The following is a 72089-nucleotide window of genomic DNA, read 5'->3' as shown; positions in this document are numbered from 1 at the left end:
CGGTTGGCAGATGTTCATGTGCATGAGGCTTAATGCTAATATGCCTAGTCAAAAGAAAGACAGACGAAGCAAATACACCTATCTTAGGCTACTTTCACACTAGCGTTCGGAGCGGATCCGTCTGATGTTTCATCAGACGGATCCGCTCCTATAATGCAGAAGTTTGCATCCGTTCAGAACGGATCCGTCTGCATTATAACTTAGAAAAATTTCTAAGTGTGAAAGTAGCCTGAACGGATCCGTCCAGACTTTACATTGAAAGTCAATGGGCGCGGATCCGTTTGAAGATTGAGCCATATAGTGTCATCTTCAAACGGATCCGTCCCCATTGACTTACATTGTAAGTGTGGACGGATCCGCTCGCCTCCGCACGGCCAGGCGGACACCCGAACGCTGCAAGCAGCGTTCAGGTGTCCGCTCACTGAGCGGAGCGGAGGCTGAACGCTGCCAGACTGATGCATTCTGAGCGGATCCGCGTCCACTGAGAATGCATCAGGGCCGGGCGGCTGCGTTCGGTGCCGCTTGTTAGCCCCTTCAAACGGAGCTCACAAGCGGACACCCGAACGCAGGTGTAAAAGTAGCCTAAGTGAAAGCTTAAAAACAGGCGAGCTTTATAAATGTGCCCCACTGACTAATTAACAAAAGCACCAGTAGTTTAAAAAAATAAGCTTGTATGTCCTGCGTTTAAAAAAAAAAGCCACAAAAAAATGCAAAAGTGCAGAAATATGGTAGCAAAAACCTATGCTTGAGATAAACACAGGTACTGTTTTTTGTTTGTGAGGGAATCTGTGTGCGGTGCACATCCGTGGCCGGGCCACAAATGATAGAACCTGTCCTACTATTGTCTGTTTTGTGGACAAAAATAGGCTTTTTAACAGTGTTTGCCGCAAAAATAGGGACCCACTGGGACCTGCACCTATCTCCAGAAGTGCCCGAAAGTGAATTCACTTCTATGGGAGTTCTAAAAATAGCTGAGCAAGCGCTCTTGGCTGTTTTCGGAAGTCTCATAGAAGTGAATGAATTAACCCCACCAGAGCGTTTAGCTTGGGGGCAAACATGGGGGCAATGACACCTTAGGTATTGTCACGACGATGGTATGGCCGTGACTCCTGAACCACATGCAGTTGCCTGTGGTCTGGGGTTGTTGTCAATCACAGGTGAGGGCTGAACTATGTTGCCTCACCTGTGGTTGCCGCTGGCAACATTAGGTATGTGGCAGTCGAGCAGCTGGAGCTGGTTGCTAGGCTGCTCGCTGTCATTGCATGTGGTTGCACCTGGCAACCTGTCTATTAGGTGTGCCTTGTGCTTGTTTGTTGTGCACAAGGTTTTTGTATGTGTGCACGTCCCCTTTAAGTGGCTGTCTTCCCTTCCCTGGTGTGGGAAGGGTTAATTCCCTTCCTAGTGTGTGCGCACTGGGTGTGTCTGTGTGGGTGTGGCTACATGGGCTATTTAGGCCTCTTTCACACTTGCATTGTTGGGATCCGGCATGCACTTCCGTTGCCGGAGGTGCCTGCCGGATCCGGAAAAACGCAAGTGTACTGAAAGCATTTGAAGACGGAACCGTCTTCCAAATGCTTTCAGTGTTACTATGGCACCCAGGACGCTATTAAAGTCCTGGTTGCCATAGTAGGAGCGGGGAGCGGTATACTTACAGTCCGTGCGGCTCCTGGGGCGCTCCAGAATGACGTCAGAGCGCCCCATGCGCATGGATGACGTGATCCATGCGATCACGTGATCCATGCGCTTGGGGCGCCCTGACGTCACTCTGGAGCGCCCGGGGAGCCGCACGGACGGTAAGTATACTGCTCCCCCGCTCCCCGCTACACTTACCATGGCTGTCAGGACTTTAGCGTCCCGGCAGCCATGGCAACCACTCTGAAAAAGCTAAATGTCAGCTCCGGCAATGCGCCGAAACGACGTTTAGCTTAAGGCCGGATCCGGATCAATGCCTTCCAATGGGCATTAATTCCGGATCCGGCCTTGCGGCAAGTGTTCCGGATTTTTGGCCGGAGCAAAAAGCGCAGCATGCTGCGGTATTTTCTCCGGCCAACAAACGTTCCGTTCCGGAACTGAAGACATCCTGATGCATCCTGAACGGATTACTCTCCATTCAGAATGCATTAGGATAATCCTGATCAGGATTCTTCCGGCATAGAGCCCCGACGACGGAACTCTATGCCGGAAGACAATAACGCAAGTGTGAAAGAGCCCTAAGCCTCAGTTGAGAGCAGAAGTCTGAGGGGTACTTCAGCCATGGTTAGATGGAGTCTTCCTCCTGGTTTATAGTCCATCTGTCAGTGAGGGCCACTCTTGTGGTCATATGTTATGTTACATGGTGTTATGAAGGTGTGTGTTTGGTCTCCTTGTTTTGCAGCTTATGGTCCTGAGTGATGTTGGTGTGTGCTGTGTCTGTTTGAGTTCTTGTGGACAGCAGCACTTATACATAGGTTCCAGGCTCTGTGGCAGGTAGGTGTTGTGCTGCATTTACCTGCCATTGCCATAAGCTGTTCATGTTTCCCCTTTCTTTATAGCTTGGCCAGTGAGACTCCTGTTCGTCCGTATCCTGGAGAGACAGGTAGTCTTACCCTTCTCCTAGTCTAGGGCCACCCTGAGGGCGAGTAGGAATATTAGAGTATGAGCCCTCCCACCATCAGGGTCGGCTCATACAGCTAGGAGACAGGGTCAGAATTAGGGATTGATAGGAGGTGACCTGATTCCTGTCCTGGCCTTGCATCGACCATCCATCTTCTGGCATCGCACGCTGAGGGTTTTCCCCATCCTGAGCCGTGACAGGTATTTTAAAAGTTAGGGGTAATTTAGGGTCCTTGTTTCTCTTCCCTGTCTCTCTTTTCCCGCCCTTTTTTCTATTCCAGGTAAAATCACCTCAGAAAGCATCTTACCTGTATTCTAGAAGATTCCAGCTGCTGCGTGTCAAGAATGCAGCTGATTGGTTGCTGGGGGAGATTCCCAGCTCCCTGATTTGTTGTTAGTCTAGCGGCAGGAATCTGTTCCCCTTTATATTTCCAGGTTCTGCGGAGCTGGCTCAGAAGCGCCTGAAGAGCTGACCAGCGTCCCCCCCCCCCCCCTTCCCTTATTTTTTCACTTTGTCACCTGTCGCTGGGCTTTATTAGAGGGGTAGTGTCGCTCCGCTCATGCTGAGTGGATCTTGGTCTTTATATGGTTAATTTATTATTGGTCTTTTGGTATCGGTTATGATGGTATTTTTAAATTTAATTTATGGTTGTAAAATATTTTTAAGTGACCCTTAATAAAGCACAGCGGCCATTTCCTCCACTATGTTGTTGGTGTCAATTATTTATTTAGTGACCAAGTTAGTGTTAGAGTGTGTCATTTGCCTCCATGAAGAGAGTGCCACACATGTACGGCCACCTCTCCATTCACCGCTATGGTACTGAGCCAGTGCTCGGCTATTTTTGGAACTCCCATAGAAGTGAATGGAAGGTGGCAATGGAAAGCAACTTTTCCCTGCTCACTCCAAGTCTAAAAAAGGGTGTGTGGAAGGATATGGGGCGGCAGGCCGGTGTCATTTATCATTTTCTACGTCTGGTTTAGGTATAGAAAATGGTCTAAAGACAGCTAGGGAGCTGGCTTACATTTAGAAGCAGCGCTGGATGCGCCAAAGTTATGTAGAGGCCAGCGCCTCTTCTTAACTCCGGGGCATCCACCGCCAGCTATAGGGGGTGGCATCTACAACGTCGGTCTTAATAAATGACCCGCATTACGGACAAGAAAAGGACTGTTCTATTAGGGGCCAACTGTTCTGTTCCTCAAAATATGGAATGCACACGAGTGGTTATCCATGTTTTGCGGATCCACAATTCGCGGACCGCAAAACACAACGGTCTTGTGCATGAGCCCTTGCATACTTTATGACACTAGTAGGAATGGTAAATGTACCTACTGTACTTGGAGGGCGAGGGGCAGCCATAGTGTCTACGTACTATTTGTGATGCTTTCTTGACAGATGGCCTTACCGTGATTATACTACCATTGTATCACCTCCATATGGGAATCTGTTTGGACTATGGACTGGGAAGTGTAGAGGGAGAATGATGGAGGTTTACTGACTTATTATTGCCACAAAAGATTGTATTTGCTTATGTTAATCAGAGTTCAGAAGCAGATGACGGCATGATGACTGAGACTCGGGAAACTAGATTAATATTCCTATGGCAGGAATTGATTGCAGCAGTTACCAGGCAACCGGGCAGCATGACTGATTATGACACAGTCGGCTTCACCGATGTGCCGCCCTTTATTTACCAGCCTGCAGACAAATGGACAAAAATAAGACTAATATGGAGGCATGTTCCCCTTATGTCAAGAGAAGTTGTCCTTGTCACCCATAGCAACTAACCAGAGCACAGCACTAGCTGCTGAGGAAAAGTGAAAGCTGCACTGTGATTGGCTGCCATGGGGAACATGGCCACAGTACCTATCAAGGCCTCATGCACACAGCCGTTGTGTGTTTTGCGGTCCGCAAATTGCGGATCTGCAAAACATGGATGGTGTCCGTGTGCATTCTGCAATTTGCGAAACGGCCCGGACAGCCATTAATATAACTGCCTATTCTTGTCCGCAAAAAAGGACAAGAATAGGACAGGTTATATTTTTTTGGCGGACCATGGAACAGAGCAACGGATGCGGAAAGCACACGGAGTGCTGTCCGCATCTTTTGCGGCCCCATTGAAGTGAATGGGTCCGCATCCGAGCCGCAAGTACTGCGGCTCGGATGCGGACCAAAACAACAGTCGTGTACGTGAGGCCTAAGGCTCATGCACATGACTGGGTCTGCATCTGAGCCGCATGGGGTTGCAATAGATGCATACGGCACTCCCTGTGCTGTCCGCATCCGTTGCTCCGTTCCATGGCCCCACAAAAAAAAATAGAAAATGTCCTATTCTTGTCCGTTTTGCAGAGAAGAATAGGCCTTTCTATCATGGGCCGCCCGTTCCGTTCCGCAAATTGAGAATTGTACACGGCCGGCATCCATGTTTTGCAGATCCGCAACTGCAAAACACGGCACAGTCGTGTGCATGAGCCCTTAGGCTACAGTCACGTGCGTCAGGGCAGCGGGAAAGTAGCCAAATCTGCACCAAAAGGGTGAAGATTTTGTTGCGGTCAGGGTGAAATCCATGGCAGAAATCTGCAATGTACCGTATAATGACATTCTGCGGATTTATAATCTGCACCACATGTCATGTGAGGATTTTGCTGTGGAAACTCTGCTGCTATGGTAAATGCATAGTTTGCAGCATTTCTGAATTTGCAGGGACTGTCTCTAATGTTCTGAAACAGTCTCTGAAAATTTGGGCTATCCTGGGCAGCAAGTGGCCTTACAGTATAAGGCTCCATTCACACGTCCGTGGAATGGGTCCGCATCCGTTACGTAATATCCGGAACGGGTGCGGCCCATTGATTCTCAATGGGGCAGGAATGGATGCGGAGAGCACACAGTGTGCTCTCCGCATCCGCATTTCCGGAGCGCGTCCCCGATCTTCCGGTCCGTAGCTTTCCGGTCCGCAGCTCCGGAAAAAAATCGAACATGTCCTATTCTTGTCCGCAATTGCGGACAAGAATAGGCATTTCTATGGGGGTGCCGGCCAGGTGTATTGCGGATCCGCAATGCACTATGGACGTGTGAATAGACCGTTAGAATGAAGTTTTATGTGAATGAAACATCCAAAGTCGATTCTCTCATCCCTAGTCATCAATATCAGATCGGCGGTGGTCTGACACCCAGGACCCCTGCCCATCATCGTTCATTGAGTTGCGACTCAGCCCCTTTGAAGTGAGAAGGGCTGATCTGCAATACCATGCACAGCCACTATACAACATATGGCGCTGTTCTTGGAAAGCTGCTGAGAGTCCCCAGTGCTTACCAGAGCTCTGGTGACTATGACGGCTCCCTGTAACAGATGATTGGCGGGGGTGCCGGGACACGAACCCCAGCTGATGTGATAATGATGACCTATCCTGAGCAATTTTTACTCCACTTTTAATAACAAATTTGCATAAACCTCACTTTGGTTCGCAGGATGGTGACATTTCTAAGGCTATGTTCACAGTTGTGTTTGGGCTGCCGTTTATAATGGGGCTACAATGCAATGCTTGATCCACCATACCGCGGTGAGCGCGATTACGTCATCGAAGGTCCTTTTGCAGGTCCTGAAAGAATATAACAAAATAATAACAGACAGGTGCACTCTGCGGTCTTACTAAACCCTCAAACTGATTTTAAAATTGAGAGATTAGCCAACATATCCTACGGTGTAGGACATGTCTGAGCCCGAGCACCGCGCCCTATATATATGCACAACTGCATGTGGGTTTGAGCACTTCCTGCTTGTTTAATACCACACCATTCTTTTCAGTTTGTATACAGGGAGTGCAGAATTATTAGGCAAGTTGTATTTTTGAGGATAAATTTTATTATTGAACAACAACCATGTTCTCAATGAACCCAAAAAACTCATTAATATCAAAGCTGAATATTTTTGGAAGTAGTTTTTAGTTTGTTTTTAGTTTTAGCTATTTTAGGGGGATATCTGTGTGTGCAGGTGACTATTACTGTGCATAATTATTAGGCAACTTAACAAAAAACAAATATATACCAATTTCAATTATTTATTTTTACCAGTGAAACCAATATAACATCTCAACATTCACAAATATACATTTCTGACATTCAAAAACAAAACAAAAACAAATCAGTGACCAATATAGCCACCTTTCTTTGCAAGGACACTCAAAAGCCTGCCATCCATGGATTCTGTCAGTGTTTTGATCTGTTCACCATCAACATTGCGTGCAGCAGCAACCACAGCCTCCCAGACACTGTTCAGAGAGGTGTACTGTTTTCCCTCCTTGTAAATCTCACATTTGATGATGGACCACAGGTTCTCAATGGGGTTCAGATCAGGTGAACAAGGAGGCCATGTCATTAGATTTTCTTCTTTTATACCCTTTCTTGCCAGCCACGCTGTGGAGTACTTGGACGCGTGTGATGGAGCATTGTCCTGCATGAAAATCATGTTTTTCTTGAAGGATGCAGACTTCTTCCTGTACCACTGCTTGAAGAAGGTGTCTTCCAGAAACTGGCAGTAGGACTGGGAGTTGAGCTTGACTCCATCCTCAACCCGAAAAGGCCCCACAAGCTCATCTTTGATGATACCAGCCCAAACCAGTACTCCACCTCCACCTTGCTGGCGTCTGAGTCGGACTGGAGCTCTCTGCCCTTTACCAATCCAGCCACGGGCCCATCCATCTGGCCCATCAAGACTCACTCTCATTTCATCAGTCCATAAAACCTTAGAAAAATCAGTCTTGAGATATTTCTTGGCCCAGTCTTGATGTTTCAGCTTGTGTGTCTTGTTCAGTGGTGGTCATCTTTCAGCCTTTCTTACATTGGCCATGTCTCCGAGTATTGCACACCTTGTGCTTTTGGGCCCTCCAGAGATGTTGCAGCTCTGAAATATGGCCAAACTGGTGGCAAGTGGCATCTTGGCAGCTGCACGCTTGACTTTTCTCAGTTCATGGGCAGTTATTTTGCGCCTTGTTTTTTCCACACGCTTCTTGCGACCCTGTTGACTATTTTGAATGAAACGCTTGATTGTTCGATGATCACGCTTCAGAAGCTTTGCAATTTTAAGAGTGCTGCATCCCTCTGCAAGATATCTCACTATTTTTGACTTTTCTGAGCCTGTCAAGTCCTTCTATTGACCCATTTTTCCAAAGGAAAGGAAGTTGCCTAATAATTATGCACACCTAATATAGGGTGTTGATGTCATTAGACCACACCCCTTCTCATTACAGAGATGCACATCACCTAATATGCTTAATTGGTAGTAGGCTTTCGAGCCTATACAGCTTAGAGTAAGACAACATGCATAAAGAGGATGATGTGGTCAAAATACTCATTTGCCTAATAATTCTGCACGCAGTGTATATAGAGATTCCTGGAGGTGTATAAACTCCAATTTAAATGTGCCTATTTTCCATCTACAGGCTACATTTAGGTGCACCTGGGAGGCCTGGGCCATATCAGCCAGTCTTGAGTGGGACTCGCAGACTCCTCCCTCCTCCCATTGCAAGCATGGTTACATGCTGGAGGTAACTGGTGAGTTGTTTGTGAGTCGGCCTCATGCTCCTGTAATTTGCCCACTGGCTCCTGGTATTGCCCATACGGCGCAGGTAGGTGAGTGTTAGGTCCCCGAGCTACTTGAGAAACCTTGGCGCGGTGCTCGGGCTCAGACATGTCCTACACCGTACAACATGTTGACTAATCTCTCAATTTTAACATCAGTTTGAGGGTTTAGTAAGACCGCACAGTGCACCTGTGTTTGTTATTATTTTGTTATATTGATTACTACATCCACATAATTGCTTTCTTGTGTAGGATGTCTATTGTGGTACTTGTGGTTCGCTGCGGGCATCCTCCATTGTATGCATTTTTGCTGGGGATCGTCATTAGCAACGTGCCACAAGTGCAGGATTTGCTCCCCTATATGTATATGCACAACTGCATGTGGGTTTGAGCACCTCCTGCTTGTTTAATGCCATGCTATTCTTTTCAGTTTGTATATATAGAGGTCCTGAAAGAAGAAGAAAGAAGACGATGCCGGCGGCGCAAACAAGAGGATGAGGTGAGTAAAAAAATATATATTTTTAACCCCTCAAGCCACATTTTAGTAAGCATTCTGTATTAATAATGTTATTATTTTCCCTTATAACCATGTTATAAGTGAAAATAATAAAATCTACAGAACACCAAACCCAAACCCGAACTTCAGTGAAGAAGTCCGGGTTCGGGTCTGGGTACCACATTCAATTTTTTATCACACGCGTGCAAAACTCATTGCACCTGCGCGATAAAAACTGAACAACGCAACGCAATCTCAGTCAAAACTGACTGAAATTGCGTGCGGGTTTCCCGCATCCAGAGCAAATCCGGTTTGCCCGTGTGAAAGAGGCCTAAAGAATCCTCTTCTAAAGGTGAAACTCGAAAAATTAGAATATCGTGCAAAAGTCCATTTATTTCAGTAATGCAAATTAAAAGGAATTGCATTAATGCAGTTTAAGATTAGAATTTTGTGAAAAGGTCCAATATTCTGGGCTCAAAGTGTCACACACTAGTCAGCTAATTAATCCATACCCCCTGAGCAAAGGGGACCTGAGATTGTGACTTTGGGGTTTCATAAGCTGTAAGACATAATCATCCAAATTATAACAAATAAAGGCTTGAAATATCTCATTTTGCATCAGGGGTGTACATAGAAATCACTGGGCCCCATAGCAAGAATCTAAATTGGGCCCCCATTCCCCTTTTATAGCCCCTCCCACTACCCATTCCAGGCCTCTCTCTTTGTTCAATGAACTATGTTTGCTGCTGCGTTTTATAATTTATGCCATCAGGGCCGGATTGGGATTACAAAACAAGACAAAAGAGGTATAATAGATGCAGTGTGTACAGATGTATAGTGTATACAGCAGTGTACTGATATGTGAGGAACATGGTATAATATATGCAGTGTGTACAGGTATATAGTATATACAGCAGTGTATTGATATGTGCAGTACAGGGTATATTATATGCAGTCTGTACAGATATATAGTATATACAGTAGTGTAATGTGAGGTACGAGGTATAATAGATGCAGTGTGTACAGATATATTGTATATATAGCAGTGTACTGATATGTGAGGTACTAGGTATAATAGATGCAGTGTGTACAGGTATATAGTATAGTATATACCTCACATATCAATCCAATACTGTATATACAATATACCTGTACACACTTCATCTATTATACCTTGTACACTGCAATATATATTATATATCTGTACATATTGCATCTATAATACTGTTTAATATATGAAGTGTGTGTGTGTATATATATATGTGGTCAGTTATGCATTATGGTCACTGTGTGGGAGGTACATGAGATAGTGGTCACTGTACCTGTCTGAAGTATTATACATGAGTGTGCAATCAGTAAAAACAGGGCATGGGGGGGGAGGGGGGGTAAATGACAAGAAGTGGAGGACCTCCTCTTACCACTCTATTCCAGTCTGTATGGATCAATGCAGAGCTGATTGTGAACTTCTAATACTTACTGTTAGGGGTTGAAGGACCTGTGATGATGTCATCACAGGTCCTGGCAGATGTACCTTTCAAACCTAGGAACTACACCATTTTTGGTGCAGTTCCTTTGCTAGATCCTGCAGGACCTGTGATGCTGAAGATGATGTCATCACAGGTCCTGGCAGATGCACTGTACTAACCTGGGAACTACACTTTACACTGTGCAGTTCCCTTACAGGACCTATGATGACATCATCAAAGGTCCTTTAGCTTTAGAAAGATAGACAGGAGCAATTAGGGGGTGGGGCCTCTCCTCCACTGCGGGCCTCTCTTCCTCACGGCCCCATAGCAGCTGCGTGGTCTGCCTATATGGTAGGTACGCCACTGCTTTACATGTAATGAGTCTATCTCATATATTAGTTTCACCTTTTAAGTTGCATTACTGAAATAAATGAACTTTGCACAATATTTAAATTTTTCGAGTTTCACCTGTATGTTTGTGTACAAACCTTCTTTCCTCCAGACGCAGAGGATGTCCCCTCGTCACAGTCACAGTCCTGGGTATAAATAGATGATGGGAGTTATCTTTGTTCTGACCCCTGATATATTTATACATTGGTATTAGATCTCCCCTCAGTCGTCTTTTTTCTAAAGTGAATAACCCTAATTGTGATAATCTTTCAGGGTACTGTAGTCCCCCCATTCCAGTTATTACTTTAGTTGCCCTCATCTGAACCCTCTCCAGCTCTGCTATGTCTGCCTTGTTCACAGGAGCCCAGAACTGTACACAGTACTCCATGTGTGGTCTGACTAGTGATTTGTAAAGTGGCAGGACTATGTTCTCATCACGGGCAGCTATGCCCCTTTTGATGCAACCCATTATCTTACTGGCCTTGGCAGCAGCTGCCTGACACTGGTTTCTACAGCTTAGCTTTCGGTTCACTAAAATTCCTAGGTCCTTTTCCATGTCAGTGTTACACCATTTAGTATGTACGGGTGACTTGCATTATTCCTTCCCATGTGCATAACCTTACATTTATCAAGTGTTAAACCTCATCTGCCACTTCTCTGCCTAAGCCTCCAATCTATCCAGATCCATCTGTAGCAGTATACTGTCCTCTGTAGTAGTATATATACAGTGCCTTGCAAAAGTATTCACCCCCCACCCTTGACTTTTTTCGTATTTTGGTGCCTCACAACCTGGAATTAACATGGATTGTTTTAGGATTTGCATCATTTAATTTACAGAACATGCCCACAACCTTGAAGATGTTATTTTTATTTATTTTTTTATTGTGAAGCAAACAACAAATAGGACAAAATAACAGAAAAGGTCAATGTGCATAACTATTCACCCCCCTAAAGTCAATACTTTGTAGAGCCACCTTTTGTGGCAATCACAGCTCCAAGTCGCTTTGGATAAGTCTCTATAAGCTTGCCACATCTTACCACTGGGATTTTTGCCCATTCCTCTTTGCAAAACTGCTCCAGCTCCTTCAAGTTGGATGGTTTGCGCTTGTGAACAGCAATCCTTAAGTCTGACCACAGATTTTCTATTGGATTGAGATCTGGGCTTTGACTAGGTCATTCCAACACATTTACATGTTTCCCCTTAAACCACTCAAGTGTTGCTTTAGCAGTGTGTTTGGGGTCATTGTCCTGCTGGAAGGTGAACCTCCGTCCTAGCCTCAAATCACTCACAGAGTAGTACAGATTTTGCTCAAGAATATCCCTGTATTTACCACCATCCATATTTCCCTCAACTCAGTTTCCCAGTCCTGGCTGCTGAAAAACATCCCCACAGCACGATGCTGCCACCACCATGTTTTACTGTGGGGATGGTGTTCTTTGGGTGATGTGATGGGTTTGCGCCAGACATAGCGTTTTATTTGATGGCCGAAAAATTAAATTTTAGTGTCATCAGACTGGAGCACCTTCCTCCATACATTTTGGGAGTCTCCCACATGCCTTTTCGCAAACTTACAGCGTGCCTTTTTGTTTTTAGCTGAAAGTAATGGCTTTCTTCTGGCCACTCTGCCATAAAGCCCAACTCTATGGAGCGTACGGCTTATTGTCGTCCTATGTACAGATACTCCAGTCTCTGCTGTGGAACTCTGCAGCTCCTCCAGGGTTACCTTAGGTCTCTGTGCTTCCTCTCTGATTAATGCCCTCCTTGCCCGGTCCGTGAGTTTTGGTGGGCGGCCGTCTCTTGGCAGGTTTGCTGTTGTGCCATGTCGTTACCATTTGTTTGTGATAGATTTGATGGTGCTCCAGGGGATCATCAAAGATTTGGATATTTTTTTATAACCTAACCCTGACTTGTCCCTTGTTTGGAGAGTTCCTTGGTCTTCATGGCAGTGTTTGGTTAGTGATGCCTCTTGCTTAGGTGTTGCAGCCTCTGGGGGCTTTCAAAAAAAGGTGTGTTTATATGTAATGACAGATCATGTGACACTTAGATTGCAGACAGGTGGACATCATTTCACTAATTATGTGACTTCTGAAGGTAATTGGTTGCACCAGAGCTTTTTATGGGCTTCCTAGCAAAGGGGGTGAATACATACGCACATGTCAATTTTCTGTTTTTTATTTCTAAAAATATAGTTTTATTTATATATTTTTCTCATTTCACTTCACCAACTTAGACTATTGTGTTCTGATCCATTACATAAAATTCAGATTAAAAAAACATTGAACTTAAGGCTGTAATGTACCAAAATACGAAAAAAAGTCAAAGGGGGTGAATACTTTTGCAAGGCATTGTGTATGTATGTGTATATATATATACAGGGAGTGCAGAATTATTACGCAAGTTGTATTTTTGAGGATTAATTTTATTATTGAACAACAACCATGTTCTCAATGAACCCAAAAAACTCATTAATATCAAAGCTGAATATTTTTGGAAGTAGTTTTTAGTTTGTTTTTCGTTTTAGCTATTTTAGGGGGATATCTGTGTGTGCAGGTGACTATTACTGTGCATAATTATTAGGCAACTTAACAAAAAACAAATATATACCCATTTCAATTATTTATTTTTACCAGTGAAACCAATATAACATCTCAACATTCACAAATATACATTTCTGACATTCAAAAACAAAACAAATCAGTGACCAATATAGCCACCTTTCTTTGCAAGGACACTCAAAAGCCTGCCATCCATGGATTCTGTCAGTGTTTTGATCTGTTCACCATCAACATTGCGTGCAGCAGCAACCACAGCCTCCCAGACACTGTTCAGAGAGGTGTACTGTTTTCCCTCCTTGTAAATCTCACATTTGTTGATGGACCACAGGTTCTCAATGGGTTTCAGATCAGGTGAACAAGGAGGCCATGTCATTAGATTTTATTCTTTTATACCCTTTCTTGCCAGCCACGCTGTGGAGTACTTGGACGCTTGTGATGGAGCATTGTCCTGCATGAAAATCATGTTTTTCTTGAAGGATGAAGACTTCTTCCTGTACCACTGCTTGTAGAAGGTGTCTTCCAGAAACTGGCAGTAGGACTGGGAGTTGAGCTTGACTCCATCCTCAACCCGAAAAGACCCCACAAGCTCATCTTTGATGATACCAGCCCAAACCAGTACTCCACCTCCACCTTGCTGGCGTCTGAGTCGGACTGGAGCTCTCTGCCCTTTACCAATCCAGCCAGGGGCCCATCCATCTGGCCCATCAAGACTCACTCTCATTTCATCAGTCCATAAAACCTTAGAAAAATCAGTCTTGAGATATTTCTTGGCCCAGTCTTGACGTTTCAGCTTGTGTGTCTTGTTCAGTGGTGGTCGTCTTTCAGCCTTTCTTACCTTGGCCATGTCTCTGAGTATTGCACACCTTGTGCTTTTGGGCACTCCAGTGATGCTGCAGCTCTGAAATATGGCCAAACTGGTGGCAAGTGGCATCTTGGCAGCTGCACGCTTGACTTTTCTCAGTTCATGGGCAGTTATTTTGCGCCTTGGTTTTTCCACACGCTTCTTGCGACCCTGTTGACTATTTTGAATGAAACGCTTGATTGTTCGATGATCACGCTTCAGAAGCTTTGCAATTTTAAGAGTGCTGCATCCCTCTGCAAGATATCTCACTATTTTTGACTTTTCTGAGCCTGTCAAGTCCTTCTTTTGACCCATTTTTCCGAAGGAAAGGAAGTTGCCTAATAATTATGCACACCTGATATAGGGTGTTGATGTCATTAGACCACACCCCTTCTCATTACAGAGATGCACATCACCTAATATGCTTAATTGGTAGTAGGCTTTCGAGCCTATACAGCTTGGAGTAAGACAACATGCATAAAGAGGATGATGTGGTCAAAATACTCATTTGCCTAATAATTCTGCACGCAGTGTATATATATATATATAGTATACTGTCCTCTTGCATGTTAATTACTTTACACAGTTTAGTGTCATCTGCAAAAATTTATATTTTACTGTGCAAGGTCATTAATAAATATATTGACGAGAACAGGGCCCAATACTGACCCCCTGAGGTACTCCACTAGTGACAGTGACCCAATCTGAGTGTGTACCGTTAATAACTACTGAGCCAGTAACTTACCCACATACAGACATTTCCCCCCAGTCCAAGCATTTTCATTTTATATACTAACTAGAGATTAGCGAAGCCAGCTTTGGATGTTACATTTTATTTATTATTTATTTTATGCACTTATATAGCGCTACTATATTCCGCAGCGCTTTACAGACATTAGCAACCAACTGTCCCCAATGGGGCTCACAATCTAAGGTCCCTATCAGTATGTCTTTGGAGTGTGGGAGGAAACCGGAGTACCTGGAGGAAACCCACGCAAACACGGGGAGAACATACAAACTCCATGCAGATGGTGACCTTGGTCGCATTCGAACCATAAGACCCCAGCGCTGCAGGGCACCAGTGCTAACCACAAGTTTCTTCGTTCAAAACTTCGGATTAATACTGTACGGAGATCCGTCTCTGTACAGTATTAAAATGTATGGGCTCCGATGAGCCGAAGTTAGCTATTCGCAAAGTTGCGTGTGACTTCGTTGAATAACTTCAGTAGCTGATTTTTAAACTTGAAACTGAACACAGGGTACCAGTCCGAACTAAACCCGAATTCGGTTTCAAGTTTTTAAACTTTTTGAATATTGGCACCACATTTGCTAAACACCAATCCTGTAGAACACTTCCTGTTAATATTAGAAATAGTGTGTAAAGAAATATCACCAGGGCCGTGCTGGGTGATACACAATGGGAGCATTCTGCCGGGAAAGTTCACATAACAGTGCACTGTCTGCATGTCATTCTTTCTGTGCGGCCTTGTACAGGTCGATAGCCTGGTAATTAGGAACCTCTGCTTTAGGGTCCATTCACACGTCCGCAGTGTTTTGCGGATCCACAAAACACTGGGCCGGCACCCCAATAGAAATGCCTATTCTTTTCCATCCCCATTGAAAATGAATGGGTCCGCACCCATTCCGCATAATTGTGGAACGGGTGCGGACGTGCGAATGGACCCTTAGGGTACCTGCATATTTTACAGAATAAAGGGGTTTTCCAAGATTTTTACACTGAGGACCTTTCCTCAGGATAGGTCATCAGTATGTAATCGGTGGATAGGTCATCAGTATGTAATCGGATACCCTTAACCTGCCATTGGCCAGAAATCGCTGCTCTGACATTCAGTTTGGTTGGGTCAGCAATCATACACTGGCAGATGGGAAGGTGCAGTCCGTCATGTCTGTCCAGTGATCCTGCCTGCCATAGCATACCTAGGCATGCTCAACCTGCGGCCCTCCAGCTGTTGCAAAACCAGCATGCCTAATCAGCCTACAGCAGGGCATGCTGGGAGTTGTAGTTTTACAACAGCTGGAGGGCCGCAAGTTGAGCATCCCTGCGCTAGCGGGTTGTCTGTCCATTAAATATAGCCTGGCAGTAAAGTAATACAGTCCACTAAAGTGACTATAAGCAAAACACAATAAAACACAACTTTTAAAGTAATTTTTATTCATTTAAAGTCCATATATATTTAATGGTAACTTATATGTATATACCCCCCCAAAAAAACACTATCATAAAAATAAAAAAGAATGGCTGACAAAAACAAAAATAAAAAATATACCAGCCAATGCTTCTATTTCTAAGATTAGTGGTAACATACTTTACTACATCAATATCACATCATTCCTCGCGTGACCTCTGCCAATTCAGACTTTTAGGTACTTCCCGGGGAATGATTCATGCAGTGCCCTCAGGTGTGGAACAGGGTGGCCGGCCCAATGCACAGCCAGACAAAAACATGAAAAAATCCACGTTCTTGTGATGAGTCCAAAGGAAATATTGCACAATGAATATGAATAGCCAGGCCCTTCTTGCAGCAATTTCCAAATGTTAACATTTACCAAATTTTTGTGCCTCTTTCAATTTAAAAAAGACTTGAGGGGTCATTTTACTATCAGATATAGTTTTCTGGCTTTTAATCGGTGGCAGACTGTGGAGCAAAGGTTATTTGCGCCGCAATCTGCGACTTTTCCCCACTCACCCCTGGTTAAAAAAAAAAAAAAAGGGGGTATGTTGTGCGCCTATCTCATTTATCATTTTTAACTCCTGTTTTAGGCGTAGAAAATGGTCTAAATCTACGGCAGCAAGGAAGCGGGAGTAGATATAGATTGGCGGTGGATACGCTCAAGTTATGTCGAGGTGGGCGCCTCTTCAAAACTTCGACGGATCCACCGTCAGCCGTGACCCACTTGATACTGATCCCATTTTGCTAGTAGGTCAAGGTCCATGGATCGCTAAAGTCAGCAAGATTTATTAAAAGGAACATAGAATATAAACCAATAAAACAAATAATAGCTGTGCAACGCCCATTTCAGTGCTAGGCTGCCCCCTTCATCAGGCACATATGATAGCACTGGACTGATCGTGTGGCGGGACTGAGAGGAATAAAATTGGAAACAAGTACTGGCCCAGAAAGACGCAAGATGGATCTTTATTCTCAATACTGTTACACCTAGGGCAGGAATGCTTAACCTGCGGCCCTCCAGCTGTTGCAAAACTACAACTCCCAGCATGCCTGGCTAGCCTACACCTATTAGGGCATGCTGGGAGTTGTAGTTTTGCAACAGCTGGAGGGCCACAGGTTGAGCATACCTAACCTAAGGCATCATGCACACGAGTGTGTGCCAGCTGTGCACATATTGAGGTCCACAATATATGGGCACCATCCGTGTGCGCACAATATCACTGATGTGGACCCATTCACTTGAATGGGTCCACAATCCGGAAGATACAGAGCGGAAGGCCACAGAAGCACTATGGAGTATGTGTCCCGCAAAAAAAACAAAAAAAAAAAAACATGCCTATTCTCATCCACAAAACGGACAAGAATAGGGCATGTGTAACAGTGCGGGACCTGCTAAAGGGGGAAAATGCAGGACACACAAGGTCGCTATCTGTATTTTGCGGATCTGCAAAAACTTATATGGTCGTGTGCATAAGGCTACATTCACACAAATGTATTTTGTTTCCGTATCTTTTGCGGATAGGATGCGGACCCATTCATTTCAATGGGTCCGCTAAAAATGCGGACAGCACACTGTGTGCTATGCGCATCCATATGTCCGTTCCGTAGCCCCGCAAAAAAAAAATAGAACATGTCCTATTCTTGTCCATTTTGCAAACAGGGATAGGCATTGTTACAATGGAGCCGCAAAAGGAAAAAAAAAAAAACGATGGCATGCGGATCCGCAATTTGCGGACCGCAAAACACACAGAGTCGTGTGAATGTAACCTAAGGCTTTGATGGGTGGATTTTACTGGATGTTTCTGTAACATATTGCTTGTATGTGCATAGGTGCGCCATGATTTTTGACAATACAATGAGATTTTTTGTGTGTCCTGTTTAGAGCCTTAAAGACCTAGGAGTTTGCGCCAAAGTCTTACAGAGTCAGCAGCTGGAGAGATGGATGAAGAAAAAAAATTTCCTTTTCTTTGCGATTGTGAAAATTTTTGATGACTTGACTAGTTAGGGTCCATTCACACGTCCGCAATTTCGTTCAGCATTTTGCAGAAGGGAATTGCGGACCCATTCATTTCCATGGGGCAGCACGATGTGCTGCCCCGATCCGCACTTCCGGGTCCGCAATTCCGATCCCGAAAAAAAAATAGAACATGTCCTATTCTTGTCCGCAATTGCGGACAAGAATAGGCATTTTCTATTAAGTGCCAGCGATGTGCGATCTGCAAAATGCGGAACACACATAGCCGATGTCTGTGTTTTGCGGATCCACAAAACACACACGGACGTGTGAATGGACCCTTAATCTGCACTGGTTAGTATTTTATTATAAAGGATTTGATATTATCAAAATTTTACTCCCTGTATGATGGATCTATTCTGTAGGATTTAGTGGCGCAGGTCCTGAAGGGGTTAGAGAGGACCAGTCACCTCTCCTGTAGCTGCATTCCCCATGCAATGATGATTCTGGAGCCTCGTGTAAGACATTAAAGGGGTATTCTGGTTACGTGAAGTTATCCCCCATCAACAGGATAGAAGATAACTATTAGAGCAGTGGAAGGCCTTGTAACCCCTGGAGGCCACCAAAATGACTTGCACAAAGCTGCTCCATTCATTTCTATGGGAGTTCTGGATCTCCGCAATGAATGGAGCAGCTTCACACATTCCCGACTGGCAGTTCAGTTCATTTTAGGGGCTCCATAGGATACAGGCTCCCCGTGGTGGGGGTATAGTGGTAGGACTTCCACCGATCTACTACTTATCCCCTATCCTGTGGGTTAGGGGATAACTTCACATAACCAGAATATCCCTTTAAGTTTCAGAATTGCCATTTCTGTGGGTTCACCTCCCTCTCCTAGACTACCATGGGACGATGGTATTAGCGGTCACACCGGAAAATCCCTTTACTACCACAAAACTGTGACATAATGAGGTCGATGACGATGTGCCCTTGTAATACAATAGTGCTTCAGCGTACTTTTATTTTGCAGTCACATGAGGTTTTTAAAGTAATAAAAAATAAAGCCCAAATAAGAAGCGAATCTTCTCAGCACTGGTTCTAGACCTAACCAAACTGACCACAGGCGAAACCCGCCACATATCACGTGTATCGTCATGAGAGGATCTGTCAATGACGCCATGCTTACTTAGGCTGCACTCACACAGTGTGCCGCAGTCTGGGGGACAGATGGGGGTGGTAGTTTCATCTGCTGGTAGTGCTGCGCTAGAGCTTTTTCCAACAGATCAAGATTGCAACAAAGCTGCCTGTAAGAAGTTCTCTAAACTCCACCGTGTAAGGTCTCTTGCACACGACCGTATGTATTTTGCGGTCCGCAAAAAATATGGATGACATCCGTGTACATTACGTATTTTGCAGAACAGAACAGCTGGCCCTTCATAGAAGAGTCCTATCCTTGTCCGTAATGCGGACAAGTTCTATCTGTTAGCGGAACGGATATACGGAAACGGAATGCACACAGAGTACCTTCCTTTTTTACGGACCCATTGAAATGAATGGTTCTGTATACAGTCTGAAAAAAAAAAACGGAACGGAATGAAAATACGTTCGTGTGCAAGAGGCCTAACACAGAGAACATTACTAGAAACTCTGTAAAAGGGGAAACAAGTGCATTTTACCGGAGGAATAATTCCAACATTTTTGGAAATTGTTTAATGTGAATCACAAGACGACGCGGGTTATTTATGGACAGTATGATGGCAACGGAATAAATCCTTCACTGGACCCATAAAATTCCTCTATCCCTGCTATAACTTCAGTGTTAGGGTTTGACATTGACGCCAATGGGAAACTGTTGGAGGAGTTCTCAATGTGGATTCCGCAGCAGAAAAAGACGTGTGAACATTCCCCAATTGATCCGAATGGGTCTTTCAGAAATCCGTGTGCCTGCTGCACAGATCCCATTTTCTTGTAGAAATGTCCACACCAATTCTGCTGCGTAGGAATACTGCCAAACTCCATTGGGACCCGTGACATGAAGAGGATGAAAACGTCATCATGTTTGACCTGTCAAAGTGCAGAGGGCGCAGCAGTTCTAGAGAGATTAGATTCTGTAGGAGTAATGGTAACGCCCCCGTTGCTCCTAGAGGCTCATTTGCATATAATAAAACATCATATTTCTCAGCAATGCCGCACATATGAACATGGGACCAACACAGATGCCTTCAGCTGCCAAGCGCACATGTAACAGGTCAGACAGTGTCATAGGTACAAATCTGCTGACAGATGCCCTTTAATTTTAGGTGTGAATGGCAGACTTGTAAAATGGCTGAACAAGCTCGTCCCACTGTCTCCCAATTTCCAATTCATTATGAGTGACCACAGCACCCCCTTTATCAGGATTTGAAGGGGTCCCAGCGATGAGCTATTACAACATACATGTCTAGTGTCTGAGGCCCGCAGAGATTCGGGCAGACCTGCCTCCAGGTTACAGGGACATTCCCCATCCAGCTGATGCCAGTTTGCCATTGTGGCTCCTTGATTTCTAAAAAGCAGCTTTACCATTTATAATATCACACAGCGCTGACGCATTTTAACATAACCGCCATCTCACTCTTTTCAGCGTGTAAAGGCACGGCTCTCACTTTACATAGAAAAGAACGCTCACAAATAAAAATGCTGCAATCACATAAAACTTTATAAGAGGTGAACACAAATCTGCCCCCCGCATAAAAACATAAAAGTAACCTCCTGTGCCCGGGGATCAGCACTGGTACATACGCCATTACAGTACATGTGCTCCGTGCCCATTAATCCTGGAAGAACGGGGTGAGATCTGACCAGCACTGGAGGGCTTCCCATCACTGGCACACGTGTCTGGAAAGGGCACCTAAGCAAAAATATATGACACAATGGGACCATTTTCTACAGGAAAAGGTGATCAAAACTGATGCAAAGCCAAAGCAGCCCCCGCCTTTATTCTCCAAAGGCCCTCTGAAAAATATGTAGTGGAAACAGATTGGTTGCCGTGGGCAACTACTCTACTTTTCCTCTTGCCCCGGTTTGATTCATCTCATTTATCAAAGAGGCCTAACAGAAAAACTGTCCTCGCCGCCCATAACAACCAATGAGAGCTCAGCTTTTATTTCTGGTTGCTATGGACAACAAGGCCATTATCTCTATTAGACAGTTAACAGACGATGACATGGCGTAGATCAGTCCCACCGCCTGAGACTTGGAATGACTTCCAAGCTGCTTTCCTCCTCCTGCACAGCGCCAGGTGTGTCTGACATACAGGTTATAGGGAAACATCCAAGCAACCGGTCCCAAAACTGCACATCCCTAAGCAGCGAATCTGTTTCAGATGGCTCAGGCATTTAACCTTAAAGGAAACCTGTCACCGGTACTATGCTGTCCTCACTAAGGACCGCATGGTGTAGTGACAGACCCACCGATTTCACTGGTCAGTCAGTACTGTTCTAATACAGGCGTGCACCAGCACTGTGAGGGAGAGGAGTCTGATGAGACTCATGGCCTTGTCCTTCCCCGCCTCCTGATGGTCAAGGCCATGAGTCTCATTGGTGCACACTGCAAAGTCTGGCACGCCTGTATTATAACAGTACTGACTGCCAGACCAGTGAAATCAGTGGGTCTGTCACTACACAATGCAGTACTCAGTGAGGGCACCATAGTGTAGGTGAAAAGATCCCTTTAAAAGGGGTCATCCATACTTGTGGACATGTTTAACTGTCCCCAGCAGGATGCTGTACCTATTGAAAAACTCGTACTCCCCATCTCCCTTGAGGGATCTTCTGGTCCCTGGGCCTGTAATCCTTCGGACAGTGACGAGCGCTGCTGTGGCCAATGACTGGTCTCAGCTGAGACGTATGCCCAAGCAGCACGTCAATGCTGGGCCATGGGCCACACATTACCGCTGTGCCCGGCCGTCCAGGTACTTACAAGCCAGGGACCGGATGATCGCTGAAGTGGTGGGGAATGGGTGAGTCAGCGACTTTATGCTCATGTTATTGAGAGCAGCATAACGCAGTGACAGAAAAGCTGATTTCAGAGGTGCGTCACTCACGAGGAAAAATTGTGCAGCATCATATTAATCACAGGCCGGACCTGGGAAAGAGTCATGGCTACCTCAGACGGCAGGACCTCTCTCCATCACATTAAACTAGGCAGAAGAACTTCTTCTGTAATGGCACACAGCAGTTTCATGACAAAGGCCTAGCCACTGATTTTCCAGGTTTCATCTCCTTTCAGTCAAGTAAGTTTGCAAATAAGCTCGTCTTGTGAACACGATGATCTACCTGCATGCTTGTGGGCATGATGTATACAGACAATAGTACACTTACATTCCTGAAAAATAAAACCCTGCACATATAGGACTCACTGGGTGCCCAGCCCGCCTGCAGCAGTCCGTGTGATAATCCTTTCTATACATGATGAGGTTAGATGGCATGGGCAAGGCTACCCCTCCAAGTACCCTACCCTTGATGTACAAAGCAGACAGATTAGCAGCAATCTTTTATATCCGGCCTTTGGTAATCCTAAAACATCTTAGCAAGAATTTTTTTTAAAAGTGAAATAATCGTATCATTTGTTACTGCCACTGTTTCTTGGGTTTCTCTTGGCGGCCGGCTCCTGGATGCCTCCGGTACGGGTTACTGTTGCCACGCTGTTGTGAATGAGGAGGCTGTGCTGGAAAACCATTCCCAGGCTTGCTGTCACCTTGCGGAGGAAAGCGCGGTCTACAGTCCTGAGGTGGTGGGCCAGTCGCTGCACCATAATCGGTGTGTTCCGGGAAGGGTCTCTGCGGATAGTGTCTGCGTCTATTAGGACCTCTAATGTGCAAGAGAAAAGGAAGGAGTTCATGAGAACAAGTGACGAGAACTGGTCAACCACCAGTTACATGCCAGGCGATTAGGACTTTTAGGGTATGGGCGCACGTAGAAAAAAGCCCTGTGGAGCCCACACAGTGGAATTGTCTAGAGTGGATGAGATGCTCACCATCTTAATCCACGGTCCTATAAATAAAGGTGCATTCACACAGCCGTATGGATTTTGTGGTCCACAAAACACAATCCGCAAAAAGTAAGGAAGGCATCCGCGTTGGATCCATTTTTTTTTCAGACCCATTGTAACAATTCCTATTCTTTTTGCGGAGATGACATACAGATGCAGACGGCACACAGTGTGCTTTGCTGACCACATTTTTTGTGGACCCACCGAAATGAATGGGTCAGCATCCGATCTGCAAAAAATGCAGATTGCAGAATGCAGACGCCTGGGCTCCCCGCTGCCTCCCTCATATACTGTGCCCTATATTAATATGTGTGGCCTAAATAGAAGTGTGCCCATCCCCGCTATTTCTCACCGATCAGCGAGGCCAGCGCTGACAGTGAACAATCATCTGTATCTTCACCATGTGCCGAATAACTAACCAGCCGACCTGGAGACACAGGACAGCGATCAGCAAGCAATGTAGGGAGGAGCTGCTCTACAGTATATAGGGGCAGTGAGTATATACAGGGAGGAGCTGTTCTACAGTATATAGGGGCAGTTATAGTATATACAGGGAGGAGCTGCTCTACAGTATATAGGGGCAGCTATAGTATATACAGGGAGGAGCTGTTCTACAGTATATAGGGGCAGCTATAGTATATACAGGGAGAAGCTGCTCTACAGTATATAGGGGCGGTGAGTATATACAGGGAGGAGCTGTTCTACAGTATATAGGGGCAGTGAGTATATACAGGGAGGAGCTGTTCTACAGTATATAGGGGCAGCTATAGTTTATACAGGGAGGAGCTGCTCTACAGTATATAGGGGCAGCTATAGTATATACAGGGAGGAGCTGCTCTACAGTATATAGGGGCAGTGATAGTATATACAGGGAGAAGCTGCTCTACAGTATATAGGGGCAGTGAGTATATACAGGGAGGAGCTGTTCTACAGTATATAGGGGCAGCTATAGTATATACAGGGAGGAGCTGCTCTACAGTATATAGGGGCAGCTATAGTATATACAGGGAGGAGCTGTTCTACAGTATATAGGGGCAGCTATAGTATATACAGGGAGAAGCTGCTCTACAGTATATAGGGGCAGTGAGTATATACAGGAAGGAGCTGTTCTACAGTATATAGGGGCAGCTATAGTATATACAGGGAGGAGCTGCTCTACAGTATATAGGGGCAGCTATAGTATATACAGGGAGGAGCTGTTCTACAGTATATAGGGGCAGCTATAGTATATACAGGGAGAAGCTGCTCTACAGTATATAGGGGCAGTTATAGTATATACAGGGAGAAGCTGCTCTACAGTATATAGGGGCAGTTATAGTATATACAGGGAGGAGCTGCTCTACAGTATATAGGGGCAGTGAGTATATACAGGGAGGAGCTGTTCTACAGTATATAGGGGCAGTTCTAGTATATACAGGGAGGAGCTGCTCTACAGTATATAGGGGCAGTGAGTATATACAGGGAGAAGCTGCTCTACAGTATATAGGGGCGGTGAGTATATACAGGGAGGAGCTGTTCTACAGTATATAGGGGCAGTTCTAGTATATACAGGGAGGAGCTGCTCTACAGTATATAGGGGCAGTGAGTATATACAGGGAGGAGCTGCTCTACAGTATATAGGGGCGGTGAGTATATACAGGGAGGAGCTGTTCTACAGTATATAGGGGCAGCTATAGTATATACAGGGAGGAGCTGCTCTACAGTATATAGGGGCAGCTATAGTATATACAGGGAGGAGCTGCTCTACAGTATATAGGGGCGGTGAGTATATACAGGGAGGAGCTGTTCTACAGTATATAGGGGCAGCTAAAGTATATACAGGGAGGAGCTGCTCTACAGTATATAGGGGCAGCTATAGTATATACAGGGAGGAGCTGCTCTACAGTATATAGGGGCGGTGAGTATATACAGGGAGGAGCTGTTCTACAGTATATAGGGGCAGCTATAGTATATACAGGGAGGAGCTGCTCTACAGTATATAGGGGCAGTTCTATTATATACAGGGAGGAGCTGCTCTACAGTATATAGGGGCAGTGCGTATATACAGGGAGAAGCTGCTCTACAGTATATAAGGGCAGTTATAGTATATACAGGGAGGAGCTGCTCTACAGTATATAGGGGCAGTGAGTATATACAGGGAGGAGCTGTTCTACAGTATATAGGGGCAGCTATAGTATATACAGGGAGGAGCTGCTCTACAGTATATAGGGGCAGCTATAGTATATACAGGGAGGAGCTGCTCTACAGTATATAGGGGCGGTGAGTATATACAGGGAGGAGCTGTTCTACAGTATATAGGGACAGCTATAGTATATACAGGGAGGAGCTGCTCTACAGTATATAGGGGCAGTGAGTATATACAGGGAGAAGCTGCTCTACAGTATATAGGGGCAGTTATAGTATATACAGGGAGGAGCTGTTCTACAGTATATAGGGGCAGTGAGTATATACAGGGAGGAGCTGCTCTACAGTATATAGGGGCAGTGCGTATATACAGGGAGACGCTGCTCTACAGTATATAGGGGCAGTTATAGTATATACAGGGAGGAGCTGCTCTACAGTATATAGGGGCAGTGAGTATATACAGGGAGGAGCTGTTCTACAGTATATAGGGGCAGTTATAGAATATACAGGGAGGAGCTGCTCTACAGTATATAGGGGCAGCTATAGTATATACAGGGAGGAGCTGCTCTACAGTATATAGGGGCGGTGAGTATATACAGGGAGGAGCTGTTCTACAGTATATAGGGGCAGCTATAGTATATACAGGGAGGAGCTGCTCTACAGTATATAGGGGCAGCTATAGTATATACAGGGAGGAGCTGCTCTACAGTATATAGGGGCGGTGAGTATATACAGGGAGGAGCTGTTCTACAGTATATAGGGGCAGTTATAGTATATACAGGGAGGAGCTGCTCTACAGTATATAGGGGCAGTTATAGTATATACAGGGAGGAGCTGCTCTACAGTATATAGGGGCAGCTATAGTATATACAGGGAGGAGCTGCTCTACAGTATATAGGGGCGGTGAGTATATACAGGGAGGAGCTGCTCTACAGTATATAGGGGCAGCTATAGTATATACAGGGAGGAGCTGCTCTACAGTATATAGGGGCAGCTATAGTATATACAGGGAGGAGCTGCTCTACAGTATATAGGGGCAGCTATAGTATATACAGGGAGGAGCTGCTCTACAGTATATAGGGGCGGTGAGTATATACAGGGAGGAGCTGTTCTACAGTATATAGGGGCAGCTATAGTATATACAGGGAGGAGCTGTTCTACAGTATATAGGGGCAGCTATAGTATATACAGGGAGGAGCTGCTCTACAGTATATAGGGGCGGTGAGTATATACAGGGAGGAGCTGTTCTACAGTATATAGGGACAGCCATAGTATATACAGGGAGGAGCTGCTCTACAGTATATAGGGGCGGTGAGTATATACAGGGAGACGCTGCTCTACAGTATATAGGGGCAGCTATAGTATATACAGGGAGGAGCTGCTCTACAGTATATAGGGGCAGTGAGTATATACAGGGAGAAGCTGCTCTACAGTATATAGGGGCAGTTATAGTATATACAGGGAGGAGCTGTTCTACAGTATATAGGGGCAGTGAGTATATACAGGGAGGAGCTGCTCTACAGTATATAGGGGCAGTGCGTATATACAGGGAGAAGCTGCTCTACAGTATATAGGGGCAGTTATAGTATATACAGGGATGAGCTGCTCTACAGTATATAGGGGCAGTGCGTATATACAGGGAGGAGCTGTTCTACAGTATATAGGGGCAGTTATAGTATATACAGGGAGGAGCTGCTCTACAGTATATAGGGGCAGCTATAGTATATACAGGGAGGAGCTGCTCTACAGTATATAGGGGCGGTGAGTATATACAGGGAGGAGCTGTTCTACAGTATATAGGGGCAGCTATAGTATATACAGGGAGGAGCTGCTCTACAGTATATAGGGGCAGCTATAGTATATACAGGGAGGAGCTGCTCTACAGTATATAGGGGCAGCTATAGTATATACAGGGAGGAGCTGCTCTACAGTATATAGGGGCGGTGAGTATATACAGGGAGGAGCTGTTCTACAGTATATAGGGGCAGCTATAGTATATACAGGGAGGAGCTGCTCTACAGTATATAGGGGCAGTTCTAGTATATACAGGGAGGAGCTGCTCTACAGTATATAGGGGCAGTGAGAATATACAGGGAGAAGCTGCTCTACAGTATATAGGGGCAGCTATAGTATATACAGGGAGGAGCTGCTCTACAGTATATAGGGGCAGTGAGTATATACAGGGAGAAGCTGCTCTACAGTATATAGGGGCAGTTATAGTATATACAGGGAGGAGCTGCTCTACAGTATATAGGGGCAGTGAGTATATACAGGGAGAAGCTGCTCTACAGTATATAGGGGCGGTGAGTATATACAGGGAGGAGCTGCTCTACAGTATATAGGGGCAGTTATAGTATATACAGGGAGGAGCTGCTCTACAGTATATAGGGGCAGTGAGTATATACAGGGAGGAGCTGCTCTACAGTATATAGGGGCGGTGAGTATATACAGGGAGGAGCTGCTCTACAGTATATAGGGGCAGTTATAGTATATACAGGGAGGAGCTGTTCTACAGTATATAGGGGCAGCTATAGTATATACAGGGAGGAGCTGCTCTACAGTATATAGGGGCAGTGATAGTATATACAGGGAGGAGCTGTTCTACAGTATATAGGGGCAGTGATAGTATATACAGGGAGGAGCTGTTCTACAGTATATAAGGGCAGCTATAGTATATACAGGGAGGAGCTGCTCTACAGTATATAGGGGCAGTGATAGTATATGAGCAGCTGGGAGCCCAATCATCTTCATAGTCAGTATTGCACTGTACTAGGAAGAGGGAAAATTCCTCTAAAATGTACAATAAAATAAAAAGGAATCCACATTAAACCAATTGAAAATTCTTAACAAACAAAAGATAGAAAAATGTTTGAAAAAATGGCATTACCTAAATTGGTTGAATGAGTAACCTTCCATTTGATGTAAATTGTGCCTGGGACCTGACATATGTGGAGGCAAAAAACCAGGTGAAGGTATCCGAGGGCCATGACTGCAAAGGGGACAGAATAAGAGAACAGCGTGCAGTCATAACCTGGTTCCAGCAGATGTGAGATACCTGATGCTATATCATGTAGAGTAATAAACCCTACTGCAAAGACGCTTTAGACGGTCAGCAATAGAAAAGGTGGAAACACCCAATCAGACCGTAATAAGGCATGTCCGCTACCAGCAGTATGACGGTGAGGTCATATTCCAAATATATTCTCTACAGGCACAAAAATATGGGAAAGCAAACAGCACATCCATATCAGGAAGGTAAAGAACATAGGATGGTGGAAATGCTCTCCAAACACTATTCCTAAGAGCCCGTAAAAAATATTGTAAACCCTCAGATTCAGACCCAATAAAAATGACTGGTGCCCACACAAATTCAGCAGTTTTCCAACGTAAAAAGGCAACAGCAAAAATATGGAGACGTGTACCAGGTGAAGCACTCACCTAGGATGTCTCCCACCAGCATGTGGAAACCCGTGTTGTGGTCCCATCACTTGACGTGGATTATGATGAAACGATGGCTGTGCAAATGGTCTTTGAGTACCATTATCGTAGCTGCATGAAGAGAAACATATTTTTTGTATATATGTGAGTAATAAAGAAAACTGTACTGGATCTTCCAATTTTATTTTTGGATTTAAAAGGATCTGTCATGTGGTCAAACCTTTGCTTCAGGCTACCATAGAGAACAAAAGGCCCCCTTAATTTCTGCTGCCTTAGACGCCATGGTCACAATGTCTGCGATTGGAGTTGATCGACGATCACGGACATCAGTTCCGTGTGTCTGCTGTGTAAAACCGGGAGGCTACGAGAACAGAGTCAAAGACTTGACTTCCACCATGCATCTACGGAGGTGGTCGTGAAGAAATTTTCCTCTGAAAGTAAGCTCCAGGTGAAATGAGTGGTGTATATAATAGTACTTTATATAGAATTAGCATTTATTTATATTTTTTACATGATCTGCTTTTTCGCTAGGAAATCAGCAGCAAGGTCCGCATAAAAATGGGCACAATTTAGTGCGGATTTGCAGATGCAGATTTTAATACTGTATACAATGTAGTTGGCAGCAGGAAAAAAAATCCAAATGGGGTGGAGATTGGAAAAACAAAAAACAAAAACACACAATTCAGGGTTTTATGGGTTTAATTTTTACACTGTTCCTTATGCGGTAAAACTGTGCTTCTCCCTTCATTCTCTGGGTCAGCACGATTACAGCAATACCACATTTGTTTAGTTTAAATACTAATACTGAGCATCGGAGCAATGAGGAGGAGACGCAGTCTTTCTCTGCGGGCGTCGCCTTCTCCAGTCACAGCCAGGGAGAACCCCCCCCCCCCCCCCACTCCTGCCTGTGACGCTCTCCAATGTGATTGGACAGCTCTACATACAGCCAGGGGAGAAGGAGACGCCCGCAGAGAAAGACTGCGTCTCCTCCTCATTGCTCCGATGCTCAGTATTAGCATACTGAGCGGGAGAAATGCGGAGGGACACAGCGGAGCATAGGAGGCATATTTTAAAGGGAACCTGTCACCTGCAAAACGCATATTAAACCGACCACAGTACCTTACAGTATCCCCCAGTGTGTTGCTAATCATATTTTTCTTTGCTCTTTGCGTTTCTTCATACTTGTTAAAAACTTTGTTTTAATGTCGGTTGGCGCTGTCTCCGAGTCAGGCTTGAAGTCAAGGGGGCAGCAGCCTCCTTGCTTCAAGTGAAGCTAAGCCTGCCCCTTACCCCTCTTCTACAATTAGATGGACACATGCTGCCGGGATCGCGCTCTTCTGGTGCCCCCTTGACTTCAAGCCTGACTCGGAGACAGCGCCAACCGACATTAAAACAAAGTTTTTAACAAGTATGAAGAAACGCAAAGAGCAAAGAAAAATATGATTAGCAACATACTGGGGGATACTGTAAGGTACTGTGGTCGGTTTAATATGCGTTTTGCAGGTGACAGGTTCCCTTTAAAAAAATCAAGCAGGGTGGCAGCATCAGCGGGGGCTACCCTGCAAGTACAGGTATAGATCTCCCTTAATAAAATCGCATTAAAGGTCCTATTTAAGGCTACTTTCACACTCGCGTTTTGGGCGGATCCGTCATGGATCTGCAAAAACTGATCCGTTACAATAATACAACCGCATGCATCTGTCATGAACGGATCCGTTTGCATTATCTGTAACATAGCCAAGACGGATCCGTCATGAACTCCATTGAAAGTCAATGGGAGACGGATCCGTTTTCTATTGTTTCCGTTTCTCTGTTCCGTTTTTCCGTATGGCAAATACAGTAATTACATAGAAAAAATTGGGCTGGGCATAACATTTTCAATAGATGGTTCCGCAAAAACGGAACGGATACGGAAGACATACCGATGCATTTCCGTATGTGTTCCGTTTTTTGGCGGACCCATTGACTTGAACGGAGCCACAGAATGTGATTTGCGGGCAATAATAGGACATGTGCTATCTTTCAACGAAACGGAATGCATACGGAGTACATTCCGTTTTTTTGCGGAACCATTGAAATGAATGGTTCCGTATACGGAATGCAAAAAACGGCACGTAAAAATAAAATAAATAAATGGTCGTGTGAAAGAGGCCTTACTTTGTGGGCTCAGTTCTAAAGACAGGTGCAGGTCTCAGAGGTAAGACCCACACCTTTCAGACATTGGGGGCATATCCTAGCGATGTGCCCCCAATGACGGAGGTAAGACAACCCCTTTAACAAACATGGTTTTACAATGAGAAGTTTCAGAAGCACATATAGATTTTGGATGAGGAGTGTTGGTGGCTAAAGTTACTAAAATTGAGAGATTACCTGTGATTCCTGGGTTGATCCCGTGGACATGGATATCGTTGTAAATTTCCGTTTGAGGAGTGGCGCTTGTTGACTTGAGGTTTATCTAATTCAGCACTGCTTTATATAGAAGAAAACAGATGGTTAATGGAAATCGCTACACTACTACAGAAGTCACATCAAAACACTACTTCATTTTATATAGCCCAATACACGGACACAGCACCCAGAAATCATTGCTTAAAGGGGTTGTCTCACTTCAGCAAGTGGCATTTATTATGTAGAGGAAGTTACTACAAGGCACTTACTAATGTATTGTTATTACCCATATTGCTTCCTTTACTGGCTGGATTAATTTTTCCCTCACATTATACACTGCTCGTATTCAGGGGTTACGACCACTGTGTAATCCATCAGTGGTGGTCGTGCTCGCACACTATAGGAAAAGGCGTTGGCCTCTCTGGTGGCTGGGACTGTGGGAACGCACATAGACCAACGCTTTTCCTGTAGTATGCAAGCACGGCCACCGTTGCTGGATTGCAGGGTCGTCATAACCATGGAAACAAGCAGTGTATAAAGTGATGGAAAAATGAATCCAGCCAGCAAAGAAGGCAATATGGACAATCACAATACATTAGTAAGTGCCTTGTATTAAAGGAGTTGTCAGTTATTTTTTTGTTCTAGGTTCCCAACTAGGCAAATGTAACAGGTTTCCAATTAACTCACTTTATCTGCAGTGCCTGGTTTATCAGATTTGACTGAGGGTCATGTGACCTGTGATGTCAACTTCTCTCCCTGCTCTGATAAAGTTTGTTTACAAGCCTGTAACCAGAAGTCACTGTGCTGGCCACGCCCCCTTCACTGCCTGCTCTCACCTAGGATTCTTAACCCCTTCAGCTGCACAGACTGGCTAGCTGCAGCAGTGAGGAGACAATGCTGGGCACTGGAGCTGACAGACTAGAGAGAGCATTGCACAAGAAGGTAGGGGGAAGATCCTGTGTGTATTAGCAGTGTCATCATACAACTGGGACCTGTAGTTCTACACTTACAAGATGCTGCTGATTCTCCCAGCACTCAGGGCAGCACTTGTATTCACTCCCTTAGCAGTGTCATTATACAGCTGGGACTTGTTGTATGTGTAGGACTACATGCTGCAGAGTCTCCCAGCAGGCAGACATGTCACTCAGGGCAGCTCTTGTATTCACTCCCTTAGCAGTGTCATTATACAGCTGGGACTTGTAGTTCTACACATACAACATGCTGCAGAGTCTCCCAGCAGGCAGACATGTCACTCAGGGCAGCACTTGTATTCACTCCCTTAGCAGTGTCATTATACAGCTGGGACTTGTAGTTCTACACATACAACATACTGCAGAGTCTCCCAGCAGGCAGACATGTCACTCAGGGCAGCTCTTGTATTCACTCCCTTAGCAGAGCAGGGGGAGGGGCAGAGATGGTTTTTATTGCATGTAAACAAAGGGCCAGAAGAGAACTAGGGAAATGGGGAAATAGATATAATTTTTTGGCCTGAAACTTGCTTAGCTCAGTTATATATCGCTGCCCATCAGATTTTCAGTGCTATATTTTTTCATAACTCGGACAACCCCTTTAACGTCCTCTACATAATAAATGCTAATGGCTGAAGTGACAACCCTTTAAAGGGGTTTTCCAGGAATACTATTACAGATATGCTCATGTAGTTGCTTACATCATCTACATCTTCATACATTCGTACACGTACAGCGCTTGGTCATAAGGGGGTTAATGCGCCACATGGCTTTTTGCCCCAATTTAGTTTCCTTTCACATAGGTCAATGCCTGATGATAATGAGCGACAATCTAATCCGCAGAACTCGCTAAAATGGCTTTTCAGGGTGAAGCCACATATAATCTAAATGTTGCAAGATTTTCCCTCCTATAACTAACTATCCATATGGTAGGTGATAATGTTCTATGGACGGAGGGTCCAAATGCGGAGACCGTACTGATCGATCATAAGATCAAGGATCCTGTGACCACTGCTTTCAATAACCAGGCAACGAGCAACACCGCACAACAATGATTTTGCTACTGAGAGAAAAACGTGACGGACCATGTGATGAGCGTACTGACGTCATCAAAAGGTCCTATTCTTCACAAAAGAAGACAGAAGAGATGCCAGCTGCTTGCGAACAAGTGGATTAAGGAGAGTTAAATTATATATTTATTTTTTTTGCGATGCTTGCGATTTTCACGCAACCCTATTCATTTCTATGGGGCCTGGGTTACGTGAAAAACGCACAAAGAGGAGCATGCTGCGATTTTCACGCAACGCACAAGTGATGTGTGAAAATCACCGCTCACGTGCACAGCCCCATAGAAATGAATGGGTCCGGATTCAGTGCGGGTGCAATGTGTTCACCTCACGCATTGCACCCGCGCGGAAATCTCGCCCGTGTGAAAGGGGCCTTATAGTGCTATCAGTTTTGAAACTTAAGATGGATAAACGCAAGTGTTAACGATCCAGACAATTTCTGATGATCAGCACAAGAATCTGACAAAGCGAGTGCGTCTTGCAGCTTGGGATGCATTTGTGCTAGTAGTGCAGAACTTCCTTGGGAACAGATGAGCTGCAAACTATGCTGAATTAGTAGACAACATGCTTACAGCATATGAACAACTTGGCTGCCGAATGTCATTGAAAGTGCATTTCTTACATTCCCATCTTGACTTTTTCCCACCCAATTTGGGACACGTGAGTGACGAACATGGAGAGCAGTTCCATAAAGATATTTCTACAATGGAGAACAAGTTTCAAGGCCGCTGGAATCCCAACATGATGGGGGACTACTGCTGGTTTTTGCAACGGGAAAATATGACAAACGCAAAAGCAGATGCCTGAAGCACTTATAACAGTCAAGTAAGACTTTTAAACAGAAAACGAGACTTTTCCATTACATTTTCATACACTGTTTACTATGCAAACTTTGATGTAGATCAGGTAATTGTTGGAGTAAAACTCGTTCTGTTCAAAATTATTCAATGCTTTCCAAGTGCTTAATTCATTTAGGCATACTTATGCAGAGCGAAATTCCGTGACGTGTTACAACAATTCTGACTTCGGATTTGTAATCCGCACACTCGATCTAGTGTAGGACAAATGGTTTTTGCCCAGTAGCAGATGAAAAGTTTTTTTTTGTTGTTGTTGTTGTTGCGTGGTGTAATAAGTGACCAATGAAGCGGAGGGTGGGCATGGATGTGACATGAGCATGCTGAGCTTACCAGAGAGTGGTAACGGTAGGCACACAGCTAACCACTTGCCACATGACAAAACCCACATTATACAATTCAAAATGACCATGCTCTCTCTTACACTAAAGAAGTGTTCCCATCTCGGACATTGGAGGCATCACCAGTATATGCTCCCAATGTCTGATAGCTGCTCATGCACGACCGCCCTCCATTCCTTTTTATGGGACAGCCGAAAATAAGCCCAGTGCTGGCTCGGCTATTTCAGTTAGCCCCATAGAAGTAGTGGTGCTTGCGTGGTGTGTGCGGCTCGGCCACTTCTTGCGCTGCCATAAGAGTGAACAGAGCGGTGGTCGTGCATGCGTGGTGTGTGCGGCTCGGCTATTTCTGGAGCTGCCATAGGAGTGAATGGAGCGGTGGTCATGCTTGCGCAGGGTGTGGCTCGGCCATTTCTAGCGCTGCCATAGGAGTGAATGGAGGGTGGTCGTGTATGCATGGTGTGCCCGCCAGCACTTTGCGGGCTCCGTTTCAACTATAGGTGTGGGTATCAGTGGTGGGATTTGCACCCATCAGACATTGGGGGCATATCACTAGGAGATGGCAATGCCCCAGGAACCACAGATATCTCCTCTCCTGGACATAGGGAGTAAGTGTGGTTGGTGGGGGTCACAAGAATGTGATGCAGTGTTGCCCGTTTGCCGGAGGTACCTGAGCGCAGTACTCTTATCTTTGGCAGTCGAATAGAGCAGCAGCTGACATGCATGACAGCTGCTCCATTCAAATGGAGGGGGGGGGGGGAACATGGCCGGCAAGGTCTCCAGCAGTCAGACCTCACTGATCACACTTATCCTCTGCAGAGACCTTTTGTGTTGTTCATGGGGAAACACCTTTAACCTACTTAAAGGGTTATCTCATGATTAATGTAAATCTAGTAAGTGACAGACTTCGAACCAGCTCCGAACCTTCTGCTGCAGCTGATGGCAGTCGAAGGATGAAACTGACCGTGTGCTTCCATCTCAGGGAGAAAGAGTAAACAGCAGGTGGCGCTATACAGATAGATTTCATTGAATAACTCAGTAGCTATAATACATTTTTTATGACATTCAATTACAAAATCATTCAGACCCAGGTACTGGTTTGAAAAAAATGCTGAATATTTTTCGTGGGACAACCCCTCATTCATTTACACACAGGCCTGCCATAAAGTGCAAGGACAAAACATGGCATTATGAATTTCAGGACCGCGGCAGTGCTTTCTGTTATACTATTCCCAGCTTAGTAGCACATGACTATATAATCAGCTTAATACCCACATGTTAAGTAATATGTCAGGAGCACATGACTACATTCATTGAGAAAGGATACATCAGAATGGAGGATCCAGACAGCAAAGGGAACAATATTAGGGTACTTTCACACTAGCGTTATTCTTTTCCGGTATTGAGTTCCGTCACAGGGGCTCTATACCGAAAAAGAACTGATCAGTTTTATCCTAATGCATTCTGAATGGAGAGCAATCCGTTCAGGATGCATCAGGATGTCTTCAGTTCAGTCACTCTTACGGTATTTGACCGGAGAAAATACTGCAGCATGCCGGATCCGGCATTAATTTCCATTGAAACTTAGTTATAAATGATAATGATAGTCATTAAAAATTGCCGCATTGACAGATCCGTTCTTCCGGTACGCACATGCGCAGACCTTTAAATCTGTGAAAAAAATTTATACCGAATCCGTTTTTCCAGATGACACCGGAGACGGATCTGACATTTCAATGCATTTGTCAGACGGATCAGTCTGACAAATGCCATCCGTTTTGCGTCCGGATTGCTGGATCTGGCAGGCAGTTTCGGCGAGGGAACTGCCTGCCGGAATCCTCTGCCGCAAGTGTGAAAGTACCCTTAGGCTGGGTTCACACGGGCGTTGCGGGAACATGCGCGATTTTTCCGCGCGAGTGCAAAACAGTGTAATGCGTTTTGCACACGCGTGAGAAAAATGGGCATGTTTGGTACCAAACCCAAGTTCGGGTTTGGGATCGGGGTTGTGTAGATTGTATTATTTTCCCTTATAACATGGTTATAAGGGAAAATAATAGCATTCTGAATACAGAATGCAAAGTACAATAGGTCTCCATCCCGATAGTCTCCTAGCAACCGTGCGTGAAAATCGCACCGCATCCGCACTTGCTTTTCACTCAGCCCCATTCACTTCTATGGGGCCTGCGTTACGTGATAAACGCACAATATAGAGCATGCTGCGATTTTCACGCAACGCATAAGTGATGCGTGAAAATCATAGCTCATGTGAACAGCCCCATAGAAATGAATGGGTCAGGATTCAGTGCGGGTGCAATGCGTCCACCTCCCGCAACACATCCGCGCGGAAATCTCGCCCGTGTGAACTCAGCCTTAGTCTCTCTTACCAATATAATTCAAAATGAAGGAAGCCATTAGCCCATTGATATATTTTGGGGTTCAGCTGTCATAATTTCCAGTGACTTCAGCTGAGTACATTGCCCTAAATACTGCTGCCCGGTATCACTATAAGGCCAGACACACACAAGCAGGTGCAATGCGAGAAACTCACTGAGAGTGTCAGTGTGATTTCCTGTTCTGGTCTCCGCTCCTCTGACAAGACTGCACAGCATTAGGGCTCATGCACACAAACGTATTTTCTCTCTGTGTCTGTTCCGTTTTTTTGCGGACCGTATACAGAACCATTCATTTCAATGGGTCAGCAAAAAAACAAAACAAAACAGAAGTTGCTCCGTGTGCATTCAGTTTCTGTATTTCCGTTATGCAAAGAAAATAGAACATGTCCTATTATTGTCCGCATTATGGACAAGGATAGGACTGTTCTATTAGGGGCCAGCTGTTCTGTTTCGCTAAATACGGACTGCACACGGATGTCATCTGTATTTTTTGCGGACCGCAAAATACATACGGTCGTGTGCATGAGGCCTTATACTGATTTATAATGCTGTGTAAGGCCTCGTACACACGGCCGTTGTGCAGCCGTTCCATGCATTGAATGGGTCCGTGATCCGTCCGCACCATAAAAAAAATAGAACATGTAAACAAACATGTGAAAAAAAATAGAACAAGTGAATGGGTCCGCATCCGTGATGCAGGAAGCCCATTGTGGACCCGCCGTTTGTGGGCCGCAATATGGCCACGGCCGTGTGCATGAGGCCTAACCCTTAGAGTCCTGAAACCTATTGTATTACACTGACCGCATTATGTCAGTACTATTCAGTATAGATCAAGACGCTCAGGGTTACACAGCATTATAAACCATTAAAAGGCTACTTTCACACTAGCGTCTTCTATTTTCCGGTATTGAGATCAGTCATAGGGTCTCAATACCGGAAAAAATGCTTCAGTTTTGTCCCCATTCATTGTCAATGGGGACAAAACGTAACTGAACAGAACAGAGTGCTCCAAAATGCATTCCGTTCCGTTTGGTTGCGTTCCCATACCGGAGAGCAAAAGGCAGCAAGCTGTGGTTTACTTTCTGTCATGGTATACGGAGCAAGACGGATCCGGCATAACCCACAATGCAAGTCAATGGGGACGGATCCGTTTAACTCTGACACAATAGAAAACGCATTCATCTCCCATTGACTTTCAATGGAGTTAATGACGGATCCGTGTTGGCTATGTTTTAGATAATACAACCGGGATCCAGACGGTTGTATTATCAGTAACGGAAGCGTTTTTGCTGAAACCTGCCGGATCCGGCAAAAACGCTAGTGTGGAAGTAGCCTAATGCTGTGCAATCCTGTCACAGGAGCAGAGGTCAGAACAGAACTTCGCACTGCCACACGCTGCAAGTTTATCGCATTCAACTCGTGGAGTGAGACTGGACTAAAGCTGAGACTCTTGTCCTTGGCGGTAAAAGGGTTTCTGTAGTTACCTTTGAGATTTGCCATGTAAAAGGTCGTCTAGATAATTGCTCCGCTCCATGATGTGTCCACGGCTGTTGTTGAATTCTGAAAAAGATGAATTATGTTCCTTACATGAAACAGCAAATGTTGGCAGCACGTTACCCTAAGGCCTCGTGCACACGACCGTATGTGTTTTGCGGTACGCAAATTGCGGATCCGCAAAAAAAACGGATGACGTTCTGTATGGCATCCGTTTTTTTTTGCGGATCCATTGTAAAAATGCTTATCCTTGTCCGCAAACGAGAAGAAAATAGGACATGCACTATTTTTTTTGCGGAGCAACAGAACGGACATACTGATGCGGACAGCACACGGTGTGCTGTCCGCGTTTTTTTATGGACCTATTGAAATGAATGGGTCCGCATCCTATCCGCAAAAAAAAAAACTGAACGGACACTGAAACAAAATACGGTCGTGTGTATGAGGCCTAAGGTGGTGTTCAGGAGGACCAATTATAAGGACCATAACACAAGCAGGTGGAAGTCAGAGGAGCAGCCCACCTCCAAAACTGCCGCCCTGCGCTAGAGGCAGTAAGTGATCCACCATATTATGGCTCTCCTACTAAGGGACTAATTAGGTGCTCAGATGACCATGATGGTCAGGAATTGTTACATGTAAGGTAAATTCATGTGACAGAAGAGTGTGAGGACCATACAATGCTGGACGCTGAGAGCGAGGAATTCAAGGGGATGACGGCTTGTACAGTTTTTGTGCAGCCTGCAGTAAATGGAGGGACGAGGCACATATGATCTCCGTAGATTATTGTGTACGTAACGTGCAATATACTCACTTTCTATGGCTTCAGAAGGATCCATGCTTAGCATATCAATCAAATACCTACAAGATAGATAGCAAAATAAATGCTCTGAACTGGAGACTAAGGGTAAACGCACATGTTCAGGACTCTTGTGTGGAGAATCCGCCCTGAAATCCGTGCAGACAATCTGCATCAATTGGCATGGATTATGCGGATTTTACTCTCCCCATCGAAGTGAATAGAGAAAACCCGGTCAGGAAAAATAAAATAAACTGACATGCTGTGGATTTTAAAATCCGCATTGTGTACATGAGAATTTGAATTTCTCATAGAATACAATGTACATGACCATATGGTGCAGATTTTATGCCCGCAAATCCGCATGGAAAATCCAAACACAATCCTGAGAGCGTGCATTTAGCCTAAAAGACAAAAAGGGGCAGATTTACTAACCCTGTAGATGGAGTAAGGTTAGACTAATGGTCTAGACCTGCACCAGATTCACCACAGGGGCTCAGGCTGGATGATAAATCAGGTGCAGGGATAGACACTTTCTCTCTGACTCTATACCAGGGGTAGGCAACCTCCGGCACTCCAGCTGTTGCTAAACTACAACTCCCAGCATGCATACTTGCTCTGCTCTTGTAAGAACTCTCATAGAAATGAATGGAGCATGCTGGGAACTGTAGTTTCACAACAGCTGGAGTGCCGAAGGTTGCTGATCCCTGCTCTATACCAACTATTGGTTGGCATATGTACTTGAAAAGAAAGAAATCCAGCACCTCGTTGGTTGGCATACTTTGCAAAGTGGCGCTTTTTAGGTCATGCCTTTTTTCCTCTAAGACATACCTCTTACCAATGAATCCACTCCACCTTGGCGAGCTAGGCACAATGGATTTTTCTAAACCTCGAGCTACCAAATTGCACTAGAAATGCGCCAAATTTACATCAGTGTCTAGGTGCACTCACAGTAAATACCGCCATGATTCTACAGCTCATCTAAGAGCTTCAAGATTCAGTTGTGCGCACACACCTTACGCAGTAAGAACGTGAGTCCCTGGTATAGTGACATATTAGAAATTTGGTAAGAAAATGGGTTAGCACTGCGGTTTGCACGTGGTGCACGCGTCCAGGAAAGGCGTCTAACTAGTATATAGCGAAGGACCGGCGCTCACTTTCTTGATATGAAGAGACGTTTATTCAAGGCATAATAGCATCATCAGTGACTAGTTTCGGCTCAAGCATGAGCCTTTTTCAAACTGCAATTTGAAAAAGTTTGAAAAAGGCTCAGGCTTGAGCCGAAACTAGTCACTGATGATGCCATTATGCCTTGAATAAACATCTCTTCATATCAAGAAAGTGAGCGCCGGTCCTTCTTCGCTATATATTAGAAATTTTCTTCAGTGTGATCAGTGCTCAGACTAGCAGTCATCGCTGAAATGTAGCCAGAGCCTTAGATGGAGAGAGGAGTCAATCTATATGGTAATAGTCTGCTCTAGCCATCCCACAAAATCAGGATGGCCATACACATTAATGTCGGCAGAATGTGATTTTGTAGGACCAGGAGACCATCTAATGTGTATAGGGGCCTCCTAAGTCTCCCCTGAGCCTGTAGGGAATAGCAGTGGCTTGCTCCGTGTTCCTCATTCAGGAGACATGGATGATTGGACAAGAGGAGTGTGCATGTAGTGAGAGATGGCTATTGGCCAGTCTATGGTCACCAAAACCTCCTCCTCAAGTGGCTTGATTGGTTGTTACTGTGAGAGAATTTAAATGACACAAAAAGGTATAAATCATGGAGGAGAGGTCGTCCTAAATGCTTAACTGGACCATCTGCCAGATATTACTCCACTAACAATACAATTCTATCAAGTTGAAACTAAAATTATGGTGGCAAGTACTCCACTCACCTGCAAACTAAATATCCAGTCCTGTTCAGTCCATGAGTACAATGTACACCAACAAGTTTATCTGTGAAGGAGAAAAAAAATGATGCTTTTATGAGCCATTCTTGAAAGGCACTCCTGAGAAGATACAATAACCTATATTATGAAGACACTAGCCACTATGATCATGCTCCCTTCTCTTGGCCTGTCCTGCACAACTATAGACCAGTTTCTAATATTCCCTTCATCTCTAAATTCCTGGAGCGTCTAGTCTATTCTCACCTCATCTGATATCTCTCTGCTCACTCTCTCCTTGATCCGTTACAATCTGGTTTCCACACCTTACATTTTACAGAAACTGCCTATGAATGACCTCCTGGCAGCAAAATGCAACGGTGAATACTCTCTCCTCATTCTCCTTGACCTTTCTGCAGCTTTTGACACTGTAGACCACTATCTCCTACTCACCATGCTCCAATAGATCATCCTAAAGGACACTGCCCTCTCAGGGTTTTCTTCATATCTCTCTGACCGCTCTTTCAGCGTATCATTCGCTGGCTCCACTTCTACTCTTCCTATTGGGGTGCCTCAAGGTTCAGTCCTGTTCCTTTCCTCTTCTCTCTCCACGCAGCCCCAAATGGACAGACCATCAGATTTGGTTTCCAGTACTATCTCTAGGCTGATGACACACAACCATACACTTCATCCCCCAACATCACCCCTGATGTATCAGAGAAAATCAGTTACTGTCTCTCTGCCGTCTCTAACATCATGTCCTTTCCCCAACTGAAACTGAATCTCTTCCCTCATCTCTGTCTACCACACTGCCCGTGCTCTCCGTTCAGCCAATGACTTACGGCTGACATCCACCATAATCCGAACCTCTCACTCTCGGCTTCAAGACTTCTGAGCTGCATCAGTTCTCTGAAATGCCCTACCACAAGAAATTAGGATAAATCACAATATACATAGTTTTAGGCGCTCCCTAAAAACACATCTTTTTAGGGAGGCCTATCACATCCCATGATCTAACTCCTCTCTATATATATATAGCCCATTTATCATCAGTTCGTGAACCTGATCCTCATCCAAACTCTCCACCGCACCAATAAGTACTACAGATATCGGTTAGTGACCGGCTCATGCAGCTTCATATCTACGCCCCTATTTTCCCAAGATGGCTGGACCACTGTACAAAACAAGCACTTCTACCTTTTGTGTCACCCCTATCTCCTCATAGATTGCAAGCTCCTTCCTGTTGTCCTAATTAATGACTTGTCTGTTGCCATGTTATTGATGACCGTTTGTACATGAACCCTGAACTGTAAAGCGCACACACTATTCAGCCTTACCAATAATGCTGGGTTTCCATGATCTGGTTTACTAATGCAGCTTGTGAAGCCAAAATCAGGAGTGGATTTAAAAAAAAAAAAATATATATATATATATATTCAAAACCGCTCTGAATCTGGAAACCCAGCCTCAAACCACTGGAAGGTGAAGTGAATAACACTGATTATCTCATGGCAATGGCACCGGTCAAGGAGTGGGATATACCAGGCAGCAAGTGAGCAATCTGTTCTTGAAGTTGGTGGAGCACATTTACTAAGGGACTTGCGAGTCTTTTAGTCGAAAAATAGTCGCAAGTCCCCTTTTTAACCAGCTGTGTGACAATATTTAGTCGCATGGCCGGATTAACACCGCGTTTGCCAGTTGGGTGGGGACGCATCGGGGGACGGGACTTCTGCCCTGGAAAATTTACTAACATTTACACCTGTTAACATGTTGGCAAAAAAAAAAAAAAAAAAAAAAACTATGCTAACCAGGGACTGGCATAGTTTTTTCATAAGGCGCAAGGACTGCCATAGATGCGTCTAATTTATGACGAGTGTGGATGGCTGGGTACATGGGCTTCACTTATCTGGCAAGGGATGGCACCAGGACGTACAATGGAGGCAGTGTGATGTTCTGATGGGAAACCTTGGGCACTGGCATTTATGTAGATGTTCCTTTTACACCCATCCACTACCTCAGGCTATGTTCACATGGCAAATGCACAGCACAAAAATCAGTGGCAGATCAGGGAAAGAGAAACCTGCCTCTAAGGACAGGTCATTTTTGGCCTCATAACCACCACTAAGTACACTCCGGATACTCCTCCTACTCATCAAGGTAACTTACCCTTTCCCGTTGTCTTTATTGGGGAAGGCAGGCTCAAAAACACTTCTGAAGCAATTTTTAAACCAGCATTGTGAAAACACCCACTGGGCGAGTATTTCCCAGTGAAGTCAATGGTAAGTTATCTGGTGGCATGTCAAACACATTACACAAACAAATACACAGTGACCCAGATTTACTAATCCTAAAGATGGGGGAAACTTAAAGGCCCTTTACAAGGGCAGAGAGTCCTAAAGAGATCGCTAATGCATAGGACGCACATTAGCGATTATCTGACGGTGTGAATGTACTGCAGATTACCCGATTAACGAGCAAAAGGCTCATTCATTAGGTAATCCGAACGTCTGTGCACACAAAAAAAAAAAAAAATTATCATTGTCTGACAGCAGATCATGCTATGTACACACGATCGGCTGCTGGGAAACAACGAGTCTGTATGGCATTAGTGATCGCTCCTCCCCATACTCTGGAGGAGATCGCTGCATGTAAATGCAATGCTCTCCTTCACTAGCAAGCAGCAGATTGTCTGGAAGTACGGTCGTATTTTTTTATCCGTATCCGATCTGGAATTTTTTTGCGGATCAGATGCAGACCCATTAATTTCAATAAGGCTACAAAAAATGCGGACAGCACAGTGTGCTGTCTGCATCCATATATCCGTTCTGCTGCCCCGCAAAATTTTATGGACAAGGATAAGCATTGCTACAATGGGTCCGCAAAAAAACGGATGCAACAGAGACATCATCTGTATTTTTTGAAGATCTGTGTTTTGTGGATTGCAAAAAACATACCGTCATGCAAGTGCACCCTAACAGATTCTGGGGACCTTCATACACATTGTACTTTTGTATGGGAAGGTATGTAGAAGAGAATAAACGGCTAGCCGACTGCCTTAATGAATACTTCTGTTCAGTTTTTACAAAAGAAAAAGGAGAAGGACCTCCACTAGAAAGAATGACTAATAAATCGTTTGATGCATGTATCTTTACAGAGGAAGATGTTCTAAGTTTGCTGTCTAAGGTGAAGACAAATAAGTCACAGGGGCCTGATGAGATACACCCAAAATTATTAAAAGAGCTTAGTGGTGAGCTGGCAAAACCGTTAACAGATTTATTTAACCAATCATTAGTAACAGGAGTCGTCCCGGAAGATTGGAAATTGGCAAATGTCGTGCCCATTCACAAGAAAGGTAGTAGGGAGGAATCAAGCAACTATAGACCAGTGAGTCTGACATCAATAGTAGGCAAATTAATGGAAACCCTATTAAAGGATAGGATTGTGGAACATCTAAAATCCCATGGATTGCAAGATGAAAAACAACATGGGTTTACTTCAGGGAGATCATGTCAAACAAATCTTATAGATTTTTTTGACTGGGTGACTAAAATAATAGACGGTGGAGGTGCAGTAGACATCGCTTATCTAGATTTTAGTAAGGCTTTTGACACTGTCCCACATAGAAGACTTATCAATAAACTGCAGTCATTGAGCATGGACTCCCATATTGTTGAGTGGATTAGGCAGTGGCTGAGTAACAGACAACAGAGGATTGTAGTCAATGGAGAACATTCAAAACAAGGTCATGTTACCAGTGGGGTTCCACAGGGATCTGTACTGGGACCGATTTTGTTTAATATCTTCATAAGTGATATTGCAAAAGGCCTCGATGGTAAGGTTTGTCTTTTTGCTGATGACACAAAGATATGTAACAGGGTTGATGTTCCTGGAGGGAAACGCCAAATGGAAAAGGATTTAGGAAAACTAGAAGAATGGTCAGAACTCTGGAAACTGAAATTTATTGTGGATAAGTGCAAGATAATGCACCTGGGGCGTAAAAACCCAAGGGCAGAATATAGAATATTTGACACAGTCCTGACCTCAGTATCTGAGGAAAAGGATTTAGGAGTAATTATTTCAGAAGACTTAAAGGTGGGAAGACAATGTAATAGAGCAGCACGAAATGCCAGCAGAATGCTTGGATGTATAGGGAGAGGTATAAGTAGTAGAAAGAGTGAAGTGCTTATGCCGCTGTACAGAACACTGGTGAGACCTCACTTGGAGTATTGTGCGCAGTACTGGAGGCCATATCTCCAGAAGGATATAGATACTCTAGAGAGAGTTCAGAGAAGAGCTACTAAACTAGTACATGGATTGCAGGATAAAACTTACCAGGAAAGGTTAAAGGACCTTAATATGTATAGCTTGGAAGAAAGACGAGGGGATATGATAGAAACTTTTAAATACATAAAGGGAATCAACTCGGTAAAGGAGGAGAGCATATTTAAAAGAAGAAAAACTACCACAAGAGGACACAGTTTTAAATTAGAGGGGCAAAGGTTTAAAAGTAATATCAGGAAGTATTACTTTACTGAGAGAGTAGTGGATGCATGGAATAGCCTTCCTGCAGAAGTGGCAGCTGCAAATACAGTGAAGGAGTTTAAGCATGCATGGGATAGGCATAAGGCCATCCTTCATATAAGATAAGGGCCGGGGGCTATCCATAGTATTCAGTATATTGGGCAGACTAGATGGGCCAAATGGTCCTTATCTGCCGACACATTCTATGTTTCTATGTTAAGCTTCCGAGTCTCCCCGACAGCAGCTTTCTCCGCTCTGCCCAACGCATATACAGACATTATCGGTCGAGCTGGATGTGTATCGGGGAAGCCGGGAGAGATAGCCGTTGGGTGAACAATACAAATGTGTATGGACAACTGAAATTACAACTGCTTGGTTATCTCATGTTAAGGGTCCATTCACACATCCGTAAGTGTTTTGCGGATACGCAAAACACGGATACCGTCCATGTGCACATGGATGGCACTATAATAGAAAATGCATATTCTTGTCCGCTATTGCGGACAAGAATAGGACATGTTCTATTTTTTTGCAGAGCTGCCGACTGGAAGTTCGGGGCCGCGGAAAGGAAGTGCGGATGCGGACAGCAGACTGTGTGCTGTCCGCATCTTTTCCGGCCCCATTGAAAATGAATGGGTCCACACCGGACCATTCAAAGGACGTCTGAATGGAGCCTAAGGGGGAGACCACATAGGAAAGGGGTCTGCGCTGAGCAGCCAGGGAGACAAGATCATGTGAATGACTTGCAAATGTTGCAGTCAGGACGTGGAAGAGTGAGGGCGGAAGCTGTGCAGTGTCCTCCTCTGCCTGAGCCAACTGCAGCCCTGCGTACAGGCACCATAGATAACCAGCACTGGCCATGTGTATGACAACACCCTCAACCCAGCCTAACCTCCTGTCTGCTGCATCTTGTAGCCATTTGCCTGGCCGGACTAATTAACTAGAAGAAAAAAACTGATACCGCAAAGTCTACAAAATCTCACACTAAATTAGGAACGTCACCACAGTCCCAAAAATACAACTAAAGCAGCCACTTTACACGCCGGTCTTAATAAAGCCCCATCATTGGCGGTGGATCTGCCATAGTTATGTAGAGGCGCAGGTCTCTTGATGACCTTGGCGCATCCAGTGCCACTTCTAAATGTAAAACCGTTTCCTAGCTGTCTTACATTTAGACCTTTTTCTACGCCTGAAACAGCCCCATTTCCCACATATTCCCGCTGCCTAATCGGGCATGTCAGAAATTCTGTAGAAACCCACTTTTTAGACAGATTTTTGGACCACATTAGTAAACCTAGGCCAGTGTTTTGGGTGTGTGAACATTTCCTGAATATCGTACAGACCAAGTCCTGCCTTTAAAGGCCGCAGTAGTCACCAGTGGCAGGGACCTCTTTCAGTAGGCCGCACTGCAAAAATTGTTCAGGAATGGTTTGGTTTGAGGAAGATGACAAAAGGTCCAAGGTGATGACTTGTTCGCCAAATTCCCCAGATGTCAATCTGAGCATCTGTGGGATATGCTGGAAACACAAGTCCACCACCCACAGGACACCTTCCAAATACTAGGCAGGTGGTTAAATGATCTGGCCGATTTGGGTAGAATGTACCGTATCTGGCATCATTGGACACTGCCACCCTTTACCAGTCATGCAGAAGTTATTCTCAGCCCAAATACCCAACCTGCTGTATGTTCAGAACAGGACTTACCGTTATCAGAGTTCTGCGTTAGATATTGCTTGACGATGCGTTTAAACTGAGCAATGACGTCATCACTAGGCACTTGCTGTCCAACTGTGAAGATCTTGGAATACATAATTGTTTTAGGCAACTCCTATAATAGAAAATGAAGAGGATTCAAAGCTCTGTATTAGGGTTGTCACAATTCGGGATCGACCGATATTGATTTTTTAGGGCCGATACCGATAATTTGTCAACTTTCAGGCCGATAGCCGATAATTTATACCGATATTCTGGGTATTTTTATTTTTGAGGAAAAATTTTTTTTTCCTACACAAATCTGCTGAAAATTAATGTTTATTGTTAACGTGTATTATTATTTTATTTTTTTTGTAAATCTTTTTCATTTATACTTAATATTTTTGTGGTTTTTTTTTTTTACTAACTTTTAGCCCCCATAGGGACTAGAACCCTTGTCCTATTCACCCTGATAGAGCTCTATCAGGGTGAATAGGAGCTCACACTGTCCCTGCTGCTCTGTGCTTTGTGCACACAGCAGCAAGGTTACTGACTATGGCAGCCAGGGCTTCAATAGCGTCCTGGCTGCCATGGTAACCGATCGGAGCCCCAGGCTTACACTGCTGGGGCTCCGATCGGAGGAGGAGGGGACCCTGTGGCCACTGCCACCAATGATTAATACTGGGGGGGGGGGGGGGGGGGGGGGGGGGCGCACTGCGCCACCAATGTTTTTACTATTGGGATGGGGGTGGGGGGCGCACTGCGCCACCAATGATTAATACTAGGGGGCTTGAGGGGGCGCACTGCGCCACCAATGAAGATACCTCTCTTTCACATACAGGAGGCGGGAGCTGGCTGCAGAGTCACATAGCCGGCTCCCGATCTCTATGAGCGGTAGCTGCGATCCACGGCACCTAAGGGGTTAACTACCGCAGACCGCAACTGCCGTTTATAGAGGTCGGGAGCCGGCTATGTGATTCTGCAGCCAGCTCCCGCCTCCTTTATATGAATTAATGAGACTCATCTTCATTGGTGGCGCAGCGGCCACAGCCCCTCCCCTCCTCTTGTCTCCTCTCCTGCCATTGGCGGCAGCGGCAGCAGCATCACAGGGGAAGGAGACACTGCTTCCTTCTCCCCTGTGCTGCGGAGGGAACACAGAACGCGCTGAGAGCAGCGCGTTCTGTGTTCCCAATACGTTATCGGTATATCGGCAAAATAGATGCCGATAACGTTCAAAATCCTCAATATCGGCCGATAATATCGGTAAAACCGATAATCGGTCGATCCCTAGTCACAATACCAACATTTTGATTCAATTTGCTTCCGCATTTTATGGAACGTGGAATGCATAACATGATATTCCAGAATCAGTTACTATTAGACTGACTTACCCCATATTTAATAAGATTCAGCCCTTAGCAACCAGTCTGCATAAAACTGCAATCTCACTATTCAGTTAAGATGGCCGCCACTGCCCTCACCCTGAGGCTAATCCCGCCTGCCCTCACTAGCCAGTAACAGTGCCCCGCATCTGTGATCGCCGCAAACCGCAGGTCAATTCAGACCTGCGGTTTGCGGCTTTTACCTGGTGCGGCAGCGATCGGCGGTGCCATCGGGTCCCCATGCGGCTGTAGGGGGGTACCCGATCGCATGGAAGACAGTGCGGTGCCTTCCTGAGGCATCGCCACTGCCTTCCTGTGACGTGCCTGTGAGATCCAGCCCCTGGATCTCACAGGCCGGAAGCTGTATGAGTAATACACACAGTATTACTCATACAGCCAATGCATTCCAATACAGAAGTATTGGAATGCGTTGTAAAGGATTAGACCCCCAAAAGCTCAAGTCCCAAAGTGGGACAAAAAATAAAGTGAAAAAAAAAGTTGAAAAAAATTAAGTTTTCCCCCCCAAAAATTAAAAGTTTCAAGTAAAAATAAACAAAAATGTCATTTTCCCCAAATAAAGTAAAAAAAAAAAAATTGGTAAAAAAAAAAAAAAAAAAAGTACACATATTAGGTATCGCCGCGTTCGTATCGACCGGCTCTATAAAAATATCACATGACCTAACCCCTCAGATGAACACCGTAAAAAAAAAAAAAACTGTGCTAAATAAACCAATTTTTGTCACCTGCATCACAAAAAGTGCAATAGCAAGCGATCAAAAAGTCATATGCACCCCAAAATAGTGCCAATCAAACAGTCATCTCATCCTGCAAAAATCATACCCTACCCAAGGTAATCGCCCAAAAACTGAAAAAATTATGGCTCTCAGACTATGGAAACACTAAAACATGATTTTTTTTTGCTTCAAAAAAGAAATCATTGTGTAAAACTTACATAAATAAAAAAAATGCATACATATTAGGTATCGCCGCATCTGTGACAACCTGCTCTATAAAAATATCACATGATCTAACCTGTCAGATGAATGTTGTAAATAACAAAAAATAAAAACGGTGCTAAAACTGCTATTTCTTGTTACCTTGCCTCACAAAAAGTGTAAACTAGCGCAACCAAAAATCATATGTACCCTAAACTAGTACCAACAATACTGCCACCCTATCCCGTAGTTTCTAAAATGGGGCCACTTTTATGGAGTTTCTACTCTAGGGGTGCATCAGGGGGGCTTCAAATGGGACATGGTGTCAAAAAGACCAGTCCAGCAAAATCTACCTTTTAAAAACCGTATGGCATTCCTTTCCTTCTGCGCCCTGCCGTGTGCCCGTATACGGTAGCTGTTTACGACCACATATGGGGTGTTTCTGTAAACTACAGAATCAGGGCCATAAATATTGAGTTTGGTTTGGCTGTTAACCCTTGCTTTGTAACTGGAAAAAAATTATTAAAATGGAAAATCTGCCAAAAAAGTGAAATTTTGAAATTGTATCTCTATTTTCCATTAATTCTGGAGAAACACCTAAAGGGTTAACAAAGTTTGTAAAATCAGTTTTGAATACCTTGACGGGTGTAGTTTACAGAATGGGGTCATTTTTGGGTGGTTTCTATTATGTAAGCCTCGCAAAGTGACTTCAGACCTGAACTGGTCCCTAAAAATTGGGTTTTTGAAAAATTTCAAGATTTGCTTCTAAACTTCTAAGCCTTGTAACATCCCCAAAAAATAAAATATCATTCCCAAAATGAACCAAACATGAAGTAGACATATGGGGAATGTAAAGTAATAACTATTTTTGGAGGTATTACTATGTATTATAGAAGTAGAGAAATTGAAACTTGGAAATTTGCCAATTTTTTAATTTTTTTGGTAAATTTGGTATTTTTTTTTAAAATAAAAATTAATTTTTTTTACTTCATTTTACCAGTGTCATGAAGTACAATATGTGAAGAAAAAACAATCTCAGAATGGCCTGGATAAGTCAAAGCGTTTTAAAGTTATCAGCACTTAAAGTGACACTGGTCAGATTTGCAAAAAATGGCCAAGTCCTTATGGTGAAATAGGGCTGAGTCCTTAAGGGGTTAATCACCACAATCCAATACTCCCAAAAAAAAAATAAAAAAAATATGACAGTTATACTTTAAATACAAATGTAGGCCGTGTGTGATACAGCTGACACCTGGCCTCAATGACAGGGATCGCGCTGAAACGCGGGTGCCGTCTCTATCACACAGCTTGCACCCGGCCGCATACATTTGTATTTAAAGGGTTTCTGTCACCAGAATTAACCCTAATAAACTAGCTGACATTAGCTAACTAGCCTATTCCTACTTTTATCTATGCCCCCGTTACTCCAGAAATATAACTTTTATAATATGCTAATTAGCCTCTAGGAGCGGGGTGGGGGGTCGTTGCCCCTGCTCCTAGCGCCTCCGTTCTCCCACCTCTGGCCACGCCCTGCTACACTAGATTGACAGGGCCAGGCAGCGTTGGTCTCCTACAGTAAATCTTGCGCCTGCGCCAACCTGTTCAGTATTTGGCGTAGGTGCAATGAGTGAAGGGCGCTCGCCGGTTGCCTCACTGCGCCTAATACAGAACGGCGCGAGATTTCCCAAGGGCCTGCAGATGGAGGTGAAGGCTGCCTGGCCCTGTCAATCTAGTGTAGCAGGGCGTGGCCAGAGGCTAATTTGCATATTATAAAAGTTATATTTCTGGCGTAATGGGGGCATAGATAAAAGTAGGAATAGGCTAGTTAGGTTCAGCTCACATTAGCACATCGCTCCACATTCTGAAAGCCGCAGTTTTTTTTGGTTTGTTTTTTGGGCGACAGTCTTATGTAGGAGCTAATTTTTTTCGGTATGAGATGACAGTTACATTGGTACTATTTTGGGGGGGCATACGCCTTTTTGATCGCTTGGTGTTGCACTTTTAGTGATGTAAGGTGACAAAAAAATGTTTAGCACAGTTTTATTTACATTTTTTGATGGTGTTCACTTGGGGGTTAGGTCATTTGATATTTTTATAGAGCCGGTCGTTACGGACGCGCCGATACCTAATATGTCGATTTTTTTAATTTAAGTTTTACACAATAATATCATTTTTGAAACAAAAAGAAAAAAAGAAAATCATGTTTTAGTGTCTCCATATTCTAAGAGCCATAGTTTTTTTTTTTTTTTGGGCGATTGTCTTAGGTAGGATCTCATTTTTTGTGGAACGAGGTGACGGTTAGATTGGTATTATTTTGCAGGGCATATGCCTTTTTGATCGCTTGGTGTTGCACTTTTAGTGATGTAAGGTGACAAAAAAAATGTGTTTTTTTATAGCAGTTATAACATTTTTTTGACGGTGTTCATTTGAGGGGGTTAGGTCATGTGATATTTTTATAGAGCCGGTCGAAACGGACGCGGCAAAACCCAATATGTCTACTTTTCTTTTTTTCCCAATTTTTTTTTTACTTTATTTTGGGAAAGGGACACATTTTTTTTTACTTGAAACTCAATTTTTTTTGTAAAACTATTTTTTCACTTTATTTTTTGTCCCACTCTGGGACTTCAACTTTTGGGGGGGGGGGGGGGGGGGGGGGTGATCTCCTTTACAATGCATCACAATACTTCTGTATTGTGATGCATTGGCTGTAAGTGTATTACAGATTGTAATACACTTATAGCCCGTTTGCCTGTGAGATCCAGGGGGCTGGTCCTTAAGTCACGGACACCTGCGCCGTACATGTACGCTCAGGTCCTTAAGGGGTTAATATATATCACGCCAATGATCCAACAGGTTAAAAATATGCAGCAATACAGTCAGTGAAGAGAGATTGGAGCGGGGGGGGGGGGGGAGATTTTCTCTCGAAAATGTCGAGACACGAATCCAGAATGATTTATGAATTTGGATCGATGGAACCTTCGGGACTCAATTCAGAAATTGAGATTTTTGGCTTCCTGGAATAGGGTTAGTGTTAGGTTTTCACGGCATGTCGCTGCCAGGCTGTTTTCCAGCGCAGCGACATGTCCTGCATCCTCCCACTGGCCCTATAACAACTAGAGATAACCCTAATTTTTTTTGTTTCCAGTTTTTGTTTTTCTATTTCTTTTCTATTTATTATTTTTTACTTTTTAGTTTGTTTCAATTGCAATTATATGTAAGAAGAAAATGACAAACATAAATCGCTATATGTGAATAGGATCCAAGTGTATGCTTGAAACATTGTGCATTCATTGTATGGAAGAGAGTGGCCCACATAAAGTTGAGAATGTAAATCATTGGGTTTAAATTTTATATAGGATACATAAAATAACTATTTTAGAACGAAAATTGATACCAAGGGAAAACCGACGGCAATTGATGTAGTCTGAACATGGCAGTGTATTTTGGAGTGTGGTGTACACAAGGATATAGAGCAGGGCATGGCCAACCTGCGTCTCTCCAGCTGTTGTAAAACTACAACTCCCACCAAGCCCTGCTGTAGGCTGTCTGAACATGCTGGGAGTTGTAGTTTTGCAACAGCTGCAGAGCCGCAGGTTGGCCAGCCCTGATATAGAGTATAGTCCAGGTCAGGTTTTAACGAATAATATTCAGGGGTTGCAGTCTGGTCCAGATTTTGAAAGTTGCTTGGTCCTTATGTAAGAAGCAATTGTGTGTTTCCTACTTTCATTATACTGCTAACCACTGAAGAAGAAACCTGTGCGGTTTCGAAGCGCGTTTGGTAATCTACACAGCAGCATATACGGAGTGCAAACCTCTATATCAAGAAAGCAATCTTGCAATCAAGGAATAAAGTCAGCGTGGTCAAGTCATCAACGCCAGAAAACAGTGCACTAGCGCATATTACAACTGTGGTTACAGCGCTCTGCAAGACAGCTGCGATTCAGGCAAAAGTCACGCATGTATTAACCGACGCCGAGAGCAGCGACATGCCCGGTAAGCTGCTGACATCACGATCTGTTTGAACACAGCACATATTGTCCGTACCATTTGCCAAGTATATCAAATAGAGACTGAAAAACCAGCTGACCGCCATGGTGTGCTTTGTATGGGATTGTTTCAATAAGCGGGAATTGTAGGACTATACCGCTACATTTGATATACTTAAAGTATATATTTTTTTTTGGAGTATTGGATTGTGGTGATTAATATCACCTTGTTGCCCTATTTTAACTTTTCACTGTGTATTCAATTACCCCTTAATTCCACATTTTTGATCCCTGTACTGCCTACTTTTACCTGTGCTTAAAATAGGGTTGCTAGGCATGGTCCGTCTATCTGTTGAAGGACGGAGGACGCAGAAGCAGGCTGCGTGCAAGGTCACATTACTGACACCCAGGGACTGTAAGTAAATGATTAAAGCCAGGTCCTTCCCAGCAGCTGATAACAGTGCCTGGGCTGTGTGCACTTCTCCCTGTGCCTGCGCTTGGCAGATGCTCCCTCACTCAGCAGAGCTGGAGAATGCAGAGTTGGAGCAGCGCAGACCAGGGAAGGGAGATCTGCCGTCTGCTCAGTGTATAAATGAAAGCAACATGTGGTAAGAGGACCCCTTTGTGCTGCAGGAGATTAACCCTTTAGGGGGGGAGGGCTCTGGTTACTGACACTTTTGGGGGGCTATTGTTACTGGCTAGTGAGGGCAGGCGGGATTAGCCTCAGGGTGGGGGCAGTGGCGGCCATCTTAACTGAATAGTGAGATTGCAGTTTTATGCAGACTGGTTGCTAAGGGCTGAATCTTATTAAATATGGGGTAAGTCAGTCTAATAGTAACTGATTCTGGACTATCATGTTATTAGCAACTACATATATGAAAATTGAAATTCGGGTATAAATGTGACAGTTATCCTTTAATGGCTACAATAGCCCTATGGCAAAATAATTAAGAACATCATAGCGAGAAAGTTTGCATCAATCAGCGACTACTAGTCTCTCCCGATCCTGTGGGATATATTTACCTGGCAGTAGTGCGAGAGCTCCGCAGTACTGGCTTATAAAGGCATGAATGATTGTGATGTTGGATGTACATTCTATGGCTGCAAGTTTGAGAACCAGTCGGTCATTTATTAGTAATTGTATTAAGCAGCTAGGTGGTATAGCAGGCATGGTCACATTCCAGTGAGCTCCCCTCCGATTCACTTTGCCATCTTAAAATATGGCAACGCCCGCATACTGCAGTGGTTTGTGGCTGCTTTTGGGCCGTTAGAAATCCTGAAGACTGGTCAGTGACATAAAAGAGCATCTTTAACCACCTCAGCCCCCAGTGCTTAAACACCCTGAAAGACCAGGCCACTTTTTACAATTCTGCACTACACTACTTTCACCGTTTATTGCTCGGTCATGCAACTTACCACCCAAATGAATTTTACCTCCTTTTCTTCTCACTAATAGAGCTTTCATTTGGTGGTATTTCATTGCTGCTGACATTTTTACTTTTTTTGTTATTAATCGAAATTTAACGATTTTTTTGCAAAAAAATGACATTTTTTCACTTTCAGTTGTAAAATTTTGCAAAAAAAACGACATCCATATATAAATTTTGCTCTAAATTTATTGTTCTACATGTCTTTGATTAAAAAAAAATGTTTGGGTAAAAAAAAAATGGTTTGGGTAAAAGTTATAGCGTTTACAAACTATGGTACAAAAATGTGAATTTCCGCTTTTTGAAGCAGCTCTGACTTTCTGAGCACCTGTCATGTTTCCTGAGGTTCTGCAATGCCCAGACAGTACAAACACCCCACAAATGACCCCATTTCAGAAAGTACACACCCTAAGTTATTCGCTGATGGGCATAGTGAGTTCATAGAACTTTTTATTTTTTGTCACAAGTTAGCGGAAAATGATGATTTTTTTCTTTTTTTTTTTTTTTCTTACAAAGTCTCATATTCCACTAACTTGTGACAAAAAATAAAAACTTCCATGAACTCACTATGCCCATCACGAAATACCTTGGGGTCTCTTTCCAAAATGGGGTCACTTGTGGGGTAGTTATACTGCCCTGGCATTCTAGGGGCCCAAATGTGTGGTAAGGAGTTTGAAATCAAATTCTGTAAAAAATGACGAGTGAAATCCGAAAGGTGCTCTTTGGAATGTGGGCCCCTTTGCCCACCTAGGCTGCAAAAAAGTGTCACACATCTGGTATCTCCGTATTCAGTAGAAGTTGGGGAATGTGTTTTGGGGTGTCATTTTACATATACCCATGCTGGGTGAGATAAATATCTTGGTCAAATGCCAACTTTGTATAAAAAAAATGGGAAAAGTTGTCTTTTGCCAAGATATTTCTCTCACCCAGCATGGGTATATGTAAAATGACACCCCAAAACACATTCCCCACCTTCTCCTGAGTACGGAGATACCAGATGTGTGACACTTTTTTGCAGCCTAGGTGGGCAAAGGGGCCCATATTCCAAAGAGCACCTTTCGGATTTCACTCGTCATTTTTTACAGAATTTGATTTCAAACTCCTTACCACACATTTGGGCCCCTAGAATGCCAGGGCAGTATAACTACCCCACAAGTGACCCCATTTTGGAAAGAAGAGACCCCAGGGTATTCGCTGATGGGCATAGTGAGTTCATGGAAGTTTTTATTTTTTGTCACAAGTTAGTGGAATATGAGACTTTGTATGAAAAAAAAAAAAAAAAAAATCATCATTTTCCACTAACTTGTGACAAAAAATAAAAAATTCTAGGAACTCGCCATGCCCCTCACGGAATACCTTGGGGTGTCTTCTTTCCAAAATGGGGTCACTTGTGGGGTAGTTATACTGCCCTGGCATTTTCCAGGGACCCTAATGTGTGGTAAGTAGGTAAATGACCAGTGAAATCCGAAAGGTGCTCTTTGGAATGTGGGCCCCTTTGCCCACCTAGGCTGCAAAAAAGTGTCACACATCTGGTATCGCCGTATTCAGGAGACGTTGGGGAATGTGTTTTGGGGTGTCTTTTTACATATACCCATGCTGGGTGAGAGAAATATCTTGGCAAAAGACAACTTTTTCCATTTTTTTATACAAAGTTGGCATTTGACCAAGATATTTATCTCACCCAGCATGGGTATATGTAAAATGACACCCCAAAACACATTGCCCAACTTCTCCTGAGTACGGCGATACCAGATGTGTGACACTTTTTTGCAGCCTAGATGCGCAAAGGGGCCCAAATTCCTTTTAGGAGGGCATTTTTAGACATTTGGACATTAGATTCTTCTCACGCTTTGGGGCCCCTAGAATGCCAGGGCAGTATAAATACCCCACATGTGACCCCATTTTGGAAAGAAGACACCCCAAGGTATTCAATGAGGGGCATGGCGAGTTCATAGAAATTTTTTTTTTTTGGCACAAGTTAGCGGAAATTGATATTTTTTATTTTTTTCTCACAAAGTCTCCCGTTCCGCTAACTTGGGACAAAAATTTCAATCTTTCATGGACTCAATATGCCCCTCACGGAATACCTGGGGGTGTCTTCTTTCCGAAATGGGGTCACATGTGGGGTATTTATACTGCCCTGGCATTCTAGGGGCCCTAAAGCGTGAGAAGAAGTCTGGAATATAAATGTCTAAAAAATTTTACGCATTTGGATTCCGTGAGGGGTATGGTGAGTTCATGTGAGATTTTATTTTTTGACACAAGTTAGTGGAATATGTGACTTTGTAAGAAAAAAAAAAAAATTCCGCTAACTTGGGCCAAAAAAAAGACTGAATGCAGCCTTACAGAGGGGGGGGGGGGGATCAATCAATGACAGGGGGGTGATCAATGACAGGGGGGGTGATCAATGACAGGGGGGGGGTGATCAGGGAGTCTATATGGGGTGATCACCCAACTGTCATTGATCACCCCCCTGTAAGGCTGCATTCAGACGTCCGTATGATTTTTACGGATCCGATCAGTCTATCAGTGGATCCGTAAAAATCATGCGGACATCTGAATGGAGCTTTACAGGGGGGTGATCAATGACAGAGGGGTAATCAATGACAGGGGGGTGATCAGGGAGTCTATATGGGGTGATCACCACAGTCATTGATCACTCCCCTGTAAGGCTGCATTCAGACGTCCGTATGATTTTTACGGATCCGATCAGTCTATCAGTGGATCCGTAAAAATCATGCGGACATCTGAATGGAGCTTTACAGGGGGGTGATCAATGACAGAGGGGTAATCAATGACAGGGGGGTGATCAGGGAGTCTATATGGGGTGATCACCACAGTCATTGATCACTCCCCTGTAAGGCTGCATTCAGACGTCCGTATGATTTTTACGGATCCGATCAGTCTATCAGTGGATCCGTAAAAATCATGCGGACATCTGAATGGAGCTTTACAGGGGGGTGATCAATGACAGGGGGGTAATCAATGACAGGGGGGTGATCAGGGAGTCTATATGGGTTGATCAGGGGCTAATAAGGGGTTAATAAGTGACGGGGGGGGGGGGGGGGTGTAGTGTAGTGGTGCTTGGTGCAACATATTACTGAGCTGCCTGTGTCCTCTGGTGGTCGATCCAAACAAAGGGGACCACCAGAGGACCAGGTAGCAGGTATATTAGACGCTGTTATCAAAACAGCGTCTAATATACCTGTTAGGGGTTAAAAAAATCACATCTCCAGCCTGCCAGCGAACGATCGCCGCTGGCAGGCTGGAGATCCACTCGCTTACCTTCCGATCCTGTGAACGCGCGCGCCTGTGTGCGCGCGTTCACAGGAAGTCTCGCGTCTCGCGAGAGGACGCACCGGCGCGTCCACCCAGAACAACAGGACCGCCGCAAAGACGCAATCCTGCGTACGGCGGTCCTGAGGAGGTTAAGATGCCGTAGTCTGGTGCCTCAGTTGAAGGCGCTGTTCAAAAGTGAGGCATGCAATTACTGGACTCCCTGGTCGCAAATGCGCCTCATTTTCGGGCTTAGCCTGATAGCAGGGCTGCTGAGTCTTGCAGTGGTCACCATGTGCTGCTGCACCAAATTAGCGTAGGGACCCACTTTAAAGGGGTCCCCTCTCCTGATATGTCTGGTTTAGGAACTACTTGTATTCCCCATGTAATAAAAATTCTGCAGCATCTATTCCAGGGATGGCCAACCTGCGGCTCTCCAGCTGTTGCAAAACTACAACTCCCATCATGCCCGGACAGTCTACAGCAGGACATGGTGGGAGTTGTAGTTTTACAACAGCTGGAAAGCCGCAGGTTGGCCATGCCTGATCTATTCTGATGTCTCTTATGTTGTGTTGTTCCTCTATTATTCCTGCTAAAAGTTATGAATGAATTTCCAGCAGTCGGCAGTACGGCTAGGGCTACACAGCGACATGTGTCGCGTGACAAAAGGGTACAACTACATTGCGACATTCATGTCGCACATTTTTTATAATGATAGTCAATGGTGTCGCACTAGGACATGCTGCGACGCGAAAGTGGCACAAAAATCCAACTTGGATGGATTTTTGGCGATTGTCGTCTTGCAGCACATTGCAGTGTGACACCACTGACTATCAGCGACAATATGTAGTTGTGTAGCCCTGGCCTAAAGGTACAGGTGGGTGTTACCTGTTGGGGTTGTGTCCCTCCGCAGGTAGGAGGACCAGTACAATACAGACTGACAATTTGGAAGTGAACCTAGAGTAGTCCCTTGCAGGTGATTTACCGCTGGGGAATAGTAGCGCTTGGTGCAGGTTAAATCGACCACCAATCCGAGTTCTTCATTTTGCTTGGCGACTTCCTTAACGAGATCTGAAGGTGAAAATCGCTGCCACGGGGAGAGCTTGTTATCATACATCTGAAGGAGAAGCACAGGGCACGGTCAGGTCCAGACAGCAAGTACCATCAGAAGAGCCATGTTATATTTCCACACAAAGCTTACGTTCTTTAGAGGGACTTTAAAAGCGATAAAACGTGTTCCTGGGATCCGCTTTCCAACTGGAACGTATTCTGTCCACCTGCAAGGGAAGGAAGGGGAAAAGGGACACGCCCTAAATCACTTAAAGGGTTTCTGTCACCCCACTAAAGTGATTTTTTTTTTTTGGGCTAGTTAAATTAGTTATATAGCGATATATGAAAATATAATAGTGTTCCTTACATTGATCCAGCAGTTTAGTCAAAAAACGAAGTTTTATCATATGCAAATTCGGTCTCTACCAGCAAGTAGGGCGTCTACTTGCTGGTAGCTGCTGCAGAAATCCGCCCCCTCCTCTTGTTGATTGACAGGGCCAGCCGGGATCTCCTCCTCCGGCCAGCCCTGTCGGCATTTAAAAAATCGCGCGCCCGTGTTGAATCTGCGCAGGCGCTCTGAGATGAGGAGGCTCGTCTCCTCAGAACTCCCTCAGTGCGCCTGGCCGATGACATCTTCTATTTCGATGATCTCATCGGCGCAGGCGCACTGAGGGAGCTCTGAGGAGACGAGCCTACTCATCTCAGAGCGCCTGCGCAGAGTCAACACGGGCGCGCGATTTTTGAAATGCCGACAGGGCTGGCCGGAGGAGGAGATCCCGGCTGGCCCTGTCAATCAACAAGAGGAGGGGGCGGATTTCTGCAGCAGCTACCAGCAAGTAGACGCCCTACTTGCTGGTAGAGACCGAATTTGCATATGATAAAACTTAGTTTTTTTGACTAAACTGCTGGATCAAAGTAAGGAACACTATTATATTTTAATATATCGCTATATAACTAATTTAACTAGCCCAAAAAAAAATAATCACTTTAGTGGGGTGACAGAAGCCCTTTAACCACCTCAGCCCCCAGTGCTTAAACACCCTGAAAGACCAGGCCACTTTTTACACTTCTGACCTACACTACTTTCACCGTTTATTGCTCGGTCATGCAACTTACCACCCAAATGAATTTTACCTCCTTTTCTTCTCACTAATAGAGCTTTCATTTGGTGGTATTTCATTGCTGCTGACATTTTTACTTTTTTTGTTATTAATCGAAATTTAACGATTTTTTTGCAAAAAAATGACATTTTTCACTTTGTTGTAAAATTTTGCAAAAAAAACGACATCCATATAGAAATTTTGCTCTAAATTTATAGTTCTACATGTCTTTGATAAAAAAAAAATGTTTGGGTAAAAAAAAAATGGTTTGGGTAAAAGTTATAGCGTTTACAAACTATGGTACAAAAATGTGAATTTCCGCTTTTTGAAGCAGCTCTGACTTTCTGAGCACCTGTCATGTTTCCTGAGGTTCTACAATGCCCAGACAGTACAAACACCCCACAAATGACCCCATTTCTGAAAGTACACACCCTAAGGTATTCGCTGATGGGCATAGTGAGTTCATAGAACTTTTTATTTTTTGTCACAAGTTAGCGGAAAATGATGATTTTTTTTTTTTTTTTTTCTTACAAAGTCTCATATTCCACTAACTTGTGACAAAAAATAAAAAGTTCTATGAACTCACTATGCCCATCAGCGAATACCTTGGGGTCTCTTCTTTCCAAAATGGGGTCACTTGTGGGGTAGTTATACTGCCCTGGCATTCTAGGGGCCCAAATGTGTGGTAAAGAGTTTGAAATCAAATTCAGTAAAAAATGACGAGTGAAATCCGAAAGGTGCTCTTTGGAATATGGGCCCCTTTGCCCACCTAGGCTGCAAAAAAGTGTCACACATCTGGTATCCCCGTACTCAGGAGAAGTTGAGGAATGTGTTTTGGGGTGTCTTTTTACATATACCCATGCTGGGTGAGATAAATATCTTGGTCAAATGACAACTTTGTATAAAAAAATGGGAAAAGTTGTCTTTTGCCAAGATATTTCTCTCACCCAGCATGGGTATATATAAAATGACACCCCAAAACACATTCCCCACCTTCTCCTGAGTACGGAGATACCAGATGTGTGACACTTTTTTGCAGCCTAGGTGGGCAAAGGGGCCCATATTCCAAAGAGCACCTTTTGGATTTCACAGGTCATTTTTTACTGAATTTGATTTCAAACTCCTTACCACACATTTGGGCCCCTAGAATGCCAGGGCAGTATAACTACCCCACAAGTGACCCCATTTTGGAAAGAAGAGACCCCAAGGTATTCGCTGATGGGCATAGTGAGTTCATAGAACTTTTTATTTTTTGTCACAAGTTAGTGGAATATGAGACTTTGTAAGAAAAAAAAAAAAAAAAATCATCATTTTCCGCTAACTTGTGACAAAAAATAAAAAGTTCTATGAACTCACTATGCCCATCAGCGAATACCTTAGGGTGTCTTCTTTCCAAAATGGGGTCACTTGTGGGGCAGTTATACTGCCCTGGCATTTTCCAGGGGCCCTAATGTCTGGTAAGTAGGTAAATGACCTGTGAAATCTGAAAGGTGCTCTTTGGAATGTGGGCCCCTTTGCCCAGCTAGGCTGCAAAAAAGTGTCACACATCTGGTATCTCCGTACTCAGAAGAAGGTAAGGAATGTGTTTTGGGGTGTCATTTTACATATACCCATGCTGGGTGAGAGAAATATCTTGGCAAAAGACAACTTTTCCCATTTTTTTATACAAAGTTGGCATTTGACCAAGATATTTATCTCACCCAGCATGGGTATATGTAAAATGACACCCCAAAACATATTCCCCAACTTCTGCTGAATACGGAGATACCACATGTGTGACACTTTTTTGCAGCCTAGGTGGGCAAAGGGGCCCAAATTCCTTTTAGGAGGGCATTTTTAGACATTTGGATACCAGACTTCTTCTCACGCTTTGGGGCCCCTAAAATGCCAGGGCAGTATAAATACCCCACATGTGACCCCATTTTGGAAAGAAGACACCCCAAGGTATTCAATGAGGGGCATGGAGAGTTCATTGAAAAAAAAAAATTTTGGCACAAGTTAGCGGAAATTGATTTTTTGGATTTTGTTCTCACAAAGTCTCCCTTTCCGCTAACTTGGGACAAAAATTTCAATCTTTCATGGACTCAATATGCCCCTCAGCAAATACCTTGGGGTGTCTTCTTTCCAAAATGGTGTTATTTGTGGGGTGTTTGTACTGCCCTGGCATTTGAGGGTCTCCGCAATCATTACATGTATGCCCAGCATTAGGAGTTTCTGCTATTCTCCTTATATTGAGCATACGGGTAATGAGATTTTTTTTTTCCGTTCAGCCTCTGGGCTGAAAGAAAAAAATGAACGGCACAGATTTCTTCATTCGCATCGATCAATGTGGATGAAAAAATCTCTGCCAAAAAAAGAAAAAGGAGGGGAAAGGCGTCTGCCAGGACATAGGAGCTCCGCCCAACATCCATACCCACTTCAGCTCGTATGCCCTGGCAAACCAGATTTCTCCATTCACATCAATCGATGTGGATGAATAAATCATTGCCGGGATTTTTTTTTTTATATATACAAAGTGTTTGCCAAAGTATATGAACACCGCCACCTCCTCAGCTCATATGCCTCGGCAAACATATCTTTTACTGCAGAGGAGAAATCTCGTCTTGCAGCGCCGCATACACCGACTTGCGTGTAATCTGACAGCAGCACAATGCTTCTGTCCGAATGCACATCAGTGCTGCAGCTGGTCGATCGGTTGGTCCACCTGGAAGGTAAAAAAAACAAAACAAAAAAGAAAAAACCAGGCCGCAAAGCAATAACTTTATTAACTTTAGAACAGAACATATTAACTTTTTTAAACTTTTTTAACTTTTTTACTTACCGGTAATTTTTTTTTTGTTTAGTTTTTTTTACCTTTATAGAACAAACCTCTCCTTCCCCATGGGACAATGTGCAAAGCGCAAATCGCCCAAAGATGTGGCGAAGTACGTTATGCACTTTATCCCAGGTGAAAGGAGAGGTTTGCAGCAGCTGAGAGTAAAAGGGCCCTAATAGCCCTGTGTGCCTGTCCTGTGAGATGCAATCCCTATGCTAGGTGTACCTGTGTGTGGTACTTCCGGAAACACTCTCCATAGCATAGGGCAGGGTGGTCAGCACAGTCAGGACAGAAATAGCGGGTGTCACGCCTTATTCCACTCCTGCTACAGACACGACATCTTTTTCGGGGTGACGGTTGGGTTGAGGTACCAGGAACGACACTGGGGAAATGTCGCTCGTGTAGACGGCTAACTACACTGGGGGATGGGGCCACGGAACCTCCTGGGTAAAGGAGGTTCTCGATGATCTCTTCCTGGAATTTGAGGAAAGATCGTGTTCTCCCAGCCTTACTGTAGAGAACAAAACTATTGTACAGCGCCAATTGAATTAAATATACAGACACCTTCTTATACCAGCGTCTGGTTCTGCGGGAAACTAAATACGGAGACAACATCTGGTCATTGAAGTCCACCCCTCCCATGAGCGCATTATAGTCGTGGACACAGAGGGGCTTTTCAATGACACGGGTTGCTCGCTCAATTTGGATTGTCGTGTCTGCGTGAATGGAGGAGAGCATGTAAACGTCACGCTTGTCTCTCCATTTCACCGCGAGCAGTTCTTCGTTACACAAGGCAGCCCTCTGCCCCCTTGCAAGACGGGTGGTTACAAGCCGTTGGGGGAAGCCCACGCGACTAGTTCGCGCGGTGCCACAGGCGCAAATCCGTTCTAGAAACAAATGCCTAAAGAGGGCCACACTTGTGTAAAAATTGTCCACATAAAGATGGTACCCCTTGCCGAATAAGGGTGACACCAAGTCCCAGACTGTCTTCCCACTGCTCCCCAGGTAGTCAGGGCAACCGACCGGCTCCAGGGTCTGATCTTTTCCCTCATAGACACGAAATTTGTGGGTATAGCCTGTGGCCCTTTCACAGAGCTTATACAATTTGACCCCATACCGGGCACGCTTGCTTGGGATGTACTGTTTGAAGCCAAGGCGCCCGGTAAAATGTATTAGGGACTCGTCTACGCAGATGTTTTGCTCGGGGGTATACAAATCTGCAAATTTCTGGTTGAAATGGTCTATGAGGGGCCGAATTTTGTGGAGCCGGTCAAAAGCTGGGTGGCCTCTGGGACGGGAGGTGGTGTTGTCGCTAAAATGCAGGAAACGGAGGATGGCCTCAAATCGTGCCCTGGACATAGCAGCAGAGAACATGGGCATGTGATGAATCGGGTGCGTTGACCAATATGACCGCAATTCATGCTTTTTTGTCAGGCCCATGTTGAGGAGAAGGCCCAAAAAAATTTTAATTTCGGAAACTTGGACTGGTTTCCACCGGAAAGGCTGGGCATAAAAGCTTCCCGGGTTGGCGGATATAAATTGTGTGGCATACTGGTTGGTCTCTGCCACGACTAAGTCCAAGAGCTCCGCAGTCAAGAACAGCTCAAAAAATCCCAGGGCCGAACCGATTTGAGCCGTCTCAACCCGAACTCCAGACTGGGCGGTGAAAGGGGGAACTACAGGTGCGGCTGAAGTTGGTGACTGCCAATCAGGGTTTGCCAGCACCTCAGGGATTCTAGGGGCTCTACGGGCCTGTCTTTGCGGTGGCTGCGACGGGGTAACTAGTGCACGTGCCACCGTACCAGCTTCAACTGCCCTTCTGGTGCTCGCCACGTCACCATGTTGTACGGCAGTGCTGGTACTAGGTCCAGGGAGGGCTGCGCTGCTGGTGTATGCCTCACCACGTGATCCGGCAGCGACAGCCCCACTCTGCTGCTCTTGAAGCGGATCCTGCATAACCTGTGGTCTAGCGACATGGGGCCGGGTACGCCTGGTGCTGCCAGGGACCTCCACCTCCTCGTCCGAACTTTGGGTCAGAGAGCCACTGCTTTCCACAGGTTCATATTCTGACCCGCTAGATTCATCAGATGAGGGTTCCCACTCCTCATCCGACTGGGTCAGAATCCTGTAGGCCTCTTCAGAAGAATACCCCCTGTTTGACATTTTGGACTACTAAATTTAGGGGTATTCCCTGAGACTACCCAAGAAAAAAAGCAAACCTGTCTTACAAAGGGGAGGCTAGCGAAGTACCGGAGGCCGCTGCGGTTGATAAAAAATATCAAAACTGATTTTTTTATCGCCGCAGTGCGTGTAAAATGAATGTGCAGTGATCAAAAAATATATATTTTTTGTCACTGCGGTGGGGCGGGCGTGGGTGAACGCACGTGTGGGCGACCGATCAGGCCTGATCGGGCAAACACTGCGTTTTGGGTGGAGGGCGAACTAAAGTGACACTAATACTATTATAGATCTGACCGTGATCAGTTTTGATCACTTACAGATACTATAAAAGTACAAATGCTGATTAGCGATACGCTATTCAGCGAATAAAAGTGACTGCGGTGCGGTGGGGTGGGCGCTAACTGACGCTAACTACCTAACCAAGGGGCCTAAACTATCCCTAAAACCTAACAGCCAATACTAGTGAAAAAAAAAAAGTGACAGTTTACACTGATCACTTTTTTTCCTTTCACTGGTGATTGACAGGGGCGATCAAAGGGGTGATCAAAGGGTTAATTGGGGTGCAGGGGGGTGATCTGGGGCTAAGGTGTAGTGTTGGTGCTACTCACTGTGAAGTCTGCTCCTGTGCTGGATCCAACCGACGAAAAGGACCAGCACAGGAGCAGACAAGCCATATAACAGATCATATTTACTAATATGATCTGTTATATGGCTTGTGATTGGATTTTTTAAAAATCGCCAGCCTGCCAGCCAATGATCGTTGCTGGCAGGCTGGTGACTAACTTGTTCTTTAACTTTTGCCGGCCCGCGATGCGCATGCGCGGGCCGGCTTGGAGCGAAATCTCGCGTCTCGCGAGATGACGCGTATATGCGTGACTGTGCGCAGCGCTGCCACCTCCGGAACGCGAATCTGCGTTAGGCGGTCCGGAGGTGGTTAAAGGGAAAGAGATGAACGCAGACAATCATCTTACAGGCACAATTTTTTTGCTCTTTGCAAACATTTTTTAAAGAGTCGCCAACTACGAGCTTTTAAAAAACTGTCACATCTCTTGGTTTTATGCCACCCTCACCACTTTCCTTAAAGGGGGCGCAGCAAGGGCGGGAAGGGGGTGTGACCAATCGTTACAACAAATTTATCTTCATTTATGCCCTAAGAAGCCAGAAGTCTATGACCGCTGTGAGGATGCGCCTCGTTATACATCAGGTGTATCCACTAGCAGCGCAGGGGACATCAAGACCGATGCAGAAAGCGCCAGTCAAGCACTGATGAGGTCATTCCACCTGGAAGCGTTCCTCTGTCTACGATGCTGACGGCGCCTCCACTTCCAGGTCAAATACGTATAGGATTTAATTTTTTGGGACTTTATTTAGTGTTTCTTTAATTCAATTTTTTTTTGTTTTAATCCCATGAAAGGATTTAACTTTTTTTTTTAAAGAGTTGTCCACTCATTATATGGATGGCCTACCCTTAGAATAGGGCATCAACGTCTGATCGGCGAGGGCCTGACACCTGCCCATCGGAAAGTGACGGTCTGTCCTGAGGATAGGGCATCACTATAAACGTACCGGATAACCCCCGGGCCTCTCTCAGGTTTGTCCCTATGACACCCGCTGACCTGTTACATGTGCACTTGGCAGCTGAAGGCATCTGTGTTGGTCCCATGTTCCTATGTGCCCTCATTGCTGAGAAAAATGATGTTTTAATATATGGAAATGAGCCTCTAGGATCAACGGATGAGCAAACTTATGGACCATAGCGCAATTCCATGACGGAATGCATAAGGGAAGCCATAAGGGGCATTCCGTCATAATAGAAGTTTATGGCCAGCGTAACGGATCCGTCGGGTACACTCGCTGTCACAGCGCACATGAGGTGTCCGGGAGTGTATGACTACTACCCCTACTATTCACATGTAGCGGGTGATACTTTAGAAAGTTACTTAAATGTAGTGTTGAGCGAACTTCTGTTTTAAGTTCGGCGTCTAAAGTTCGGCTTCCGGTTAGCGGAGAATCCCGATATGGATTCCGAATTCCGTTGTGGTCCGTGGTAGCGGAATCAATAATGGGCGATTATTGATTCCGCTACCACGGACCACAACTGAATTCGGAATCCATATCGGGATTCTCCGCTAACCGGAAGCCGAACTTTAGACGCCGAACTTAAAACAGAAGTTCGCTCAACACTACTTATATGTTACAAGGCCCATTTCAGAGCTTGGCAATCTTAGAAAGCTACTACCATCCTGTATAACACTACGGCGGTGGTTTACAGACAGGGGTTATCCAAAGAAAATGATCACGTATCCACGGGGTGATGTCATCGGACTTCAGGAGGTCTGACCACTGATCATCACTAGGGAACTGAACCCGAGTTCGCTGAAAGGTTTTCAACAGTAGAAATCAATTTCTGAAGTTAATACCCGCAAAGTAACAACTTCGGCTCATCGGAGCCAATACATTCTAACACTGTACCGAGCGCTCGAAGATTTATAAGAATCGACTTCGGATGTTTCATAAACCCTAATCATCATCATCATCAATCAAAAATCATTTTGTTCAGCTGTTTCTGAGATACAGGGGGTTAAAAATTAGAAAACCGTCACTTTGATTTCTTTGAATCAGGTCAGTTGACGGCTCATGTGCATCTCTGATATTGGCGCTCCCATAGAAATGAATGGAGTCTAGCCACGCATTACCGACCGCTCCGTCCGTTTCAGGGGGGCTCCACAGGGTACGGGTCCCCGGCTCTCATTATCGGTGTAGGTCCCAGCTGTAGGACCAGAGAGAAGAGGTCCCAGCTGTCAGGAAGAGCTGCACATGAGCCGTCAGATGACCTGAGAAAACAGAAACTGACAGCTTGCAAATAGACACATTTTAACCCCTGCACTAAGAAACGGCTCAACGTTTTGAAGAATATGTAAGTCCCAGCTGCCCCAGTATAGAAACATAGAATGTGTCGGCAGATAAGAACCATTTGGCCCATCTTGTCTGCCCCAGTATAGTGACCCCCTGCCAGCACTGGTCTGTACTACCACCCCATGAAGCGCCTTCCTGTGCCAGCCTCTGTGGGCATGTAATGGGCAGAAGCCTTCCCTCCCCAGTATCATGGAGCAGTTCTGATCCCGCTCAGCCCTATGGTCGGGGAGCCTGCGCTCCGCTCTCACCGGTCCGGTATGGAGTTGTGTTTCATGGCTGCGGACTGGAGGTGGATGTGACAGCAGACGGGGATCCGGAGAAACGAAACTGGAAACTTCAGTAAGGAATGCACTGCCATCCAGACCACGCCATTACCGAAGCCACGTCACAGGCGGGGCGCAGAGTGATGTCGTCATCGCGCCGGCCGGGAGCGCGCCATCTTTGTTTTGGGCAAGGAGTGTTTCTTTTATTATTCTCGTGGTGTCATGGATGAGAGCTTTTCTGTCCCTGCAGTGACATGTGCACATGCATATTCATAGTAATGTACCTTACACTGCCATTGGGGTAGCAGGTTGTATCATGGCAAATAGCAGAAAATTCATTTGTTCATTTGTGTATGCAATGGGGTTAGGGTTGCCTCCTTTCCCAACAAAAATACCAGCCAAGTTAAGCCACACCCCAAAGGGGGTGTGATTGTGGGGTGTGGCTTAACACAGGGTGTTAAGTCGCTATGTCATGTCATAATGTGGCTCCCAGTATTGATAAAGCCCCCATTAGTGCCCCTGGTAATAGTAATGCCCCCATTAGCGCCCCTAGAATTAACAATGCCCCATTAGCGCCCCCAGTAATAGTAATGCCTCCATTAGTGCTCCCCAGAATTAATAATGCCCCCATTATTGCCCCTGGTAATAGTAATGCCTCCATTAGTGGCCCCCAGAATTAATAATACCACCATTAGTGCCCCCCAGAATTAATAATGCCCTCATTAGTGCCCCCAGTGATAGTAATGCCCCCATTAGTGCCCGCCCCAGAATAATGCCTCCATTAGTGCCTCTCATTAATATTAATTTCCCCGTTGGCTCCCCCAGAACTAATAATGCCCCCATTAGCGCCCCCAGTAATAGTAATGCCTTTATTAGGGCTCCCCAGAATTAATAATGCCCCCATAAGTGCCCCTTAGTAATATTAATGCCCCAATTACTGCTCCCCAGAATTAATAATGCCCCCATTATTTCCCCCATGTAATAGTAATGCTTCTATTAGTGCCCCCCAGAATTAATAATGTCCTCATTAGTGCCCCCAGTGATAGTAATGCCCCCATTAGTGCCCGTCTCAGAATTAATAATTTCCCCATTAGTGCCCCTCATTAATATTAATGTCCCCATTGGCACCCCCAGAATGAATAATGCCCCCTAGAATTAATAGTGGCTCCATGAGTACCCCCCAGTAATAGTAATGCCCCCATTAGTGCCCCCCAGAATTAATTATGCCCCTATTAGTGCCCGACAATAATATGAATGCCCCAATTAGTGTCCCCCAGAATTACTAATGCCCTCATTAGTACCCCCCAAAATGAGTAATGCCCCCTTCTCTGCTTTGATGGCACTGCTGTGAACACTTGCTGCTGACTGGAAGCTCAGGACAGGACCTGCTCTCCAGCGTGATGACCTCTCGCAGGTCCTGTACTGCACATCCAGTCAGCAGCGAGTGTTCCCCGGGGCGCAATCAAATGGATGAGGTGAGTTACCGGCCGGGTGGCAAACCCTAAATGGAATTAATGCTTATTGACCAGCATTATTACATTGTGAAATACAGAATGCTATTTCAGAAGGCCACTACAACCACGGAATTAGCAACAGTCCCTAATTTTCATAGACAATCACGGCAAATTCACTGAAAACGGATGGTTCTTATGTAAGGTGGGCTTGGGAGGCATTCCCAGGGACAGGGCTTACATGCCCCAAATTTACCAACCACATCGTTGGAAAGTGTGTAACCTCCGCCACCGCAGTCCATATTTGTAAATTGTCCCAGATTCATGTAAGAAAAGAGCACCATAGGCTGTGTACCTTCAGTACATATCAGTACATATAAACTGCAATCAGGAGCGTCAGAGGTTTGCCTTAGAAATCTGTCCTGGTATAGACACAACTAAACTGACATGTGTCAAAGAAATGTAAGAATGCTGCCGGTATCCGTGTGCCCTCAGCGACAGGTGCCCACCTCACAGGGTAACAATACTTTCAGGAAAAAGAAGGCATGTGGTGCTCAGCCAATACTACAGACAATTATAGAGCATCTCCTATTCTTGTCTGTATGAGTTGCGGACGAGAAAGGTCATTTTTAGTGATGAGAGTGAGAAGGTATCCATATTTTGCAGATCTGTGGTTTGCGGACTGCAGTACAGACACGGTCGTGTGCATGAGGCCTAACTCCTGCATTGTAGATCCCGAGTCCCTATTTTCACCCCCTCCGGCCCCTCTAACATGAGCATCGGAGCATTTCACGTTTTACAGGCTAGGACAGCGCTAAAGCCCGCCCATCAGTGCCGGTGACATCACAGGGCTCACTGCTGGGCAGAAGCCTCCGCAAAGCTTACCCTATGGAGAGCACGGTACGTCCCCGGATCTCCAGAAAAAGCCTTTGCCCTGCACGATTCAGCGCAGGGCAAGGGAGAGCATCGGGGCATGAAATGCTCCAATGCTCATATCAGGGGAAAATGGGGGTATGTCCGAGCTCAGCGCTGAGCCCGGACAACCCCTTTAAGAGAACATACAAGCTATATTGTAACATAGTTTATCACCTATAACGCTCAAAAAGCTACCACACAAGTAAATATTATCAATTAATCCTTTATTAAACTTCCATTTGCAATACATAAGGGCTCTTTCACACTTGCGTTGTCCGGATCCGGCGTGTACTCCAGTTGCCGGAATTACACGCCGGATCCGTAACACCGTAAGTGAACTGAAAGCATTTGAAGACGGATCCGTCTTCAAAATGCGTTCAGTGTTACTATGGCAGCCAGGACGCTATTAAAGTCCTGGCTGCCATAGTAGTAGTGGGGAGCGGGGGAGCAGTATACTTACAGTCCGTGCGGCTCCCGGGGCGCTCCAGAATGACGTCAGAGCGCCCCATGCGCATGGATGACGTGATCCATGCGACACGTCATCCATGAGCGTGGGGGCGCCCTGACGTCACTCTGGAGCGCCCGGGGAGCCGCACGGACGGTAAGTATACTGCTCCCCCGCTCCCCACTACACTTCACCATGGCTGCCAGGACTTTAGTGTCTTGGCAGCCATGGTAACCATTCAGAAAAAGCTAAACGTCGGATCCGGTAATGCGCCGAAACGACGTTTAGCTTAAGGCCGGATCCAAATTAATGCCTTTCAATGGGCATTAATTCCGGATCCGGCCTTGCGGCAAGTGTTCAGGATTTTTGGCCGGAGCAAAAAGCGCAGCATGCTGCGGTATTTTCTCCGGCCAAAAAACGTTCAGGTCCGGAACTGAAGACATCCTGATGCATCCTGAACGGATTTCTCTCCATTCAGAATGCATTAGGATAAAACTGATCAGGATTCTTCCGGCATAGAGCCCCGACGACGGAACTCTATGCCGGAAGAAAAGAACGCAAGTGTGAAAGGGCCCTAAATAGTATACTTAAAAAAATATACATATAGCAGCAACCATGGGAACACAGAAGTGTTACAGAAAATTAAAAACAGAGTGAGCTCCAGACCATAAGGGACTAGTATATCCACAAATTGGCAGCATCAGACAGGTGGGGCTAATAGAGCAAAGTGCACACAACGCAATGCACCGCACGGCACAGATCCGCGCAGGACAGTGCAATCCTTACGCACCCCTACAGTGTGATGCTGCTATAGGGAAATAAAATCCATAAAGTCACATATGTGTTACTGACCCAGCCTGGAGCAGCCGCTCGACGATCGTTTCGCTTCACGCTTCCTCTA

The 72089-nt window shown here is 44.9% G+C and overlaps 1 protein-coding gene across 3 annotated transcripts; it reads right to left on the bottom strand.

Annotated features, from left to right (window-relative positions):
* Nucleotides 1-22087: 22087 nt before the first annotated feature.
* On the bottom strand, nucleotides 22088-68510 carry DUSP11 (dual specificity phosphatase 11). 3 transcript variants are annotated; one of them, XM_040414386.1, is made up of 11 exons: nucleotides 68363-68510; nucleotides 59254-59329; nucleotides 59038-59169; nucleotides 47059-47182; nucleotides 40843-40903; nucleotides 38966-39012; nucleotides 38145-38220; nucleotides 31023-31121; nucleotides 28653-28763; nucleotides 28102-28203; nucleotides 22088-22909 (listed from the first exon to the last, which is right to left on the bottom strand). In XM_040414386.1, the coding sequence occupies exons 1-11, from the start codon at nucleotides 68470-68472 to the stop codon at nucleotides 22669-22671; spliced, it is 1179 nt and encodes a 392-aa protein (XP_040270320.1). In that variant the 5' UTR covers nucleotides 68473-68510; the 3' UTR covers nucleotides 22088-22668. The 3 variants fall into 3 exon arrangements, with proteins under 3 accessions (XP_040270320.1, XP_040270321.1, XP_040270322.1); XM_040414387.1 differs by having other exon boundaries at nucleotides 31023-31118; XM_040414388.1 differs by lacking the exon at nucleotides 28102-28203.
* Between the last annotated feature and the right edge of the window lie 3579 nt (nucleotides 68511-72089).

This window comes from Bufo bufo, chromosome 1 (assembly GCF_905171765.1).
Source record: "Bufo bufo chromosome 1, aBufBuf1.1, whole genome shotgun sequence".
NCBI classification, from domain to species: Eukaryota; Metazoa; Chordata; class Amphibia; order Anura; family Bufonidae; genus Bufo; species Bufo bufo.
The sequence above is the reverse complement of the archived record's forward strand: the minus strand, read 5'-3'. Positions and strand labels throughout refer to the sequence as shown.

Coding starts and splice junctions, on each gene's coding strand:
- DUSP11 (XM_040414386.1), bottom strand. CDS start 68,472: ATGGCAGTGCATTCCTTACTGAAGTTTCCAGTTTCGTTTCTCCGGATC. Junction 47,183..59,037: donor AGCGCTACTATTCCCCAGCG/GTAAATCACCTG, acceptor TTTCTATTATAG/GAGTTGCCTAAAACAATTAT. Junction 28,204..28,652: donor GCTGGTGGGAGACATCCTAG/GTGAGTGCTTCA, acceptor TCCCCTTTGCAG/TCATGGCCCTCGGATACCTT.